The sequence below is a fragment of the Pecten maximus genome, chromosome 19 (assembly GCF_902652985.1).
Source record: "Pecten maximus chromosome 19, xPecMax1.1, whole genome shotgun sequence".
NCBI classification, from domain to species: domain Eukaryota; kingdom Metazoa; phylum Mollusca; class Bivalvia; order Pectinida; family Pectinidae; genus Pecten; species Pecten maximus.
The window spans coordinates 6902630-6974718 of record NC_047033.1 but is presented as its reverse complement, the minus strand read 5'-3'; the positions used below and the strand labels follow the sequence as shown (position 1 = coordinate 6974718).

At 36.3% G+C, this 72089-nt stretch overlaps 1 protein-coding gene across 1 annotated transcript; it reads right to left on the bottom strand.

Moving 5' to 3' along the window:
• Positions 1-29634: 29634 nt before the first annotated feature.
• On the bottom strand, positions 29635-70974 carry LOC117318070 (uncharacterized protein DDB_G0283697-like). Its single transcript, XM_033873072.1, has 3 exons — positions 70762-70974; positions 33750-34332; positions 29635-29699 (listed from the first exon to the last, which is right to left on the bottom strand). Exons 1-3 carry the CDS (start codon positions 70972-70974, stop codon positions 29635-29637), a joined length of 861 nt encoding a protein of 286 aa, XP_033728963.1.
• Positions 70975-72089: the final 1115 nt, after the last annotated feature.

The following is a 72089-nucleotide window of genomic DNA, read 5'->3' as shown; positions in this document are numbered from 1 at the left end:
AAAGAGGATCAGAGGACACATTGAACAGGAAACTCCAAAATAGGATCAGAGGACACATCGAACAGGAGACTCCAAAATAGGATCAGAGGACACATTGAACAGGAGACTCCAAAACAGGATCAGAGGACACATCGAACAGGAGACTCCAAAATAGGATCCGAGGACACATTGAACAGGAGACACAAAAATAGGATCAGAGGACACATTGAGCAGGAGAGTCCAAAGATAGGATCCGTGGACACATTGAACAGGAGACTCCAAAACAGGATCCGAGGTTACATTGAACAGGAAACATCAAAATAGGATCCGAGGTTACATTGAACAGGAAACATCAAAATAGGATCAGAGGACACATTGAACAGGAGAGACCAAAACAGGATCCGAGGACACATTGAACAGGAGACACAAAAATAGGATCCGAGGACACTTTAAACAAGAGACTTCAAAATATGATCCTAGGGCGCTTTAGACAGGAGACTCCAAAAAAGGATCCGAGGACACATCGAACAGGGGACACCAAAATAGGATCCGATGTTACATTGAACAGGAAACATCAAAATAGGATCCGAGGTTACATTGAACAGGAGACACCAAAATAGGATCAGAGGACACATTGAACAGCAAACATCAAAATAGGATCAGAGGACACATTGTACAGGAGACATCAAAATAGGATCCGTGGACACATTGAGCAGGAGACACCAAAATACGATCAGAGGACACATTGAACAGGAGACTCCAAAATAGGATCAGAGGACACATTGAACAGGAGTCTCCAAAACAGGATCCGGGGTTACATTGAACAGGAGACTCCAAAACAGGATCAGAGGACACATTGAACAGGAGACTCCAAAATAGGATCAGAGGACACATTGAACAGGAGACTCCAAAATAGGATCAGAGGACACATTGAACAGGAGACTCCAAAATAGGATCAGACAGAGGACACATTGAACAGGAGACTCCAAAATAGGATCAGAGAACACATTGAACAGGAGACTCCAAAATAGGATCAGAGGACACATTGAGCAGGAGACTTCAAAATAGGATCAGAGGACACATTGGACAGGAGACTCCAAAATAGGATCAGAGGTTACATTGAACAGGAGACACCAAAAATAGGATCAGAGGACACATTGAGCAGGAGACTTCAAAATAGGATCAGAGGACACATTGAACAGGAGACTCCAAAATAGGATCAGAGGACACATTGAACAGGAGACTCCAAAATAGGATCAGAGGACACATTGAACAGGAGACACCAAAATAGGATCCGAGGTTACATTGAACAGGAGACTTCAAAATAGGATCAGAGGACACATTGAGCAGGAGACTCCAAAATAGGATCAGAGGACACATTCAACAGGAGACTCCAAAATAGGATCAGAGGACACATTCAACAGGAGACTCCAAAATAGGATCCGTGGACACATTGAACAGAAGACTCCAAAACAGGATCAGAGGACACATTGAACAGGATACTCTAAAACAGGGTCAGAGGACACATCAAACAGGAGAGTCCAAAAATAGGATCCGAGGACACAACGAACAGGAGAGTCCAAAAATAGGATCCGAGGACACATTGAACAAGAGACTTCAAAATATGATCCCAAAATGCTTTAAACTGGAGATTCCAAAAGAGGATCCGAGGACACTTTAAACAAGAGACTTCAAAATATGATCCTAGGACACATCGAACAGGAGACTCCAAAACAGGATCCGAGAATACAGCAAAACAAAAATTTCAATTTAAAGATAGGTATAGAAATTCTTTTAATTCGTGGGCGTGAATACTCTCTGTGATTAAATTTCACTAAAGAACAGACGAATAGTCTGAGGACACTATGCTTTATAATGGTTAACTTCTCTGTGCTGTCAGCAGTCATCATCAGCATGTCGTGCAGGAAAGCAAACCATTGTGTCTGTGTTATAGTGTTCCATATTGTTTTATTGGGTTATTACACGGAAATACTAGAGCTTATACAAAGGGGTATGTCTCGGTAAGGAGCTAGATCCCATAACCTTTCTCACTCAGGCGGACGCTTAACATAATGGCGAGATATGGTAATAGAGAGTTAATGTTCAAAGATATTTGATAAATACGTTGAAGTTTGAAACTGTTGAGGTTTGCTTCTCAAATCTTTGGTAAATAGTTGTTACAAAGCATAGCAGCCATGGCTATAGGTCGAACCCAATATAGAATGTTTTCCTTCAGGGAAATGTACTTTTGGAAACCTCTAAAAGTGACACTGAGAATAGTATGTTTAACTTGGTAATATATTCGGCTTGTAGTAGACTATTAATAGTAATATAAATATTATCGAAGCTGAATATGTCACATATGACAATATTGACAACGTTCCATATCTAATTAATAAACAAACACATAAGATGTCCCTTAAACAGTATAGAATACTTCCGTATCAAAAATGATATGGCGAGCTTGAGAATGCTAGTGTTACTAGGTGCATCCGTCACCGAAAAGATATTTGGGCCACATTCTCAAGACAGTAAGAATGTTTTGTTTGTGTTCCGCCGTACTATATTCAGAACCAATAAATCATATACAGAGACAATGTTTCTAGCATGCTTACTCAGCTCTGTGGTGGTACCACTTTCTCGTATGATTGTATCCTATGCAAATTAGGTGTTGATTAGAACATGGGAAATTGGGGTATAATTTCAGTCTTAATTCCTTTTGTCTGTTTTAATTGATTTCTCGTTGTAGATTTCTGAATTTGTTCCGTGTTACAAAAGGTTTGGGTTAACATACGGGGTATAGCCAACAAAATATGCATGAAGCAATAAAAAGGAAATGGTGGTGGTTGGTACAAACCTTGATGCCAATATAGTTCTGTTTGTTTATGTTGCATGTAAAAATTAAAAAATAAAATAGATTGTGAGATGTTGAAATGAGCTCGAGAAAGTGGGTTATCTGTTTTAATAAATGTAAGAATGTGCTGACGAAATGTGTTTAAAGTAGTTCAGTTTAGATGCCAAAATTGTCTGAAGAAAGTTAGATGTTCATAGCAGGTGTTATAATTACTGTATGATAGATGCTGACAGCAGTCCATGATAGATGCCTAAATTACGTCAGAAAAGTTAATGATTTCAAATGATTTGTATGCTAACATAGTTCAGTATTATGACGTCAACATTGCAATGACGTCAATGTCATCCCTGCCAATGCAAATGAAGATATATTATTGATAAGAACTCTATTAAGAGACAGATTCTGTAAATAAAGAACAAACCCTTCTTAGGTTAGTCTGTAAATGTAGATATTATAGTATGTTTAACTACTATATTACTCTACCTTGCGATACTATAGACAAAACAAGTATGTAGTATGTCTACATAGTAATCATCTTCAAAATTGATATTTGTATGAAGTATGTAATGGCGGGGCGATACTACGGCTAGTCATGTCAGAAGCGGTTACATTTGTAAAATGCATGTAGCCATTTTGCCTTGTGCATTGTTCTCATTTCAGATTATTTGTGTATATTGTTCTACTCACGCATGGAGTAAAAAAAGCACAAGTAACCAAATCGTCACGCAATCCTCAGGTTATTTTAAGGCATTCATGTCTAGTGTAAGTTACAATTTCACATGTAACATACGTTGGGAGAGAATCCACATAATGTAGTAAATTACGTCAACATTGACAGCACGATAATGAATAGTTATAAGTCTGCTGTATAACATGTATATTGAAAATATGATTATGAAGAGTACCGACAATGTATATATGCATATGTAAACGTTGGAAATTCTAATTACTGTAAGCGTTAGGAATTCTAATTACTGTAAACGTTAAGAATTCTAATCGCTGTAAGCGTTAGGAATTCTAATTACTGTAAACGTTAGGAATTCTAATTACTGTAAACGTTAGGAATTCTAATTACTGTAAACGATAGGAATTCTAATTACTGTAAACGTTAGGAATTCTAATTACTGTAAACGTTAGGAATTCTAATTACTGTAAACGTTAGGAATTCTAATTACTGTAAACGTTAGGAATTCTAATTACTGTAATCGTTAGGAATTCTAATTACTGTAAACGTTAGGAATTCTAATTACTGTAAACGTTAGGAATTCTAATTACTGTAAACATTCGTAATTTAGCGGTTATCTTATTTTAACGTTTTCGAAGCTGTAGACATTCCGCTAAATCATGATTGCGCTAATTCTAGTTTATCTACATTGGTTCCTATGGCAATAACTGATGGCGCGCTAATTCATAATTCGCCAAATCTGTTTTAATTTGGCTTTACGCTAAAATTTTAGTACGTCAAATTACGATCGCTTACAGTAAGTTACGAATTATGGAAGTACATCGAGATTTACAATCATGACGTCATGTTATTATCTTCATTTTGACTTCATTATCACTTTCAAGTATAAAGATATTGTCGTTATTCAATGGTAAATTATCTTGGACAGAAAATGTCAAGAAAGAAAACAGGAAAGCACTGTACATTTTCTGTATTAGGGGTCAGATGAACGTGCAAACACAATTGTATTCACTGTATTACCGGTATTCCGAATTGGTCGACTATATTAAGATTGGCTGTACTTTTAAAACTATGAACGGAAAATGTCAAGTTCTGTCTGATGATGGGTATAACGTTATCAGTTTAAGTTGTTTTTAACAAAGTAATATACATCCTTAATAAAACCATATTAAGCGAGAGCACGTGATATTTAAATCACATATTTTTTCGCATTATTAGAAAAAGTACTTTTGAAAAATGCAATCATCGGCTATTGGAGTAGAGATCGTGACATTCGGCTGACACCATCATTAAGCCACAATCTCACCTCCACGTGTATCATTACGTCATAAAGGTTTTACATAGTATGATATATATGATACTGATTTTTACGGTAATGATTTCTATATATATCAATGTGTAACTGATCTAATCAGTATAATTAGTATCAATATTAACATACAACGCGTGCAATTAACATATGAACCATGTGACATAGATTTTAAAATTGATGCATGCATACTTTTGTTAGCTGTTTGTTGTGATATGTTAAAACAAAAGAAAATGTGCCCTTCATGAAAATGTTAAAAATTAACGCAAATGAAAATGGAAATATATGAGTTAATTTTCTTTGATTTAATAGATCGCCTTGTTATATGACAATCTAATTAAAATCAGATTTCTCATTAAACTAGAGTTATTAGATATCCTATTATGATTTTATTTCATAATTGACAAAAATAAATAACATAAGGTAGTGTATTCGGGTTTAGCTGTCCAATTTTTCAAATAAAATCAGCATTATTCTTGTGCAACATAACAAAACAACCACGTCTTATTTAATATTTCGCTAATTTTGCGATAGTTTATCTAAAATGTTGCTGATATCGCAACAATTTATTTCAAAGTGAGCAAATATCTTGATGGTTTATCTAAATGTGTATATAAAAAGCATGCAAAAATAACGATAGCCTGTCTAAAAGTGGGTCAATATCCCGATATTTTATCTAAATGTGAGCGGATATCACGACAGTTTATTCAAATGTGAGCGAATATCTCGATAGTGTATATTGATTTGAGCCAATATCACAATAGGTCATCTAAATGTGAGTCAATATCATTGATATACATCTAAGATTGGGCTAAAAGATATTTGATCTAAATGTGAGCCAATATCACGATATCTCATCTAAATGTCAACCAATATCATGGACGTTTACCTAAGATTTGACCACACGATATTTTATCTAAATAAGAGGCGTTATCATGGACGTTTATCTTAAAGTGTGCCACACGATGTGAACCTTTATTGGTATAAATTGATAAAATATGATATAACGACACCATGAATAAACTATGCACAGACCTATGATTAGTAATAAGCACATTTTAAATAAAAGAAAACAAATATTTTGTGAAGCAAAAATGGAATTAAACAAAAATTATAAAATGGCAAGTTAGCGGTGACAATAAATTGTGGCGTGTGGCATGGATGTTAACGTATATATTCTCTAAAATAATCCCAAATGCCAAAGTTTATATGAACTTTAGTGGAATGTGATATCAAACATCAATAAAAAGTTTCTACGCTAATATTAGCCCATGTTAGCGGTGACATACGTTACATTTGGTTCCAGCTAAATTCAGCCAGTTGCATGCCACTAGCGGCCGTCGCCTGCTTCCAATGCCGAAGTACGCGACACTGTGCATCATGGCGCTCCGGTACACTGTTAGAAGAAGAGCATGCAGATTCGGATATCAAACATGGGTTCACACTTAGAGGTGGGTAAAAATAAACAACAAAAAATACTGACATAATAACGACTTTCACAAGTTTTATTCCATTTCCAAAGGGAAAAATCAGGCAATTGTTTTAAAAGGCGGGTAAAACAATATCCACAAAAAAAATTTTGCACAATATTTTTACAAAAAAAAAAGATGAATTTCAACTAGGGAAATGTATGACGGAAGAAATTAAGATAAAAATGTTTGTTTATTTTTACAATAGAAAACCCTTTTATATAGCATCACGTGACAAATTATCATGCCTGATTTCCTTCAGAAGGTATACACATTGATTGAATTTTGAATCCATGAAGAAATTAAGACTAAAGACAATATTCCAAAACTTTCAACACGATAATAGAATACACTTGACATCAAAACGCATGATATGGCATGATGTCATTTAATGCACAAAACAATAATGGTTTAACGTATAACACATATATATAATGAATGATTAACAGAAAACCAAACACAGATATTTAGTTGGCCATGGAAACAAAGGGAATGTGCATTAATATGTGATGAAAAACAAATTAAAACAATACAGGCTAACGTAATAATTCAAGGTAAGACTCGCGTGATAATTAATGGTAAGACTCACGTGACAATTAATGGTAAGATTCACGTGACAATTAATGGTAAGATAACCCGATGCATTGTGCTAGTAGGGGACAGAATCTGGGAAGGAATAAAACAATATCTATGTAACACCAGTTCCGGTTGAGTGACAATTTCTGGGTAACACCGGTTTCAGTGGACCGAATTTCGATGTTTTGTTAGTTCATTTTTCTTATGTTTTTGTGTTTATGGGGCTTTTGTATAGTGATGGCTAATTGCTTTACGAATATTGCATGCAAAAAAATATGTATAGCAGTATTCTTCCTTCGAGATCAAAGAAAATGCCGATTTGTATACAAAATGCAATTCAAGTGTTAACTGACCGCCGATGTTATCTGTCATGTAAAATGTTAATATCAATATATCCCATTCCTTGAAAAAGCTGGTGACGAGATTCTACCATGGTAATACTCTAATGTTGTTATAACATTTTATAAATTTTGAAATAGATATAAAGTGTTATAATATTCCAGCCTCCTATCAATATTGTTAAGAGAGGGACCACCTAACCTCAGGTGAAGATCCGAGGGGCGTGATTCGACGCTCCCTACTAGTGTCAGTTTGTGTTTCTCGGAAAGTTGACCGGTCTGTGCTGTCGTAGATGTGTCCTTTGGCAAGACATATTACCCGTATTGCTCTGGATTGCACGCGTCGGGCCTCTCGTATGTTGTTTAGTGGGGTAGACACCAACTACTACAAGGGTATTCTGCCTCAGAATGACCCTTCCTAGTCTTTCGACGATAAACCCAACAAACCAACAAACAAATATTAGGAAAGGGAAGAATTCTGGCAGTAGGCTTTTCTGTATAAATAAGATGGGAAAATGCGTACTCTTTGTACTTATAGAAAATATTAGTTAAGGACTATATTTATAGGTAATTTGTTAATTCATCAATACTCCCGAAAAACACAAGAAACACTGGAAGGAAATCTTTGTGTGGTTTACATCATTACATCAGTAATGGTCACATGGCAATGGGTGATTGGTTGGGGAAGTGAGTGGGGATGGGGGAATTGGAATGGTGATGGAGTTGGGGATGTGAGGAGATATTGGGGAAATGGTTTGGGGGTGAGGTGGGGACGGGGGGAAAGAAATGGTAATATGGTATTCGGGTTGGTGTGGTGGTTGGGAATGGGGCTGAAGGTGCGGAAATATGGGTTGAGGTAGGAAATATGGGATGGGATGAGTTAGGGTTCGAAGGAGAGATGGGGAATGTTGGATTGGGTTGGGGTGTTGATTGGGGTGTTGGAGAGATTGGGAATATGTGATAGGAATAGGAATAGGGGGATTAGCGTAATGTCCCTTGTTTATTTTTTTTTCTGTCAATAGTTTCCAATGAATCCATTATTCTGAATCATGCGTTTAAACCTCCAATGTGACGTTGTCATACACTTGAATCTCGAAAAACGTTCACTTCTACAATGGCGCAACATGAGGTAAGACAAAGTAATATTTTGAACGGATCAGGGACAACGTTTCTCCAAATGTGTTGGAAATATTAAATCAGTTTTGTATGTGATTTGAAAAATATTTTTTTCCTACGATTATTATTAATTTGAGCTTCTGTAGCTGTCGAACGGTCGTTTCGCTTTTTGGATGATTTTTTCAATCTCCATTAAATTCTGCAAAGACTTGTCCCTCGACATATTACACTCCTACGTGTGTTGCGTTTAAACCAAATCAGATTGGTTACATGATCAGTACGCGCGGTTAAAAGCTTTAGTATACAGTATTTACAACAGACGACGTAATCAATTTCCAAATAAATGATTTAACACTTGTTCTGAAAGATTGTATCTCTTGACGAGTATAACATTTGGAAAAGAGTACTACACTTTCACAGATTGCATTGTGTGATGAAGCTTTCAACGATAAATGGACATGTTCGTACGTATGGGATGTAACGTGTAAACGTTCATCCAGCATATAGACTAGGTTCGCGATAACCACTAGGAAAGCAATGCTATACGAATGCGTGTACTTTGTAGGGGTTCTGTTAAATACATTAATTATGTGTAAAAGCTTTTAACACTAACACCAACGGATGTGTCAAACAATTCAATGCCAAGGCGCGCAGTATTGAAAGCAGGCAGATGCTCCTTAACAAACACATAACGATATAAATTAAGAACGCCTTTTAAAGAAACGTGTCCGATATTTCTACATGTAACAAAACATAGGGTATATGATATAAGAATATTCATGTTGTATGTTTAGTACCTTTCAGCGATCGATGTATCAAGCGATCAAATCCGGTAAAAAAAACAACTATATACTCGAAAGATCACTCTTTTTAACGGAATCCATTTTCTGCTAATTTCGGGGATTGGATATATCGCGAAAAAGAGACATTTTAAAATAAAACTATGAAGAATGTTTTAGTTCAGATTATATTCAGGTAAAACATACTTCTTTCCTATCTCTATTGTTTTTGTTAAAATCGCGAATATTTGAACATTCGAAATAAAAAAGAAAAAATTATAGTAGCTATGTTCCGACTATGATTAAAGGAAGTCATTTCGCAGTCTATTTTTTGTTTAGGGATGTGTTTTGTGTGTGTGTGTGTATCTGTTCACTATAAAATTATGATATATATCTTTTCGGTATGTATAGCCAACTTCTCCTGTGAGCAGGTATTGATTATTACGTCTTAAAAAATAAAATAATAACAGTAATAGAAAATCTGAGATCAGAAATGTAGATCCGATACCCAAAACACTTTTTTGTCTAGTGGGAATCTTTCCCGCTGTATTACCACGGTACCTGAGAGGCAAAGAAACATTATTACAACATTAATAAGAATAACTTCGAATTTTCTGAACAGATCACGTCATGAAAGAACGTCCCTTAGAACGATTACAATAAAACACCAACAGGAACATATAATCGTTATTCATACTAGAACTCAATTTAAGAAGTACATTACATTAGCGAAACAGATGTCTCTACAGAGATTTTTGTTCAAGTACAAAGGATATTGAATTTTATTACATTTTTACTAGTGAAATATCAAAAATTATTCATTCTATAAAAGTGATATTTTTCACTAGTGTTTTCACTAGTGAAAAATATCACTTTTGCTGATTTGACCAATCAAATTAATGATTAGAAAATACCAAAATGATTTACCAATCAAAAAGCCCGACATATATGTCAGCACCTGGACAGGGGAAACTACTTTTTTTGTTTACAAATTATCGCTGTAGGCCTAGTTAGCATACGGGGTAGGTTTTTCGTTGATAAAAAATGTAAAAAACAGAATATCTAACAGTGTCTTCAGGAATACCAAATATATTTCACTCGTGTGGCTAATATTTTGATATTTTTCACGAGTGCGCAGCACGAGTGAAAAATATCAAAATATTAGCCCCACTCGTGAAATATATTTTGTATTACTGAGGACACTATTAGATATCCTCTATGTCTTTAGATTAGTGGTAGGATGTTTGTCTTTATAGGGGGGAGGGTAGTTAAAAAGGTGTTCACCTTACTAGCTCAGACTAGAGGGAATTTTGAAAAGCGAGAGGTCGTTAGTTAAAACCCCAGAGCGGGCGGGGTATTTTTCATTCTTCCTTCCTATTACACATAAATGTATCATGAAAATAAGGTTATGTTCCTAAAATTAGTATCGATGTGATAAGAAGGGAATCATTATGTAGGGTAACGATGAACGACCAAATAACAATTCATAATACACTGGATCAAAAAGGGGATTATGATAATGATTATCAAACTTAAATCATCTGTTGTATAAATAGTTCCGGAAGTCGTTGACCTCTATCATGGAGATCGTGGTATTGGGTACGGGGCCTTTAACATGTATACCGGGGAAGCTAAAATGTTACTTCATGGATTCAAACATGGAAGATTCAAAATAAGAAAATGTTCAATTATACCAACTATTATCAAGCTCATAAGCACGGTTTATTTATTTATTTATTTGTTACAATAATATGTATTGCTTATAGAGCTTCAATATCGAATTGCATTAACGCAAGTATGGTATCACTTGCACCATCAACGTTGATGTGGACAAACTAAATAATTTTTGACGAATTTCATTTGCAGTTTTGAACTGTCTCATCCCCTTCTTATATACCTTACATAGGAATATCATATACTGTAAACGTGGTTATTGTCACCGGGGGAGGGGGGGGGGGTAATTTTGCGATTTCGATATGTAAACTATTCGCGTTGGGGTAATTTTCGCGATCGATCCACAGTCGTGTGTAGTTCGAGATTACGCAAATTGATATCGAAATAATACGCGTGGGGGGAATTTTCGGATCAAAGGGTTTCTGTAATTTGCGTAAATTCCCCCCTCGCGTAAATTTCCACGTTTACAGTATATAAATTGATTGATATATGTTAAACTATGATGTGATCAAGCCCTTCCAAATCCTCTTTCACTAATTGTAAGCACAGTACAACAGACGTACTATCGAAAGACCAGTGACTCTTTTTCACTTTCTACAACCACAAAAACGTAAAGAGGTCTGTAGTTACTGCCTGGTCTTATCCAGATGAACTGTGTGTGTACACATTCGTGGAAGTAGCTGGTGTTTGTACATTTCACTTATACCAATAGCGTACGGCTGACGCTGGCTACAGTTACCAAGCTGTGCATCAGTATAAAGCCGTTGTACAGTACCTATGCATGCTTGCACGAAGATATGAGGTCAAGGGAACAGTGCTGTCTCTACGGTATTGTCTCAAACACAGAAACACATGCTGAGAGAACTGTTTTCCCATACACAACAGACCATCTTGCACTTGTCCTTCGGGAGATGGTTATGGTACTTGTATCCTAAGCCATAAATATAGTATAGATCAGGTCTACTGCACTTTCTCAAGTCTGTTTGTATATGTACATTTCAAGTGAGATTCTTTCATAAATTAACATATTATAAGGCTCTTTTTTCCAGCATTCCCTTTAAGATGATTTTCATAATTTGGCTCCTATCACCAATGATGAGTCTTACAAGGACGAACAGGATGTATCGTGCAGATATCTTTTCATTATTCGGTGTGTACCGTGTTTAAACATGTCTAAGGAAATTCATATCTGAAGGTTACGTGTTTGCCTTTTGAAAAATCCTTTGTTACAATTAATTGAATTGTTATTGCTAATAATTTATCTTTGCTGTGAAATTACAACCAAACATATTTAAAGGTGTTGTGAATTTCTACGTAATTGGTACAGATAAGCATTTCTGCTTCACACTTGAAGTAAATCCATAGTGAAAAAAAAGAAAAAATATAAAAAATGCAATTCTTTGTAAATATACTTTTGTTTTCAAACAGTGTTTTGCAAATAATATATTGAAGAGTGCTGGCGCTGTGATTGCGATGTTTATTTCTCATTGCTTGCCTACCTTTTAATGGCGGTTTCCTTTGATAATGAAGATATATATTATGTATATTGTTGATGTAAAAAACACGTCCTGTGGTTGATCAATCTTGTTTAAATAGATTATATAATCTCATTTTAAAACAAACACTGATCCCCCCCCCCCCCCCCCCATGGGAAAAAAACATTAAACGTATTCACGCTAGGCTGCTCCTTTCAAACATTAAGAATGAAAAACGTTAAGTTGGTCTCTTACATATATATATATATACCTAGTTTTATACATATATATATACCTACTTTTACATATTTCTCTCGGTACAACCACGACAGGAAATTCAAATCTATATCTTGGGATCACCAACATATAGTGTATATGATACATTGTGCTAATAAATAGATATATAACTTAGCAACACAAATGACGAAGGATGACATTTTTACATATATATACATACTTTTTAGAACGCCGATGTGGCGCAGCGGTATAGGCTGTGGGTATTTCTGGCTAGGCGATTGGGTGCCGTAGATCGTGAGTTCGAGGCCCGGTCAGGGCACGAGTCAAAATGTTGTCTTCCTTTGTCATTTGCGTTTCTAAGTTATATATCTATTTATTAGCACAATGTATCATATACACCATGTGTTGGTGATCCGAAGATATAGATTTGAATTTCCTGTCGTAGTTGTGCCGAGAGAAATATATACATACTTTTACATATATATACCTACTTTTACATATACATATTGCCTAGAAGGAAGGCAGGACGAAAATAACATCAACATTTGCTATCGACAAGTGACGTCAAAGCTATATGTCATGCAGACGAAAATCTTGCATGCGATTTAAAGAAAGATTTTATCAGCAAAAAGACAAAGTTGTAAGCAGAAGGAAACCTGGATACGTATGTTATACGTGCAACAGCATATACTTGTTATGAATATGTATTTATACTTGAGAAAACAATATGTTTTTGCCACGTTTTGAATGCTTGGAGTCATTTCAAGGCCCCACAATCTGATAAACGCAGAACCAAACTAGAATGTGCAAGTTGAGTGTAAAGCCTTCGCGAGATAAAGACTGTTGTATCGATTCCATTTTATCTTAACTTGAACCTTCTGAAAATTCTGTATAGTAGGCCATTATTCGAGGTCGCTGATGCGCGAAATTAATATCCGTGAACTAGCCCCACTGGGACAACCGCAAAATATTAACTACGCGAAATAAGCCAGTTATGTATACAGCATAGTAGATACAGGTTCTATCTTGATCTGGACTAAATCTCCCTAGTGTATTTAATTTGGTTTTGATTCCATCAATTCTAATCGTGAACTCCTCATTAGAACAAAAGGTTATTTTTGTTAATGACTTAAAAGTATGAATTGATACTCATCTGAAGAAGGTATTTGACCTTGAACTTTTGAGTAAAAGACAAAAGACATTGATACCATGTTATTTGACCTTGAACTTCTCAGTAAAAGACAGTACATGTTGATACCATGCTAGTTGACCTTGAACTTCTGAGTAAAAGACAGTTGATGTTGATACAATTTCATCCGACCTTGAACTCTGAGAAAAAAAACAGAAGATTTTGATAACATTTTTTCCGAACTTAAACTTCAGAGTAAAAGCCAGTAGATGTTGATACCATTTTATGTGACCTTGAACTTCTTCGTAAAAGTCAATAGATAACATTTATCTGACCTTGAACTTCTGAGTAAAAGACAGTAGATGTTGATACCATGTTAATTGACCTTCAACCCCTGAGTAAAACCACAATATATGTTGATACCATTTCAACCGACCTTGAACTTCTGAGCAAAAGCCAGTAGGTGTTGATACCATGTTATATGACCTCGAACTTTTGAGTAAGACGGCATTGAAAATTCTTATCGCACCTCTATTTGATATTTTTCCTGTTTGTGTAACACATCTATCAAGCAGTATCATGGTGAAATTATAAAGAAAGCAATACATTGTGGGACTAGTTATTTCAGAAGATATCATATTCTACTGTTGATAGGTAACATTTATAACATAACATGCGAGGTACCCATAACTCATCAAACCATGTTTTATGCACTAACATGTGTACAAAACATGCAGAAATTAAGATAAGGTTATATAAAAAAAAGAAACATTTTCTTCCGATACTGATCTAATATTCTAGAGCTGATAAAACTAAAATGGTATTGACTGTATCGCATCGATGTCTTGACTATGTGGTATATCGCGTCGATGTATTGACTCTGTGGTATATCACGTCATTGTGTTAACTCTGTGGTATATCGTGGCGATGTTTTGACTCTGTGGTATATCACGTCGTTCTGATGACCTGTGGTATATCGCGTCGTTGTGTTGACTCTGTGGTATATCACGTCATTGTGTTGACTCTGTGGTATATCACGTCGATGTTTTGACTCTGTGGTATATCACGTCATTGTATTGACTGTGGTATATCGTGTCGATGTTTTGACTCTGTGGTATACCGTGTCGATGTTTTGACTCTGTGGTATATCACGTCATTGTGTTGACTCTGTGGTATATGACGTCATTGTGTTGACTTTGTGGTATATCGCGTCGATGTATTGACTCTGTGGTATATCACGTCGATGTTTTGACTCTGTGGTATATCACGTCAATGTTTTGACTCTGTGGTATATCGCGTCGATGTATTGACTCTGTGGTATATCACGTCGATGTTTTGACTCTGTGGTATATCACGTCGATGTTTTGACTCTGTGGTATATCACGTCGATGTATTGACTCTGTGGTATATCACGTCGATGTTTTGACTCTGTGGTATATCACGTCGATGTTTTGACTCTGTGGTATATCACGTCGATGTTTTGACTCTGTGGTATATCACGTCGATGTTTTGACTCTGTGGTATATCACGTCATTGTGTTGACTCTGTGGTATATCACGTCGATGTTTTGACTCTGTGGTATATAACGTCGATGTTTTGACTCTGTGGTATATCACGTCGATGTTTTGACTCTGTGGTATATCACGTCGATGTTTTGACTCTGTGGTATATCGCGTCGTTCTGATGACCTGTGGTATATGACGTCATTGTGTTGACTTTGTGGTATATCACGTCGATGTTTTGACTCTGTGGTATATCACGTCGATGTGTTGACTCTGTGGTATATCACGTCGATGTTTTGACTCTGTGGTATATCACGTCGATGTTTTGACTCTGTGGTATATCACGTCGATGTTTTGACTCTGTGGTATATCGTGTCGATGTTTTGACTCTGTGGTATATCGCGTCGTTCTGATGACCTGTGGTATATGACGTCATTGTGTTGACTTTGTGGTATATCACGTCCATGTTTTGACTCTGTGGTATATCGCGTCGATGTATTGACTCTGTGGTATATCACGTCGATGTTTTGACTCTGTGTTGATGTATTGATTCAGTGATATATCGGGTCGTTGTGTTGACTCTGTGGTATATCGCGTCGATGTATTGACTCTGTGGTATATCACGTCATTGTGTTGACTCTGTGGTATATCGCGTCGATGTATTGACTCTGTGGTATATCGCGTCGATGTATTGACTGTGGTATATCGCGTCGTTGTGTTGACCTGTGGTATATGACGTCATTTTGTTGACTTTGTGGTATATCACGTCCATTTTTGGATCTGTGGTATATCGTGTCGATGTTTTGACTCTGTGGTATATCGCGTCGATGTATTGACTCTGTGGCATATCGCGTCGATGTATTGACTCTGTGGTATATCGCGTCGATGTTTTGACTCTGTTGTATATCGCGTCGATGTATTGACTCTGTGGTATATCACGTCGATGTATTGACTGTGGTATATCGCGTCGTTCTGATGACCTGTGGTATATGACGTCATTGTGTTGACTTTGTGGTATATCGCGTCGATGTATTGACTCTGTGGTATATCACGTCGATGTTTTGACTCTGTGGTATATCGCGTCGATGTATTGACTCTGTGGTATATCGTGTCGATGTTTTGACTCTGTGGTATATCGTGTCGATGTTTTGACTCTGTGGTATATCGTATCGATGTTTTGACTCTGTGGTATATCGCGTCGTTTTGTTGACTCTGTGTTGATGTATCGACTCTGGATTATCGAGTCGTTGTGCCAACACAGCTGTTCAAAACATTACATAACGTCCCACAAGATTCCATACGAGATTTTATGATATGATATTCTGTTAATCTTATTGTTTCTATAATATACATATTCCATTGTGTTCTGCGGTCATAACTATTGCTGGTTAATGACAGCCAGCTTGGAAATGTAATTATAATATTAATTTCGATCGATACACAAGAGACCAATTCTAGCTGTAATTTCCCTCACAAATAGAACATTTGGCAATTATTCTAATATATTTATGACCGTCACACGTCCAATTACTACTGAATTATCAACTATCCGCCCTGAGGTCAAATAAACCTAGTATTTTGAGACATTAACCAAACATTCTATAAATCATGCATGCTATTCGTCTTTAATATTTCAAAAACCACAATAGTAGTTGCAATTAACGAGAGAACTCGTGATTCATGCTCAGACTACAGGCTTGAAGAAGATACGCATGGCGTACGAGTAAAACATTCATATACAAGTCATGAACCATCCCGAATGAAAGACATCTTCGTCCTAACTTTACCTGTAAAATAACAATTTCCAATATTTATATTTCCACTCAATTCAGACTCAATGAACCTACCACAGTTAACTCGAGTCATTTTTCAATGAACTATATCAAGTCCGGCGTAGAAATACATTTGTTGAGCTTGGACTATATTTTTTAATTCCTTTTCAAAAGTGATCATTTTATATGAAAGAAATTCCATTAAAAATAATATTTGTTTTAAATCGTTATTAAGTTTGTTCACGAAAGAAATCCTGAAAGTAATAACCATACGTAGACGAAGGGTGATGACGTACATTTCGGTAAGTTCCGTGGTAGACTTGCACAAGTCCCTATTTGTCAAGGACAAAATATTATACAAAAATATCAAAAAACTATAAATATAAGGATTGAACAGAGTTATGTTGAGGTGAATGGGGGTATAAACCTCAATAGGTCTTGAGACAAATTTATTAGAATTTGTCTCAAGTCCTATTCAGGTTTATACCCCCATTCACCTCAACATAACTTTATTCAATCCTTAAGTGTCTTAAATTTCAAGGATGTGGATACTTGATTTTGGGGATTAATATCATACACAAAATATCCTAAAAGGTTCATAACTTTAACAGATTCTCGTATTTGCCGAATTTCGTAAAAAAATAAAACCATTACGCAAAATAACGATTTTACAGTACTGTTTTAAAAGAAAATCTTATCAATTGACTATAATGAAATAATGCAAATAGGGGAAAGACTACGACGGGAATCATTATTTCATAGCTTTTAAAACTATACAGTCCCTGCAGACATTTTTTGTGCAATCTATCCTGTTAGAAGACTATAGAGAAAAGTGAAAAATCTGCGTTTGTGTTATAATAATACCATATCTACTTAAATGCTATGGACACCAATTTGTTCGTGCTAGCATCCGTTTATTCTAGTATTCTTCCAAGTTCCTGAGCTAAATTAAATGTAAAAGACAAACATAAGTATTAAAAGTGAAGTTAAACAGTAGTGTTTGACTATGCAATCGTAATATCAGCTACATTGGTTTATCTACAAAAATAAATTCACCACGAAAAATAATAATGTTACAGTACCGTTATCAACATTGTGTATAACACATCCATTGACATTGTTACATCTTCGTATGTCAATTCTAATGTCCCTAACAATCCTGTGTGCTTTCATCGATTTTTGCCCTAAGCATCACCGTTGAATCCCATAAGAACGAGATTTTTTTTCTTATTTTCAAAAGAATAATGTTTTTTTGTATTTTGACGATTGAATAAAATTGAATAAAACACTTTGAAATTAAAATCAAAAGAGAAAGCTTTGGTCTGTTTTGTGATTTTTGCAAACAATATAATTATTAAAATAAAAACTTTTCATACATTATTCTGCTTATTAGTAGTAATTCACTTTTATGTGTTTTAAAGATTCCGATCTGGCATTTCGGTGGCAAAAAAGTTACAGAGCACAGAGGACCTATGGGCTTGGTTCAATAATCATTAAAACGCTATTTTTCAAAGATGAATGAACAATTGTATCGATATGATACTAATTAGTTAATTATATTCTGTTACCGATGCTGTTATTCACGGAGTATGATTTAAATGAAATTTGATGTATTATTCTTTTTAAAAATATAAACTTTTTTTTATTTTATAACAATTCGAAACAAGCTATTTTGAATTAGATTGAAAACACTCTTGTTGGCTTGGTTGGAAGAGTGCCAGGCGTTTGAAAATGGGAGGAAATCGAAGACCCCGGCGAAAACCCACGTGGTCTTGCAGGTGACCCTATACTCGTTTACAACCGATCGGGTAATTGAACCCCACAGCCTAAAGTGACAATGACTTTGGTACACTGTACGTATGGCCCGGCCTGAAGGGCAGCACCCATAGCCTCTACAACAATTTCAATTCAATTCAATTCAATTTATTTCTCTTTAACCATACATAACAGTACAGAGAAAACATATTTACACAATACAAAAGTTATATACAGTTGTTCAGCCAGTGTATAAAGTATGCACACGCAGACTGTATCAATTAGTTTATCAAAACATCTGATATTTAACCATATCGTTACGCATGATACCATTTTATATAATTTCAAATCAACAAAACGATCAAGTCAAGATGAACATGATGTGTAACATCATGCTATGGAGGACACATTGCTAAAGATAATACTAATGAATTTACAGAGTTTTTTCAATGTATTTACGTGGTTTGAGTTCATAAGATCTCTAAATTTTAATATGTTCGGCCTTGTATAATAATATTTATTTAGATATAATTTTCTATGCGCAGCTAATGACTGGCATTCTAGCAGATAATGGAATTCATCTCCTATTTGTTGACTATTACAAAAAGTACATATTCTTTCGTGGCGTTCAATATTATTCCACCTTCCAGTTTCAATAATCAGTCTATGATTTGTAGTTCTGAACTTACAAAAAGTATTTCTTTCTTTATCTGTAAGAACGTCTAGATAGCATTCAAAACCAAATTTGTTTTTAAAAATTCTGTAACAACCAGACTTAGAAGAATTAAATACATCATTATCCCACTGCTGTATAAACTGATCATGGAGTGTTTGTTTTACATATGACTTTATCCAAGAAGTATCTAATTCCTGGATATACTGGATATTCCACACATAGCTAATACCACATTCATCTAATAATTGTTGTATATAACGTATATAGGGAACATTATTATTACGGTATTGGTTTAGACATAACAGTTTATAAGTTATTACATTTAGTTTGTTTTCTTTTGAATTAATCAATTGAGACCAATAGGTCAACATTCTCGTCTTAACTGAGATATTCAAAGGATAAGCTCCAAGTTCACCATAAACCATAGACGTTGGTGTACTTCGTTTGACCCCTAATAATAACTTACAAAACAGTCACAATGACTTTGGTACGTACGTATGGCCCAGCCTGAAGGGCAGCACCCATAGCCTCTACAACAGTCACACTGACTTTGGTACGTATGTATGGCCCAGCCTGAAGGGCAGCACCCATAGCCTCTACAACAGTCACAATGACTTTGGTACGTACGTATGGCCCAGCCTGAAGGGCAGCACCCATAGCCTCTACAACAGTCACAATGACTTTGGTACGTACGTATGGCCCAGCCTGAAGGGCAGCTTCCATAGCCTCTACAACAGTCACAATGACTTTGGTACGTACGTATGGCACCGGCCTGAAGGGCAGCGCTCATAGCCTCTACAACAATCACAATGACTTTGGTACGTACGTATGGCCCAGCCTGAAGGGCAGCTTCCATAGCCTCTACAACAGTGACAATGACTTTGGTACGTACGTATGGCCCAGCCTGAAGGGCAGCGCTCATAGCCTCTACAACAGTGACAATGACTTTGGTACGTAAGTATGGCCCAGCCTGAAGGGCAGCACCCATAGCCTCTACAACACCGGCGACCGCTCAACTAAAGGTCACATAGGCAATCAGGGAAAACATATCAGAAATATATGAGTATTAATATTTTAGATAAAACTGATAAGCTAGCCTATAAAGTTGTCCCGTGCGATTCATACAATGGTGACAAGAGTCGTACACTGTATCGTAAACGTCAATGATGTGAACTTAACTCCGGAAATAATCAGACTACCACTATTTCATAACAAATGTCATGTTTTGGTTGTCATACATAATACATACAAAGTCATTAATACTTTAAGGAAATAAGGATGAAAAAGAACATCTGTTGTCTTAATAGAACTGCGGTGATTGGTTACGTGGTAATCAACTTCCGCTCACAAACATTGTGATGATTAACAATAAAAGTCTCTTTTTTATTTTTTATTTATTTATTTTTATTTTTTTTTTATTTTTTTTTTTTGTTGTTGTTGTTGAACATATCGATATAGCCGTGCTGTGTATGAAAGTCACATAACATGTTTTACTATCAATAAATATTGGTAACCTATGGTGTTTTGCCCAGACGTCCCGAGATTTGGTCACGTGGTTTTGCATGGGTCGAGAATCAATACACTCCTCCATGTTCCAGTGGTGTGTTTGCAGTAATAAATTATCGAATCGTCCAAAAAAGCTTTTGCAATCAAGCGCAAACAAAATATTTACACATGTACACCTGAAATTCACATTGTGTCAAGCGCAGGAAGGACAAAGAGAAAGTATCAAGGAAGAACAGTATTATTTCAGCAGAATAACTATGAAATATACGTCTTGCCGTATTAAGCCGACTAGACATTTCCAGGGAGACAGAGGTGTTGCATGTAGAAACGTCCTTATCGACAACACATCCCTGTAGGATAGCGTCGCAGTTTGTATAGGTCCTATCTATCGGACAGAGACGACATCGATCATTTAAATATTAATATCATTATCAGTTCCCCGCACGTGGGGGTTATCTTCAATTACGCATGATCGTTCTGTCTATAATACAAAGTTAAAGAACCACTTTTTTCGATTGTTGATTCAATAGTTCGTTTAGTACAGCTCTGTAACTTAGGTATCATGGGCGTGTTAAAATGTTTTCCTGTGTTTCACGCAAAATACAGCAATTTATAACTATATCATATTGGAGTGTGTGACAATATGTAACGCGTTACCTCTAAATTATATAATATTGGAGTGTGTGACAATATTTGCCCAGTCGGTTCCTAGTTTTATAATATTGGAGTGTGTGACAATATTTGAGCAGTCGGTTCCTAGTTATATAATATTGGAGTGTGTGACAATATTTGCCCAGTCGGTTCCTAGTTTTATAATATTGGAGTGTGTGGCAATATTTGCCCAGTCGGTTCCTAGTTATATCATATTGGAGTGTGTGACAATATTTGCCTAGTCGGTTCGTACATGTAGTTATATACTATGTTGGAGTGTGTGACAATATTTGCCCAGTCGGTTCCTAGTTTTATAATATTGGAGTGTGTGACAATATTTGCCCAGTCGGTTCCTAGTTATATCATATTGGAGTGTGTGACAATTTGTGCCCGGTCGATTTGTAGTTTAAGATATTTGAGAGTGTGACAATATGTGTCATAAATTATGCCCCATATACTTGAAAAATGGAATGGGTAGCAAAATTCCTGAAATTACAGACATTTTCTAGCAAATAAAAAGTTAAGGGACGGGCATTAAAACCCAGATATTGTCAAAATAAACCTAAACAGACACATATTGTGGCCTCACAAGTTTCATGTTAAAATGAGTATGTGACAATATGTTCCCAATTTGTCACTTAATTAGCAGATAACAGTTTTATATCATAATGAGTGTGCGACGATATGTGTGCCCGTTCCGTAAACTAAAGTAGCGGTTTTGTCAAGAGGTTAAGTAGGGCTATACATTAATAACTTGTGAACATATCAATGTACAAAAGAAATCAATTCCGAATCTCGCTTAATAAAAGATGGAATCAGGGATAGGACTGCTTCTCTTACTTTCTTTCATCAGAAAACAAAATCTAAACTCACGCATAAGTAAGGTTGTGATAAATAGTAAACGTTTTAAGTCTAGAAGAACGAACCGGTTATATGATGTAGTTCTATTAGTCGTGCATATTGCTGATGGACCAAGGTGATGTTAGTGTATATTTTTATGACTTTCGTAAAATCTTTACAGTCTTGTGAAACATAGAGAAACCTTTGATTGTACATGGCCCATATATCCCCGCCTCTCAGAATCCTCCAATTAGATAAAGGGATATTGTCATCCCTATAACCTATAGAGCTTAGTTCAATGTACTAACCAATTAGTCTTTGTAAATACTATTCCAGGAAGGCTTTACCCGACTAATTGAGAAAAAGACTTTGCCAAGAGGCACTCGCAGGTACACACATGATTTGGTGAATTATACCCGAAAGAAATGTGGAAGTAATCTGGACAAATGTCAAGGTTACAGGGCACAAGCGATTCCAGGAACAAAGCGTTATTTTGGTAATGCTATCAGTCTGCCAGAATATTAGGTCGACATTTTGATCAGCATTTTAATAGAGATGTAGAGATAGTCCAAGGGTGCATAAGTACATGTAACACATATGTTAGAACGTGCTGATGCTGTAAGTGCCATACTCGATATATACTGCTCAGGAATGAAGGGTTATTGTGTTCAAAGGCATACTAGAAAGATGATAATAGGTGTAAAAGTATAGGTGTAGAATTACACAGGTGTAAAATGACAGGTGTAGAATTACACAGGTGTAAAATGACAGGTGTAGAATAACACAGGTGTAGAATTACACAAGCGTAAAATTACAGGTGTAGAATAACAGGTGTAAAATGACAGGTGTAGATTTACACAGGTGTAAAATCAAAGGTGTACATTAACCCAGGTGTAAACTTAAAAGAGTAGAATTACACAGGCGTAAAATCACAAGTGTAGAATTACACAGGTGTAAAATCACAAGTGTAGAATTACACAGGTGTAAAATCACAAGTGTAGAATTACACAGGTGTTAAATCACAAGTGTAGAATTACACAGGTGTAAAATCACAAGTGTAGAATTACACAGGTGTAAAATCACAAGTGTAGAATTACACAGGTGTTAAACTAAAGCCATTACTTTGTGCTGTTAATGGTATTGTTTGTGTTTAAATCGTTTATTTCTTTCTACTCTGGAGGTTGCTATGTTAACGTTTCTTAGGCTTAAATTTTTCGCTTTTTCGAGAATAAGATAATAAAGTAAAATACACGGAAAGAAAAACAAAGAAACTAAATTGGGAAAATTATGATCCATAAAATCATATCCGCTAAAACAAATACAAAAACAAAACAAAAAAAAACAATGTTTATATCATAAAGAAAAAAATAGACATTCCTAATCAACAAGATGTACCTATTTTTCACGAGAAAGAGTTTGTCATGTATTAAACGACCAGGAAAACCTATGTGGAGAGCGTGTCATGTTGTCGTTTGACATTACGGCTAATAGCATTTCATTGCAAATATTGTAGGTCATTAGTATTTCGTATGAAGACAAAATTAAAAATTCCGGATATTCAGATTTTAGATGCTTTAGATATAAATCAGTAATACATGGATATATTCGTAATAATTTCTCGAATGGAGGACTTCAGTAATTGATCACATGTATTTTAACATACACAGGGAACATACAGACAACACGACAGGATAAGCGGAGATCCGTTGGGCCAGTGATAAGATACAGGGCTACGAAACCGTAGGGTCGCTAGTTCGAGTCCCGAAATGGGCGCTGTGTTGTATCATTAAACAAGATAGCTTATCTCGCTATGGTTCAGTCGATTCATCTGTAAATGAGTATGTGGTAGGTCAGTGTAGGGAATGTCGTATGTAAGCTGTTAGCGCCGAAATGGCAGCTCCGGCTGTATGAGTTGAGAAAGAAATTACGTAGCTGGTTGATAAAGGCCTAATAACCTCAGATAATAATTTGTTAATCGCTTTAAGACAGCTCTCTTACAGTGATATAAGAGTATATAAAAAAAAAAACATTATTACAATTATTATTATAAGACATTGGTAATCTAAAATACTATGCAATGTCGCCACTAACAATTTAATCGTGTTTCTTTAATCCCTTTTGCCAACACCAATTCTGTACGATATTCAATGTAAATTTATACTTGTTGTGTTGACAATAAAATATTTTGTTTCTTTAAACAAACGAGAGCTAAAATAAAAGAGTTGATTGAATATATAAATGAATAATTCAAGGGTTGATACATAAAGAAAATCAAACCAGGCTCCTTGCGTTAAAAACGTATAAGATATTGAAATATTGGCGTCCAGAATCTAGCTCTCAGGCCCACTGTATTCCAACTCAACAATTAATTAACCACGACTATTTTTAAGAAATATATATAAAAACGTATTGCTGCTTAAGACATTTTATCTGGTAAAATCATGTTTCAGTAACGTGTACTTGGCGTCCCTACACGATTGAAAATATTATTTGTGAAATAAGAATGTTATGTAACGTTCCCACCACTTTAACACTCATTTCACGTGCAAACATGTGTTAAACTACAACGTTCTATAAATAGTAACAGGTTATTACCTGGATGTATCAGCCACCGTTATCGACCCTAAAACAAAAATGCTGGAACCTGCAGAAATATGATTGCCTGAGATTGTACAAGTATTTGAGAGGAACTGAAGAAAAGGCATTTATTTTGAAAATATAGTGTTAGTATCGGAACACAATGAACTGCAATTTCTAGGACGAATTAAAGCAAATACTTTATTTCTCTTAACCTAATGTACAACTGCTTTTTAACGTAAAATATTTCATTATTATCAAAAGATTATTGTTTTTTAATTACATGTATGTCGTTTTAGATAAACATTTGCAATATCTACAAAAAGAGAAAATATTGTGTTTACATGTTTACATTAAACGCTAAATAGTATGTGTGACACGAATTTGTATCAGACACGCTAAAGTAAATAGGTTGTGTTATTAAGACTTGTTATTAACACGATAATTAAATAATATTTTTCATATTTTGTTAATGAGTATCAAAATAGTGCATAGTATAGTTATTTATCTCACATGAAAGTAAAAATGTGTAATGCTATAAGAATTTGTGATATACACGGCAAATTTGAAAGGATCTTATGTTGAAATGTCCGTTGAACAAGTAAACAAAACACAATGACTGACAAAAACAAAGTAAACAAAATGGACTTGATGATGAATAATGGACATACGGGAAATCAGTTTGTAAAATGATGTTTAACATTCTTAATGTTCTGGGGGAATAGGTAATATTATTATGAAACAGTTATATTTGTATAATTTCTATTGTGATTTTCATTTTATTCTATTTTATTCTGAAATCGCATATCTTACGAGGCACAAATGCATCAGGCACCTTTTAGAATAACAAAGAAAGAAATTAATTTCATATGTCTAAAGAAAGCATACCATCTTAATGCCATTTTTCATACTGTGATGTCTTCAAAAGTGTGTGAAAACGGCATATACAAGCCATATCAGTTTAGCTGGAAAATGTATATGGATATAAGAAAATTAATCAAGAACTGTTCCCGCCTTTGTTTAAAATATGGCCAAACTAGTCCAACGAAAAGAAATCAAAATTTAATGCAAAAACTGCGAGAAATGTGATGCAACATTTGCGGTCAAAATATGCAAATATCTGAAGACAATTTTGTCAGTTATATTTCAAATTATGAAACTTTTAAAATCTTTCAAAAATATGACCAGAGAAAAGTCGAATGGATTGACCATAACAAAATAGATAGTTTTTGTACCTATTAAAGAAAATGTCCAGTCTTTTACAAAAGTGGACAACTTAGGTCGGGTTTTTCATGCTTAAAAATGATATGGCCAAACATATTTCGGAAGTTTTAAACCTAAATATGAGAGCATGGTAAGCAAATATGTGAGATAAAATTATGCAAATGAGTTCGATGATGATGTCATGCATGCATGGCCTCAGACACACAAACGGCACACTGGAAACTTACAGCACATCCTGGTCGATAATAATTTTTGTTGTTTTCCAGGGAGTCCAATCCCCTTATATGAAGATCCTTCGAATACATGCCGAAGTCATTATGTCTATCATGGACGTTGTCTGATGAAATTTTATTGAAACTTCTAACTATTTGTGGAACAAACATCATCACCATTTATGAAAGCTATAGATATATTGTTCAGATTTTGCTAAATGTATCTGATATCATACAAATCCAATTTTAACTGTGATATCAAGGCATCAGTGCAATAAATTCCAAGCCTAGGTCTTATTGACAAAGCTTGTTCATAAAAATGATTTACTCTTTTGCCGTTAATCCTTATATCCATTTGTTTAAGATGATGACATCAAACATAGGAAATCATGTAAACACTTGTAGTAGTACAATCACATCCAGATGAATCAAACACTTAGTTAACACTGATTACAAATGTCTTCATTGCACGTGATGCGTGTAGATTTCTGCGAGCGTGCATACAACGGAGTCTAAAACATTTTAGCAAGTCCTGTTACCAATGTGATAGGTCTCGTCCGATTTAATATACATAGTGCCTAAAATCTTTTGGGTTTCTGGCAAATGTCCATTTCATATCAAGATAATCGATCGAAACTTGATGCGACTTTGCCTCCTTTACATGGGTTAGCGAATAAATTTGACTTTTTAACCCTTCAGCTACTAAAAGTCAGTAATCCTTGCACGTTAGTGATTTTGCCTGCATTCAGAAACACGTATCATGATATAGGGACCAGAAAGACAATTTCAAACGGTTCTAAAAGTGTTTGCAGAACGGCAAATTGATCAATGCTGAGAAAAATCAGTATATTTTCAATCCTGTTTAAAATGCACAAACCATTAGACGCACAAACACGGTCATCAAACTTGAATCATATTTCCATCACTTTGTTGATATGATATAAAACAAATCGGTAATGTCTTCCAATTTCGTCATAATGTGAGCCCACATTTACTGATAGTTTATAAATGTAAAGATCCTTTCAACATGTCAATACATAATTGTCTCCCAAACACGTAACAGGTGAATAGCAAGGTTGATATCATCAACCTCTGTTGGCTAGAGTCCCAGAGAAATGTAGAATAAATGGGGATTCTCGGCACACAAGTGCAAAGAAACACCGAGGGAGCAAACTAAACACGGCTGACGGTGTACTACTCACAAAAATCTACAACAAAAACTCTCGATGGTAAGTACTTAAAAAAACGAAATCCTCATGAGAAGCGGAATAACTTTTTTTATAGCTACTTCGCCAGGTATTGTCGAGAACCACGTGTGTCCATTCTAAGCTGCTATGATTATGTAATGCCGAGATGTGCATACGAACAACGTCACATGCCGACAACTAACTATTAGCCCATATGTATTCCATGTCGTGATGTGTTGAGTGAAGGCCTCTTCCAGGGAGAATGTTACAGATACACCCCTTATTGTGTGTTATTAATGAAAAACATACACTAAGACATATTTTGAATTTTGTTTATATGACATATCAGTTATAAGGCCAAGAAGCTACCCTACAAACATCGGCTGCTATCATACCATGGTCAAGGTCACCTCTTATCATAGTGACATCACAACAGGATCGATGGAGCCGGAGAATGGCCTCCCCCGCACCGCGCCCTGTACTAACACATGGCTTGTACTGATAATGGAGCGATCCATAACTGTACAGCTATTTAGCAGACCTGATATCCCCAGTCTGAGTAACTCGCGGATGTAGTTACAGACAATTGGACTGCTATTGGTGTTATTGTTGTGAGCATTATTCTAAATAAAACATAGACAAATTATGACGTTCATCTTTAATACAGTATATCTCTGCCCTAAACGAATGATTTATTGTCAATAGAAACCTATATATATTCAATAGAAACCTATATATATATTATTATCTAGCGTGAGTGGCCACAAAGACCTATATAAATGCACTGATGGTGAAGCTTTATTTAAACAGACAGTGATGGGAAAAGAACATAGATCCTTATAATTATTATCAAGATAATAACTAAAGTTCGCTTGAGGAAGTGAAGAAATATCACCACCAAAATTGATGTATAATGTAGGTCCGTATGACTAATCACAAAAGATTAAAGGATCAATTTGAATATATTTTCGGTTTACGTTGATAGTACACTCCGTTTGATGTAATTCCAAAACATTAAAAAAATATTCAAGTTAAACCTTATAATTTGATCTAATGTACACAATCCCTGTGAAAATCTATTTTTATCGATTTACTTTTTTCTCTCAGAAATTATTAAGCTGCTGTTTCAACCAATCAAAAGAGAGGTACCAAACAGGGACGTCATGTTTTATGCTTATCAGCCAATCAAAAGCGACGTTACAAACAGCGACGTCATATCTTACGTTTATCAGCCAATCAAAAGCGACGTTACAAAAATTGACGTCACATTTTACGTTTTCGACTGATGACATTAATCTTTAATTATCTTTCAACAATGTCAGTAACAGCTCTTTCAACTTTCATGGTGATCATTGATATCAATGACAAATAGAACAGACGGAAAGTGCTGTCTAAAAGGAAACATATCTAGCATTGACTTTATATATGATATTTATCTTAAGTAATCGTTTTACAACATTCAATCTTTTTTATATTTACTATATTTTTGAAGCATTGTAATATAAACAAATACAAGATGAAACTTCACTGATATCCATTCATCCATCTTTTCTTCCACACAGATGCACATATTCTATCCTCATCCTCATCCTCATCATCCTCATCATCATCACCATCATCATCATCCTCATCATCATCATCATCCTCCTCATCATCCTCATAATCCTCATCATCCTCATCCTCATCATCCTTATCATCCTCATCATTATCACCATCATCATCCTCAACCTCATCCTCATCATCCTCATCCTCATCATCCTCATCATCCTCATCCTCATCATCCTCATCATTATCACCATCATCATCCTCAACCTCATCCTCATCATCCTCATCCTCATCCTCATCATCATACTCATCATCATCATCATCCTCATCATCATCCTCATCATCCTCATCCTCATCCTCATCATCCTAATCATCATCCTCATCCTCATCATCATCATCAACCTCATCATCCTCATCCTCATCATCCTCATCCTCATCATCATCCTCAACCTCATCCTCATCCTCATCATCCTAATCCTCATCCTCAACCTCATCATCCTCATCCTCATCCTCATCCTCATCCTCATCATCATCCTCAACCTTATCCTCATTATCCTAATCCTAATCCTAATCCTCATCCTCATCATCCTCATTCTCATCCTCATCCTCATCGTCATCATCATCATCAATCACTAAATACCATCATCATTACAGTTAATCTAGCGTACACGATGTACAACACCAAATCGTCAAGTTGACGCCCCAGTGATGACGTCAGTTATTAGATGACCAGCTAAAATCTAAATCAACCAAGATATATTGAATTCAATTTCGAATGATTTCAAAATAAGTCAAAATACGGAGTATAAGACACCCTTCGTTTGGAATTTAATGTCCTATAATTCTCACAACATTGCAGACAAATTAATCACAATGCGCCTAACACATCACTCAATTTGTCGGCAGTCCTATGAGAATCATAAATCATAGGACACTAACTTCCCAAAGAAGACATTTTAATGACTAAATAAACACAACTGAAAAAGTCCAATATAAAAATTATCTATCTAGTAGTACACAATGATAAATTCTTTCTACTAGCAATTGTTTTAAACAAAAGCCATAAAAGCCGACTATGCAATCTAAAGACAACTTTCATGTTCATAAGAAAGTATAATTATACCGTCTTAAGAACATGAACGTTTTGCTCTTACTAAATAATAATATTATGAACGAATAATGGTATCCATCTCCTTATCAAATTGTTTGTTACATAATTAGTGAAACTCTACCATAACGTGACTAGATAGCTTACGGTTATAGGGCCCATGAGTGAAGTTACTCGCCCGACAGTATAACATGATGCGGCCTTGCTCAGAATTTAGACGTCAATTTAGGGGCGTTTAGTTTCGACTTCAAAGCAGCAACATCAATATCCTTAAAAGGAATAACCAGACTTTGGTCTCGTAATGTTTACAATATAAAATATCTTAAACATAAAAAAGTCGATAAGTACGTAAAATGACCTTCAGGCATTACTAACTATATGATTGTTTACAAATATTTGATATCTAATTACTCTGATGATTGAACATAATGAAGTGTTGTCATGACAACGAAAAATAAAGACGTTTCATGATAGTGACAGGGGAATGAAAGTTGTCCTCATTCACGTGCAAGCCCGTGCATTGATTCTTATAAATAATTGCATGCGTAACTCGACGCACGATGCTCAATTTATATCTACGTAAATGTACTCTTATATACCGGATACTTTTGTTTTGATAGTATGGTCTTTGTCTTCGTTTTTGTGAATTGTACACGAGGCAGATATCTTCTTATGCAAATATGAATTCAACTATCATTGTTATATATTAAATTATAAATAAGATATAATATAAAAAAAGTATCATACAGCTGATTCGTCCTTCTAGGACACGATAGAAGTCCAGAAGAGGAACAAGTGTTTAGATACAGCATTGTAAGAAGCAGTAACCATTGGATTCTGAAACAGTTATAAGATACAGATTTCCCTCATTAGGACCCTACTGTATATAATGTTCAATTTAAACATTAAGTGTTTTTAATGTACGTAATGTTCTTTTTGAAATATAATACTGAACATTATATAATTTATTGAAATGTATGGTTCATTTGCACCTCCCTATCCATACTTCGGATTTTTTGGTGGCATCCTTTGATCATTTTGGTGGCATCCTATGAATATGATTGGTAGCCGCCTCCTTTGATCATATGAGGTTCTTAGCTCTACTGACGAGTCCAGAAGAACGAAACAGCTGTATGATGTCCATAACATTACTAACGAGTCCTGCTCGGACGAAACAGCTGTATGATGTCCATAACATCACTAACGAGTCCTGCTCGGACGAAACAGCTGTATGATGTCCATAACATTACTAACGAGTTCTGCTCGGACGAAACAGCTGTATGATGTCCATAACATCACTAACGAGTTCTGCTCGGACGAAACAGCTGTATGATGTCCATAACATCACTAACGAGTCCTGCTCGGACGAAACAGCTGTATGATGTCCATAACATTACTAACGAGTCCTGCTCGGACGAAACAGCTGTATGATGTCCATAACATTACTAACGAGTCCTGCTCGGACGAAACAGCTGTATGATGTCCATAACATTACTAACGAGTCCTGCTCGGACGAAACAGCTGTATGATGTCCATAACATCATTAATGAGTCCTATCAGGACGAAACAGCTGTATGATGTCCCTAGCATCAGTTGTGAGTCTTAGAAGGACGAGATAGCTGTATGATGGCCCTAGCATCACTAACGAGTCCTTAAAGGACGATTCAGCTGTATGATGTGTATAATATCACCTTCGAGTCTTTGACGAACAGGACAACTGTGTCCCAAGCATTACTGACGAGACGTAAAAGGACGAGACAGCTGAATAATGTCGCTAGCAATCATCGACGACTTCTAGAAGGACGAAACAGCTGTATGATGTCTCTACCATCACTGACGAATTGGAAGGACAAAACAATTTGTATGATGTCTCTAACATCACTAACGAGTCCTAGAAGGACGAAACAGCTGTATGATGTCCCTAGCACCATTTACAAGTCATAGAAGGGCGAAACAGCTGTATGATGTAGTCTTATTTGATTCAACTCTTCTGTATCTAACTCTCAATTTGATTTGACAGGTGATAATATCGTGTGTGCCGTTTGTATAAACCTTTGGTAAATTTTAGTTATTGGGTCATTGAGATTTGAAAAAGGAACATGAACTACTGTATATTCTTAAGTGTGGTGCCACCATTCATAAGAATCTAAACGAGAAATGGTACACTTGATTCATGTCATCGACGTTCTGACAAAGGATGCTAATATGAATACTTCATAATACTCTGTGTTTGCTGTAAATTCAACTTTGAAGACGGAGTAAAAACCAAGGTTACGTTAAACATGCAAATGATTGAGAATACTGCTTGTCACAATGTATAATCTATGATATCACTTTCGAAATTCTTCTGCTCCGGAATCAAACAATGAGCAGTCTTTCTTAGCGCCTTCGTGTCTGCTTGCATGTAGATTGTGCCAATCGATTATTCCGTTTTGGACAAATTCTACAGCGTGTGTCAAATGATATTATCGTAAACGCTGCCTGGAGAATTCGAATGATGAGAGGGGAAAAGTGTGTATCGTTTTCGATTTCTCTTCCCTAAGTTCAGTATAATTTCTTTAGTAGTTTCGATGACGTTTCTTAATCAAATCGCTCGACTAGACTTCTGAACCCTACAACGATATGCAGCCAGTAAATCATATTTATTATAAATGAACAGTTTTGGTAGTGAAGGTAATACTGAATGTGCATGTATACTTCATGGTAATGCATTTTTTATTCCAAAATGATGAGATATTCCTTGAAATGTGTGAATTAAATGCATAACAGCATCCTTGAAATATTTATAATTTATCAACAAACAACAACGAAAATGAAAGCTGTATAAAGGGAGGAAATTTAGTATAAAACGAGAGTAAGTAGAATAAGAGAAGGGAATGTAGTATAAAGAGGAGGGCATGTAGAATAGGAGGAGGGAATGTAGTATAAAAGGAAGGTAGTAGAATAGGAGGAGAGAATGTTGTTAAAAAGGAGGGTATCAAGAATAGGAGGAAGGAATGTTGTTAAAAAGGAGGGTATCAAGAATAGGAGGGAAATGTAGTGTAAAGGAGGGTATGTTGAAAAGGAAAGGGAATGTAGTATGAAACGAGGGTATGTAGAATAGTTGGAGGGAATGTAGTATAAAAGGAGGGAATGCAGAATAGGAAAGGGAATGTAGTATGAAACGAGGGTATGTAGAATAGGAGGAGCGCATGTAGTATAAAAGGAGGGATTTAGAATAGGAGGGGAAATGTAGTATATAAAAGGTATGTATATTAGGCGGGTACATATTAAGAGAATGTGTATTATGATAGGAAAATGTGTTTTATGATAGGAAATGTGGATTTTGATAGGAAAAATTGTATTATGATAAGTGAATGTGTATTATGATAGGAGAATGTGTATTATGATAGAAAAATGTATATTATGATAGAAAATTGTGTATTGTGATAGGGGAATGTGTTTTATGATAGGAAATGTGGATTTTGATAGGAAAATGTGTATTATGATAGAAGAAAATGTATTCCTGCTCCTCTCCTTGTCCTGTGCTCCTCTCCTGTGTCTTCTGCTCGGCGCCTGTGTCTTTTGCTCGCGCCTGTGCTTTTGCTCGGCGCCTGTGTCTTTGCTCGGTGCCGTGTCTTTTTGCTCGGCGCGTTGTCTTCTGCTCGTGCCTGTGTCTTCTGCTCGGCGCTTGTCTTCTCCTCGCCTGTGTCTTTGCTCGGTTCGTGTTTTTTGCTCGGCGCTTTCTTTGCTCGGCCTGTGTTTCTGCTCGGCGCCTGTGTCTTCTGCTCGGCCCTTGTCTTTTGCTGTCTTGTTTGCTCGGTCCTGGTCTTTTCTGTTCTGTGGCCCCGTTTTCTTACCCTGTCTTTTCGGGCCTGTGTCTTCTGTCGGGCTGTGCTTCTGCTCGGCGCCTGTGTCTTCTGCTCGGCGCCTGTGTCTTCTCTCGGCGCCTGTGTCTTTTCTGCGCGGTTTCCCGCTGGTCTTTGCTCGGCGCCTGTGTCTTCTGCTCGGCGCCTGTGTCTTCTGCTCCGCCTGTGCTTTGCTCGGCGCTGTTCCTCTCGGCGCTTTCTTTGCTCGGGGCCCTTTTCTTTGCTCCCCTTTTTCTTTTCGGCCTTTGTCTTTCTCGGCCTTTTCTTCGCTCGCCTTTGTCTTCTCTCGGCCTTTTTTACTCCGCCCCCCTGGGGTTTTTTTGCTCTGCTGGTTTTTCCTGGCCCTTTCTTCTCTCGCCTTTTTCTCCGGGGGCTCCTCCCTTTCTTCTTACCTTGCTTTTCCCCCCTGTGGGCCCCCTTTTTTTTTTTTTTTTTCCCCCCCCCCCCCCCGGTGCGTGTTTTTCTGCCTTTGTCCCCGTGTCCTTCCGCTCGGCGCCTGGTCTTCCCCTCGCGCCCTGTTTTTGGGGTTTTTCTCGGCCTGTTCCTTGCCCCTCCCTACTCAATTTGATTTGACAGGTGATAATATCGTGTGTGCCGTTTGTATAAACCTTTGGTAAATTTTAGTTATTGGGTCATTAAAATTTGAAAAAGGAACATGAACTACTGTATATTCTTAAGTGTGGTGCCACCATTCATAAGAATCTAAACGAGAAATGGTACACTTGATTGATGTTGTCGACGTTCTGACAAAGGATGCTAATATGAATACTTCATAATACTCTGTGATTGCTGTAAATTCAACTTTGAAGACGGAGTAAAAACCAAGGTTACGTTAAACATGCAAATGATTGAGAATACTGCTTGTCACAATGTATAATCTATGATATCACTTTCGAAATTCTTCTGCTCCGGAATCAAACAATGAGCAGTCTTCCTTAGCGCCTTCGTGTCTGCTTGCATGTAGATTGTGCCAATCGATTATTCCGTTTTGGACAAATTCTACAGCGTGTGTCAAATGATATTATCGTAAACGCTGCCTGGAGAATTCGAATGATGAGAGGGAAAAAGTGTGTATCGTTTTCGATTTCTCTTCCCTAAGTTCAGTATAATTTCTTAAATAGTTTCGATGACGTTTCTTAATCAAATCGCTCGACTAGACTTCTGAACCCTACAACGATATGCAGCCAGTAAATCATATTTATTATAAATGAACAGTTTTGGTAGTGAAGGTAATACTGAATGTGCATGTATACTTCATGGTAATGCATTTTTTATTCCAAAATGATGAGATATTCCTTGAAATGTGTGAATAAAATGCATAACAGCATCCTTGAAATATTTATAATTTATCAACAAACCAACAACGAAAATGAAAGCTGTATAAAGGGAGGAAATTTAGTATAAAACGAGAGTAAGTAGAATAAGAGAAGGGAATGTAGTATAAAGAGGAGGGCATGTAGAATAGGAGGAGGGAGTGTAGTATAAAAGGAAGGTAGTAGAATAGGAGGAGAGAATGTTGTTAAAAAGGAGGGTATCAAGAATAGGAGGGAAATGTAGTAGAAAGGAGGGTATGTTGAAAAGGAAAGGGAATGTATTATGAAACGAGGGTATGTAGAATAGGTGGAGGGAATGTAGTATAAAAGGAGGGAATGCAGAATAGGAAAGAGAATGTAGTATGAAACGAGGGTATGTAGAATAGGAGGAGCGCATGTAGTATAAAAGGAGGGATTTAGAATAGGAGGAGGGTATGAAGTATAAAAGGGGGGATTTAGAATAGGAGGGGGAATGTAGTATATAAAAGGTATGTATATTAGGCGGGTACATATTAAGAGAATGTGTATTATGATAGGAGAATGTGTATTATGATAGGAAAATGTGGATTTTGATAGGAAAAATTGTATTATGATAAGCGAATGTGTATTATGATAGGAGAATGTGTATTATGATAAGAAATGTGGATTTTGATAGGAAAAATTGTATTATGATAAGCGAATGTGTATTATGATAGGAGAATGTGTATTATGATAGAAAAACGTATATTATGATAGGAAATTGTGTATTGTGATAGGGGAATGTGTTTTATGATAGGAAATGTGGATTTTGATAGGAAAATGTGTATTATGATAGAAGAAAATGTATTATGATAATATAATGTGTATTGTGATAATATAATGTGTATTATGATAGGAGAATGTGTATTGTGATAGGGGAATGTGTTTTATGATAGGAAATGTGGATTTTGATAGGAAAATGTGTATTATGATAGAAGAAAATGTATTATGATACTATAATGTGTATTATGATAATATAATGTGTATTATGATAGGAAATGTGTATTATGATAGGAGAATGTTTATTATGATAGGAGAATGTGTATTTTGATAGGAGAATGTGTATTTTGATAGGAGAATGTGTATTATGATAATATAATGTGTATTATGATAGGAGAATGTGTATTTTGATAGGAGAATGTGTATTATGATAGGAGAGTGTGTATTTTGATAGGAGAGTGTGTATTATGATAGGAGAATGGATATTATGATAGGAGAATGTGTATTATGATAGGAGAATGTGTATTATGATAGGAGAATGTGTATTTTGATAGGAGAATGTGTATTTTGATAGGTGAGTGTGTATTAAGATAGGAGAATGGATATTATGATAGGAGAATGTGTATTATAGCATGCGGATATGCATGTTTACAATCACATAACTGCAGGTTATTCATATAATCAGTAACTTATTAAAGTGTAAAACATTCTATATTGTAACATAAACCGTATTCAATTATGAATGGGCTTATTGATTCATCATGCCATGAAGGATTTCTCTTGTTACATATATGTACTTGCTCAGATAACCAGGATATACAGGGTTTTGTCGGACAGATATATAATATCATCATTGATTCCAAAAACAAGAACTATATTGTGTCGGCGGAGGTGACCGTTTTATTACTCATCCCATGATGATGAGTAAATGTTTTTTTTTTTATTATGACTGGTGGCAACTAACAAATCATATGTTATTTTTATTATTTTGATCATCAGTTTACTTCACATTCTAAACACTCAGTAAGTTGAAGTAAAATATATGTATCAATAAAGCATTAACGTCTTGCTTACCAGTCCGACAATCGAATATCAATTCTTATGTTGTAACACATCATAGCAGGTTGTCCTAGCTACTAAAAACGTTTAATAAATGTAATGAACATCCTTATTTTGAGGTCTGTAACAATCATTTAAATAGTTTAAACAGTAATATCAGTTCATAATTTGCGAAAGGATCTGGAAACAAGCTTAAAGCTTATAACAACTTATATCAGTCCTCAAAAGTTCAGCGTTATCTAACCTAGTGGTCAAGTCAGCGCACTGCTTAATCCTTTTACTCTTTATATATGTAGCACACTACAGTAGGACAGGCTGGCCATGGGCAATTGTTTTGTTAAGGGGCATCTTAACAGCAAATCCAGTCAAAACATTGATATTTTACAGGCCTATAAATCCCTATTATGGTGCAATGTCACAGAAGTAACATGAACTTTTAGTATGTATCATGGCAAACCGTGGGACTTAATGTTGACATGTAATTTGTTAAGCTGTTTGTAAATTTCAACAAAACGTAAGAAAAATGCATGTTTCAGGGGGACATTATTAACTCATTTGTATCCCATATATTACACAAACTTGCCATGTCGTTTTGCTCACAAGTGTCTAAAGCACAAAATAGGAGCATTGGTTTGACCAGCTTTGACGTTATTATATGTATAAAAGCTGTTTTTATTTTGACCTTGAATTGCAAATGGCGGTCGTGAATGATATCACACAAATATGGCATATAAGGAGGTATTTAAAACATCAAAAATGCTCTTATTAGACAATATAAAGTATTCTTGAAGTGGCAAGAAGACTGCTTTTATGAAATAATGTTCAACCGTTGAGTTTGGGGTAAAATATGCCTATTTCTGAAAAAGGCTGCAAACTCACCATTTTAACAAATTGACATTCAAATGTTCATGTTACTATGATGAGATGTCTTAAAAGTACGATATAGGAGTTTTGTTATTAACTGAAATGCCTCCTTTAAGCCATATTTGTGTAATATTATTCTCAGCCGCCATTTGCATTTCAAGGTCAAGTAAAATCCGGTCAAACAAATGCTCCTACTCTGTGCTATAGACACTTGTGAACATAACAGCATGGCTATTTTTCAGGTTTGATTATTTGCATGACTTAGAATTATTCCATGCCAAATCTTACCACAAAGTTACTCTACAGAAGAAACTGGTAGCATCTATAGCATATTATTGGTGATTGTGAGAGGGTACATGTCCAAACAAACATTTTGGTATATTACATGACATTTTTTGTGCAAATCTTAAGGTATTTATTAAAAAAAATGATAAATTGGTTCCGGATTTTAAATTTCCGGATTTTCCGAAAGTGTGTTTAATCAGGAAATTTAGTTTTGCCTACGGCGAAAAATGAAAGCCCACCGAAAAGGTAAGATAGCAGGAAAACTTAATTTACAACATATGTCAAAACAAGATTAATTCTGTCTTTGGGATAGAGATATTCAATTTCAAATAGGTTTCAGAAAACAAATTGTGTAGGCAATTGTGTCATTTTGGGTCAAACATGATAATATTTTGCAATTTTTGAGCATTTTTTAAGCTGTTACCATGGTATTCACAGCTCTAAAAATCACATAAAATATCAGTTTACTTATCTTTCAGAGCTGTATAAAAATTACAAATGTTGCACAGGTCACAAATATATATACTCAATTAGAGGTAATATGTAGGGTTAACTGGCAATGTTTACATATCTAAAACATGTGCCATATTTTTCAAAATTGGGCATTTTTACTGTACACTACTACCATAGGTTGTAATTTATAACATATATAACAAAAATTAGTTGCGAATCGATCATATTAAATTTAACAGTGAGAGACTTAATATTTTAGAACACAAAACCCGTATTCGATGAGATTTCCCTCTGCCAAATTTCGAATCATTATCCATGCTAGAAAATGTGCTTTATATGAATCCGAATGTCCCAGCTGGCATTTCGTTTATTTATAATCTCCAAAGGAACCAAATATTGACAATTTGGGGTTTAAAGACAATGATTTTCTTCATATGTTTGACATTTATGTAACCATATAACCATATATTGGGTAGAAGTATTTTGAACGGTTATCCCGCTCGACTCGATATTTTTCATCTTCTTTTTCATTCTTTTTTTCGGGAGGGGGTGCTTTTTGCTTTTGTCTTTAGTTTTTCTCTTGTTTGTTTTTTTTCAATACATATTTTCTGCTACCTTCCTGCGCATACATAATCGTATGGCATCAAATTACCCATGTTTCTACAACATCACAACATCAGTAATGTATCATGTCAGCATCCCAACAGCCTCATGATCAACTGTCCTTACCTTCATAAGGCTTGGATATAACTTTGGGCGATGTAATCAATTAAAGAATGAAATGCCTGGATTCAATATTATCTTATTTTCCAATTAAACATGCGGGTTTATTATCGGACCGTATATGCACTATAGTCTACTATTAAAGACTAGAATAGAGAACTTGTACAAGTCATGCAAACTTAAATAATAATTTCCATAAACCGTAAAATTAATTAATATTGAAATAATCAAATCCGTATACGGTATTTCTGTTTCCTTTAATGAGTTACGTTTTGTTTGACAATTGTTTATGGTCTCAAAAAATACTTTTCAACTTCTGTGGTAGATAAATAACGGCTAGCTGATATGAACGTAGGCACGTATTCAAACGCGAATTCATTGGTCGAATTCACGGGAAAATGAAATAGACAACATTCAGTTATGTCATGGAGTCCCAGTAGAGTAGTAACTGGTATGAAATATACACGCGTTGTATATAGCATCCAGTGATATTAACATCATATCATCCTCTTGTTTTATGACTGATTCATATTAAGGGTTTCGTCAGCAGCATTTAAGCTGATTAAACAAAATTGAATAGTGATATCACGTGATCAGATCATTTTTATTCTTTATTTCAATGACGCTTTGCAGTCCCCGTATAAATGACAACATGGATCAGTCATTCAACTGAATAGTATTACCAATACCAGACTGTTATTCCATTAATATTGATTTATTGTAAGGACACAAACCTTCTAGTTATAACAAACAAACAAATGATATGGATATTTTAGAGTGCATGGTTGGTTAAAACGCAATCTATACAATGTATTGCAGAACATCTACGTAGAGAAGAGGACATTACAAGTCTATAATTTTGATCAAATTAGCTTAGGTTTCTATTAGTTTATACCCTTGGACTTCTGATCTTTGTTGTTATGATTTTCTTTTTATAATAAAACTGTATCGAAGATAAAGATTTATTTTCTGAAGATTTTCTTTCGCTGACGAGTACGTTGACGTGGACCTACATGAAGTGTAAACCAACTTATTTTCGAGCCAATCAATTTCGGGTTTTCAAGTCTAACGACTTTTTCGCAGCGATTTATTTTCGCGATTTACACTAATGAAATGAGTTTATGTACTTGTGAATGAAACTATTTCGCGGCCATCAATTGTAGCGAAAATAAGGCACTTTAACAAAGGTCAATTAACAATGATCAAGCTAATGAGGTGATGATTGATTGATTGAATCAACAAAATGTAAATTTTCATCTCCTTAAGGAAGGTACCAATAGTATTAATGTTTAATCCTATAAGGCATTCCTCTTAGCCGTCAAAGAAGAAACCCAAATACAACACATTGGAATAAACATAAGGAACAGATACAATATATGCAAAATAATTATCATGACATTTTCAGTTTCGTATCAGTTGCCGATGGTTTACATCCGATCATGTTTATTTCGTTTGACATCGCATTGCTTTTTGCGACAGTGATATAACATCGTATTGGACGTTCGTGCGATTGTTCTATGACGTCATGTAATTTCAGCCAATCATATTTGTCAGACACATTCTGTCAAGTTGCGCGAAAGTGCAATATGATGTTTATCAAATATTTGGTATTTATAACATTGTGATATATATTATTAAATAAGATGCAGTTTAAATGGCATTGGAACATACCTTTAGCTTTCTGTGCTCTGTTTTCGATACCGAAATGTTATAAAACAGGATAAAATAGCACTGCATCATACAGGCGTGATGTCGTTTGAGATAGTTAATCGAATACTCAGACGTTTAATGTATTTTTTCCTATGTTAACAAAAGCTGTGTCTGTTAATTATGCATCCTTTGTACAGTAACATGAAACGTTCATTGTGTTTAGACTTTCTTTGTTTTCGTGGTTGCTATGGAACTACGAATATAAATATAACGAATATTGTTGTATGTGTTATTGTTATATTAGTTTTGCATTAACTAACCACGTTAGTCTGTACCCACGAAATAATTCGAAAGCTCAAAACCGCGAAAGAAAGTGCACGCGAAAATTCTATGTAATATAGTATACTACATATCGACTACATGAAATATCAAAATGACATTGTTTGAATACATACATAAAAATCTAAATGCACAATCATGTGCAATTCATATTTCAAAATGTAAATTAAATTGAATTTAATTGAGGAAGATCTGGGGGTTTTAACCGGTATTTCATCATATGCAAAGGACAAAAGAAATTGTTTTTTTGTGACTGCATCATAGAGTTGGTTCGTCCTTCTAGGAGTTGTCAGTGATGTATAGGAGCTGATAGTCAAAATCTAGAATGAAAATCAGCAATTAGAACTTTATTCTGGAAAAGCATTGAAATAGTTTTGTGGACCATTATGTAATTGACAACTATGTAACTGTGTAATACGTCAGTCAAGCAGTTGGAATAATACCTTACATATTAACTGTGTTTTAAAGTTTTATAATGATATATCGGTATAATACTAACCTCCTGTATAACAAAAGTCTCGTATTGATTGGAGAGTGTGGAGGGGATGGCAGAGTAAAAAATGATACGAAAATGATCCACATGTTGCGATTACGTCGACAAATGTACATGCCATGTGTTTGACGGTTTCTGGTCTTACTAAACGATGTACAGGTTATCGGCTACGTAAGATCTCCGTGTTGTGCAGGTATTTGGCAGTAATCATCGCTAATGTACACGGAAACTTATTAATAACACATGTATGGAGTATACACATCATACTTTGAATTACCTTCTACATATACACCAACTCATCTGTCGACTGACGTACATACATCATAGCACCAGTCAACCCCCGAGTCGGAGGGGTGGGGGCTTTACCTAAGGGGAGGGGACCGTGGGACAAAGGTTATCCAGGGGAGGGGTACACTTTACCCGAGTGACCTTGGGGGTGGTAGCCAAGGGGAGGAGGGTCACTTTACCCGAGTGACTTTTGGGGATGGTAACCAAGGGGAGGAGGGTCAATTTACCCGAGTGGCCTTGGGGGATGGTAGCCAAGGGGAGTGGGATCACTTTACCCGAGTGACCTTTTGGATGGTAGCCAAGGAGAGGAGGTTCACTCTACACGAGTGACCTTTGGGGGTGGCAACCAAGGGGAGGGGCACACTTTGATCGAGTGACCTTGGTGGATGGTAGCTAAGGGGAAGAAGGACACTTCACCGGGATGGTAACTCAGGGCAGAGGGCACACTTTACCTGTTTGACTGTGGGAGGATAATATCCCTTGATAGGGGGTACACTTTATCCGTTTGACTGTGGGAGGATAATATCCCTTGATAGGGGGTACACTTTACCTGTTTGACTGTGGGAGGATAATAACCCTTGATAGGGGGTACACTTTACCTGTTTGACTGTGGGAGGATAATATCCCTTGATAGGGGGTACACTTTATCCGTGTGACTGTGTGAGGATAAGAACCCTTGATAGGGGGCACTTTACCCGTGTGACTGTGGGAGGATAATAACCCTTGATAGGGGGTACACTTTACCTGTTTGACTGTGGGAGGATAATATCCCTTGATAGGGGGTACACTTTATCCGTGTGACTGTGTGAGGATAAGAACCCTTGATAGGGGGCACTTTACCCGTGTGACTGTGGGAGGATAATATCCCTTGATAGGGGGTACACTTTACCCGTGTGACTGTGTGAGGATAATAACCCTTGATAGGGGGTACACTTTACCCGTGTGACTGTGGGAGGATAATAACCCTTGATAGGGGGTACACTTTACCTGTTTGAATGTGGGAGGATAATAACCCTTGATAGGGGGTACACTTTACCTGTTTGACTGTGGGAGGATAATAACCCTTGATAGGGGTACACTTTACCTGTTTGACTGTGGGAGGATAATAACCCTTGATAGGGGGTACACTTTATCCGTGTGACTGTGGGAGGATAATAACCCTTGATAGGGGGTACACTTTACCTGTTTGACTGTGGGAGGATAATAACCCTTGATAGGGGGTACACTTTACCTGTTTGACTGTGGGAGGATAATAACCCTTGATAGGGACACTTTACTCGTGTGACTGTGGGAGGATAATTACCCTTGATAGGGGGTACACTTTACCTGTTTGACTGTGGGAGGATAATAACCCTTGATAGGGGGTACACTTTTCCTGTGTGACTGTTGGAGGATGTTAACCCGGGACAGGGGGTACACTTTACCTGTTTGACTGTGGGAGGATAATAACCCTTGATAGGGGCACTTTACCTGTTTGACTGTGGGAGGATAATAACCCTTGATAGGGGGCACATTTTACCAGTGTGACTGTGGGAGGATTTTAACTCGGGGGGGGGGGGAGGTTTTACACGTTATCCGTGTGACTGTTGGAGGATGTTAACTCGGGGGGGGGGTTACACGTTACCCGTGTGACTGTGGGAGAATTTTAACTCGGGGGGGGGGGGGGGGGGGGGTTACACGTTATCCTACACGTTATCCGTGTGACTGTGGAGGGATGGTAATCAAGAGAAGGGTCAAACGGTACCCGTATGACTCTAGACAAAAATGAATGTCCTGATAAAATTTCAAAAGTCAAAAGTTCTAACAGGTCCATTGTTTAAGAGAGATGGATGTTCAAAAAATATCAAAAAATGTTTCGGCTTTCTCATGATCTATCTTCAACTACATGTAACTGCACATACAGTATACGGTATATAAATACGCCTGCAATGTTACTTCTGAAAAAGCTCGGCTACTAAACAAGCTGAATCTTCTACAAAATGTTCAAAAGAATGGGTGTGAACTAGAATAATCCAATATAAACCAGGTAAGTCAATTTCCTATCGTTAGGAAATGTTTTGTTTATAGAACGGAAGCATGATGAGTGGTTAGCCTTTCGAAAAAAAAAATGAAAAATGTGTCGATTCGATATCCTTGTTTATCAAACTAGCATGGATTACTTCCGGCAATCTGTAAGTTTTAATCTGAATGAATTATTAGCCTGTCGACACAATCAGATATATATAAGGGCTCTCTTGATATCGGATAAAGGAACATCGAATTGGCATTTTGTAGTTGATCAGTTAAAGTGAAATGAATGGTATAAGCACCATTTTCCTATCAATATATATATTTACACATTCAATGCGCAACGCCAGAAAGTTTTAAATGGAAATTCAAAACTGTACACAGAAAAAATATTCTGCAACTGGTCAAATAGTCATTCCGTTCACTTACAATGATATCATGAAAAACTGACCAATCAAAGTCTGAAATACATCGTCTGTAGGAAGCAACAAAGTGCATAGCAGAAATGTTTGCATAGTTATTTTTGTATTTGATTTAAGCCGATATCATCATAATAGATATCCTGAAAGATATCCTGATACTTAAAATGGCGATGATGTAAACCGATTCATATGGGAAAAAATATACGAATCTCGATTTGTAGTAAAACATTGATATTTCGTTTTGGTGATTTAAACCTTTCTTTTAATAACATATATCTTAATTCGAAAATTAATGATATGTTTTTCCGGTTCTTGTTAGTATTAACAGGAAAAATATATCAGCCTTACTGATACTATATCAACAAGGTATAACACTCGATAAACCGAAAGTGTGCGTGTGTAGGGGGGGGGGTGAGCTTCGATTCACTTTGAATTTGAGTTCAATCCGATTAAAATATCAAATGCACGCACACTTCATTAACGTGCCTTGGTTAAGAATACTTAAATATCAGTGCATGTTATTCTTTAGTCGTGTGACAATGATTTAAAGGTGAGAAAATGGACCAAAAGCCGACGATGCATCGACTGTTGAACGGAAGTTGTTCATGGTATGCAGGGGGCCAATCTGATTGGGTAACAACTTAATAAACAATACTAATTATAAATGTCGACCAATCAAGTATACTTCCGTTCCACAGTCGGTCCATCGTAAATCTTCAAGTGTTACACCTTGTCGATATAGTATAGTAGGGTATATTTGTTTCTGTTATTGCTTACTAGAAGCAGACACCTGTGCCTACTCCAACCGATTATAAGGAAATTACCAGACTATTTCTAATTCATACATAACGAAAAACAGTGAAGTGAAATTCAAATTTCCCAATTAAAAACATGGAATGTCCAAATCACCGAAAAGCAAATAAAACCGTTAGTCATAAAAAACATACTAACGACAGTAGTAATCAACAAAGGACATATTTAGACAGATACTCTTGAGACAATTTGGTTTGTTTGGTTTGTTTCTGTTTAACGTCCTATTAACAGCCAGGGTCATTTAAGGACGTGCCAGGTTTTGGAGGTGGAGGAAAGCCGGAGTACCCGGAGAAAAACCACCGGTCTACGGTCAGTACCTGGCAACTGCCCCACGTAGGTTTCGAACTCGCAACCCAGTGATGGAGGGCTAGTGATAAAGTTACGGGACATCTTAACCACTCGGCCACCGCGGCCCCGCTCTTGAGACAAATACAGGTATAACAGACCAAGTGCCCAAAAAGGATGAGCGTCTTCTATTTTGATGACAAATATAATCAAGGTCACATAAAAGTGTCACATTCCTACAGACCAATGGTATCGGGGTGAACTTAATAAAGACATAACAAGCGTAGAACAGGCTGACCTTAATATCACACAATGATAGTCCTCAATGGGGTCTTCATGAAGACCACAACATTTCGCTATAATAATAAAAACTTGTATATCTTAATCAGCAATTGTCTTATCATGCAATAATGAATAATTGAATTTCCCAAAGGCTAAGCTACTATACTGCCTTAAACCACTACACCAGTTACAAGGAATAATCGTTTCTGGACACCAACGCGAGTGTGGTTTTGCACTACTTTCCAATACACGCAATGTCAACATATAAAGAGTATATGTCGATAGCATCAGCTCCACAAATAACCATGAATGCCCACGTGTGCTGAAAACAAAGGCAATATGCAGAAATTCTAGATATCGATCACTATATGTATATATAAACAGCGAATTGTTTCAAATCAAACCTCTTTCTGTTAACGTAACGATACGTCGATAAAGCCGGTATATTTGTTGTAAAATAATTGTTGCTTTTTATGTTTAAATATCACCGAGAGCAGTAAGTTTAACAACTCGCTATATAACAACTGTTTTAAGTTGTCACTATCGATATAATTACTGGCTACATATGTAATCAGCAGAACGGGCGTGTTAATGCGTTGCAATAGCGATACGGCGTTAGCATAGACACGCCGTGTTGTATCCATTGCAGAATGAACAATAATTAGCAGTGACAAGCTATATCTCTGGCACCAAGGCAACCACGCGTAAAAGTCAAGGCTGAATACATGATATATATTACACTCACTATATATATAAAGATGATTTAGACGTACCTTTCATAAGTTTATGACAGCTCGTCTTGAAAAACAAACTTTACCTGCGGATACGGCCTTAGATGGGCCATTGTGTCCACCCTCTGTAAAGTCCTTTTCTTTTGAGTCGATTTTCTAAACAATGCTGTACTGCAGGATGGAGGAGGTTCAAGCGACATTCCATGAGGAAAGTTTGTGAGGTTCTCCATTCCGAACATGGTTTTAACTGCTTTCAAATGTCAGGTAAATTATGGATTTGACGTTCCGTGTATTGTTTCAAGCCCATAAGTCAATAACGGAAAGCCTTTATCGTCTTAGTATAGTCCCTGATGTTGTGTGTATATCTTATAGAAGGCTTATCCGACTGCATGCACCGTGCATCCAAGACATGAACACTTCCTTACTAGATTTCCTGTCTATCCAAGGGAGGAATAAAAAGTGTATTCCAACAAATCTTTGATTCAAAGCCACCATTAACGTCACTAGTTGATATAAACATCAATATATTATCTTATTTATTCTTTTTACTAAAATACCTAAAACTACATTCCAAGAAATAAAATTCCTGAATTTTTTTTAACAATAAATCTTTGAATGGAACCGCTGTACTTGGGGTTTCGGCTTCACGATCCACTTGTTTAATCATTCCCGAATACGATAATAAGGTAAATTATGAAGATTTTTAATCCAATATATTCCAATCCATAAAGTGTCTATCAACTCGAATAATGTTCTGTATACGTCATCCAATTGTTTTCAAAGTCGGTATGTCCTCATACGAGCAATTCGTTTTTCTCAAGGATATGCACTTAAAAGTCCTAAAAACGCTAGCCAAATGCATCATCTTCGAACGTTAGAACCCTGTGGGAGTACTGTACAATTACCCGTTATACGTCCCAGACACTTGGCCGCGTTCATTTCGATCTTTAAAAAATGAATGCGTCTTCTTCTCTGCAATTCGATTCCTGTCAAATATTTAAAACGATTTAAAATCCATCAGGGGTTTAAGATTACCAGATACCTTGACAGTTCTCACAGTAGAATGAAGTACATCGTATATTGTTGAACGTGTTTGTACCGTTTTTATCGTGTTTTTCTTTCTTTTTCCTGGAGCGATATCAAACTGTGTTGGCAGCTGTTTACTTAAATCATTGACAGAAAGTAATAGAAATGGTTTCTTTCTGAATGATAGAATTCTTTTTGTTATAATTCCACTTAGAACTGTCGTCCAGCAGTCATCTTCATTGACATTTGTAGGAAACTAATCTGTATGTCGACATTCATCTTGTACATAGCATTCCAGCCAGTTTAACCCCATCGGTTTCATATTTGTCTCTGTGACATGTATGTTAAGTATTTCATATCGTAGTTTGCCTGCAAAATTGACGTTCACATCTGTAAAATATCAGTATTTCCATCGATCAGTTCAAAACATCACCAATATCCCAAGACACAGAACAGCATTTCACCCTACACCACACTTAGTGAAAGTATTTCCGCAAAGCATCCATACTTTTCTGAAACCAGAGCATGGTAGTTTTCTTTCCTAGTGCCTATTCCATGTCGAACGTAATTCCAATGACAAGTCATAAAAATAGATTCTATTAGATATTCCTTATAGTAAATACTGTTATTATAAGTCAATGGTATATATTATCATCTTTTGGTGTAGTAACTTAGTAGCACGAAACTTCCTAGGCTTATGACGAACAAACACGTGATCTAAAAAAGTGAGGTCACCAAAAGGTCCGTGATTACACGAGCAGAAATGCACGTTATTATAAACACATTTTTGGTTCTTATCGTTTGGTAATCGTGCTGTTAACGAAATCCTTTTGACAATATTTGCATTCGTTGCACATGCTTGGGAATATGATTTGTGTATAAGCCCCGACGATATGTTTGTAGTCTAATCTCGTATGACTACCGGCGACATTTTTGTCGGATCTCACACACTCATGCATCAAATTGTATTACACTCATTAATAAAGAGTTCCTATGGCGAGCCTACATACAAATGTCACTCCGCTAAAACATCACACAGTAGCTTTGGAAAATCCTGGGCATTACTTGTCCTCGTTTTGTTCCACGCATCAAATACTTACACAGTCCCAGCAGGAAAAAACATCGCTGATCTATGCGTTGAGTACATGCTCTTCGTGTTGCTTTGTTGTGTAATTGACTGGGTCCTATGCGGAATGGTATTATTCATACCCAAGAGTATAACTCACAGGTCCATACAAAGCATTTCATTATGTCGATTAAACAAGTATTATCATGCAGTAAACACCATTCAGTGATACGAATGTAAAAGAAATCCAGACGTTTCTCTCCCACGGAATCACAGCCCTCTACGGACACGCCTACCGTGTTAAGGACACCTCCATCATCTTCAGTCAACTGTATCAGAATCTTTTGGCGACTTTTGCAAGATAACAGACAGGTTATACAAACAATGTGCACTCGAATCGCAGACAATATGGAAGTCTTAAACCTTCCAGAAAACCCATGACAATGACCATCTTATATTCCCGAGCAGTCTTGGCGTCCAGGCTGTGTCCCTACGCCTGGTTAAGTCACCCGATTCGATGTATATAATTGCTTATGTGCGGACATGCCACATTGTTTTAGAGGTTAAACCTGGCAACACGCCTGTCATTTATGTCTCGTTCCTATATTCCCGTCTGGATATGTTGTGGTCTCCCCGTGTTCTCCATCTAGGAGCAATGATGAATTCAGCACCTATTACAGTAAAACCATTTTTCGGACAAAAATGGGGTTACTCCACTAATGCACTTTAATGATTCGTTTGGTATTTTATGTATGATCAATTTATGTACACCATCCCAGGAGGCTAACAAAATCAAATATCAAGTGGGGTTCGTTTCCAAGTTCATGGAAAGTATTGTCGACATGACTGATTAGTATGGACTGCATGGTGTTGCATGTATGCCCTAGTCTAGTCAATACCACAGTATTGACAATTTGACACGTTATACTCCTAGCCGGGCCTATGCTTACGTTGTCTGGTTTAGGATGACAAACCCAGTGCGACGTCATCATATCTAACTAGATTTTACAGGTGTCGTCGATGAGCAAGACGCCCACTCTTCCTGAACAACCGGTCTTATTATCCTGGTAAGTGTTAAGTGATAGATGTGTATCTGTATTGTGTTCATGTTTTGCCCTTTTGTATTGGGTTTGCTATACGCGTTTACATATCGGTAACGTATTGTTTTTGCTGCTTTAAAATGAATCTATTTCAAATGACAATAAAATGGAGAATATCTTTATACTCTGAAATATATTATGTACATTTCTTTATCTTTTGTTGTGATTATCATATTGTTACAAGTTGATTGTAAACGTTTTTATACAATACACTTACTTTTAATTTGACTGTCATTTATGTATGATTTAGAATACTATGTACATGAATAAGGAGGGATGTATTCATAGAAAGTTGCTAAAGAGTACTATGAATTTGATCAATTAAGTTTCACAAAGAACTCGCATCCTTGTAATTAATAGCAGTGTATATATACATGAATATAGATAGTTCACAGTCGGTGCTTAATATATTACCAATTCCTAACAACAAGAAGCATGTGGACGCACTTTGTACAATATGATAACGACGAAGGGAACTGCGCCAATTGACACTAATAAATACAAGTGTATAGACGAGTCATAATCTTCGTGGTTCTAATTAATGTGAGCAATTAATACATTATACAATTATAGCCTTTTGATGAGGTCGACACATAGCTTTATTAGCCTGCGAAAAAATACTTAACAGCTGTTAAAGTTCACGAGGCTAATAATTATGTCGCAGTAAGTCAAAACTAGTTCGCGGGTGTCTAATATCGCGCATCACCGCCTTGTATACATTTTACATGTGTACATTAGCTAGGAATTTCATTTTCGCGTTATGTAACCGCGAATAAAGTGAAATTTAATCATCCGCGAATATAACCAACTATAAAGTATTAATCACGGTCGACATTTTTTGCAGGCTAATAAACAATGCCTTGACCAAAAACGAAATACTTCGATAGCTGTATTATAAAATGGTTATTATTTTTCTTTAAAATCAGCAAATGTAAGTAGTGGTTGTATTAAAAGAGATTCTTTATGATATATTTGCAAATATTTATCAATATCTTTAAGAACCAAACAGATAAACTATAAAAAAAATGTATACTGTATATCAATTTAAATAATATAATACTTTTTGGAATTTCGAAGTAAGTGGCTGTCTAAATTGAAACACGTGTATGGCAAACGTCCAACAATACATTTTGCTCCGATTGATACAATACTCTTCAATATTGCTGTCAATCGAATATGAGTGTCGGGTACCAAAAGTGGTATCGGGATGTATGACAGATACCACATGTAGTAATTGGGTATATGACGTGTACCCCATTTGGTGACAGGATATGACAGGTATTCCATATCGTGATGGAATGTATATTGTTGGGTATGTCATGTAGATAATTAATACATATTATGATGTTACCAACATGAAAATTGAAGAATCACCATGAGGGGTACCGCAAAGGTGACAGTGCATATCATGATCGGCTAATCATGAGGCTCTAGAAACACTCACCATACCGGAGTAGGTTATTTCCACATTGTTTCATTCCTTCATTCGTGTAGTTGTTCTTCGATATCACATTAACTCTTGTGAGTGCACACTGCATATGATATTTAAGTACAGTTAGCTTATGCTTACTTTGCAGTTTGGTTTGGTTTGTTTTTGTTTAACGCCCTATTAACAGCCAGGGTCATTTAAGGACGTGCCAGGTTTTGGAGGTGGAGGAAAGGAGTACCCGGAGAAACACCACCGGCCTACGGTCAGTACCTGGCAACTGCCCCAGGTAGGTTTCGAACTCGCAACCCAGTGGTGGAGGGCTAGTGATAAAGTGTCGGTACACCTTAACCACTCGGCCACCGCGGGGGTAGAGGGCTAGTGATAAAGTGTCGGTACACCATAACCACTCAGCCACCGCGGGGGTAGAGGGCTAGTGATAAAGTGTCGGGACACCTTAACCACTCAGCCACCGCGGGGGTAGAGGGCTAGTGTTAAAGTGTCGGTACACCTTAACCACTCAGCCACCGCGGGGGTAGAGGGCTAGTGTTAAAGTGTCGGTACACCTTAACCACTCAGCCACCGCGGGGGTAGAGGGCTAGTGATAAAGTGTCGGGACACCTTAACCACTCGGCCACCGCGGCTCCAACTATACAGCTTGATGCACTGGGTGCATAAAAAAGAAAACAAAATTGTACGCAAAGTTAATCTTAACTCAAAATCACTCAAAATATGCAAATTTCAGCAAAACAATCTTGTTGAGATTCTTCAAGATACATGAGATATTAGGGGCAAGCATTCCGGGAGGGACGGTGTATCACATATGGCAGAAGAATTTCTGTGATTTTTACTGCTTCAACAACACATCAGATATCAATCTGTACTTGTGTGTGTTCTGACGCTGTGGTCATTCTGTCCTTGACACTGTGGTCATTCTGTCCTTGACACTGTGGTCATTCTGTCCTTGACCCTGTGGTCATTCTGTCCTTGGCACTATGGTAATTCTGTCCTTGACCCTGTGGTCATTCTGTCCTTGGCACTATGGTAATTCTGTCCTTGACCCTGTGGTCATTCTGTCCCTGACACTCTGGTCATTCTGTCATTGACACTGTGGTCGTTCTGTCCTTGACACTGTGGTCATTCTGTCCTTGACACTGTGGTCATTCTGTCCTTGACACTGTGATCATTCTGTCCTTGACACTGTGGTCATTCCGTCCTTGACGCTGTGGTCATTCTATCATTGACGCTGTGGTCATTCTGTCCTTGACACTATGGTCATTCTGTCCTTGACACTCTGGTCATTCTATCATTGACACTGTCGTCATTCTGTCCTTGATGCTGTGGTCATTCTGTCCTTGACACTATGGTAATTCTGTCCTTGACACTGTGGTCATTCCGTCCTTGACGCTGTGATCATTCTGTCCTTGACGCTGTGATCATTCTGTCCTTGACACTGTGATCATTCTGTCCTTGATGCTGTGGTCATTCTGTCCTTGATGCTGTGGTCATTCTATCATTGACACTGTGGTCATTCTGTCTTTGACGCTGTGGTCATTCTGTCCTTGATGCTGTGGTCATTCTGTTCTTGATGCTGTGGTCATTCTATCATTGACACTTTGGTCATTCTGTCCTTGACGCTTTGGTCATTCTATCATTGACACTGTGGTCATTCTGTCCTTGACGCTTTGGTCATTCTATCATTGACACTGTGGTCATTCTGTCCTTGACACTGTGGTCATTCTGTCCTTGACGCTTTGGTCATTCTATCATTGACACTGTGGTCATTCTGTCCTTGATGCTGTGGTCATTCTGTCCTTGATGCTGTGGTCATTCTATCATTGACACTGTGGTCATTCTATCATTGACACTTTGGTCATTCTGTCCTTGACGCTTTGGTCATTCTATCATTGACACTTTGGTCATTCTAACATTGACACTGTGGTCATATGTGGTATATTTTTACCTGTGTATGTTGATGCTGTGGTAAATTTTAACAGTTTGTGTTGATGCTGTGGTATATTTTAACCCTGTGTGTTGATGCTGTGGTATATTTTAACCGTTTGTGTTGATGCTGTGGTATATTTTAACCGTGTATGTTGATGCTGTGGTATATTTTAACAGTTTGTGTTGATGCTGTGGTATATTTTAACCCTGTGTGTTGATGCTGTGGTATATTTTAACCGTTTGTGTTGATGCTGTGGTATATTTTAACCGTGTATGTTGATGTTGTTGTATATTTTAACCGTGTATGTTGATGCTGTGATATATTTTAAGCGTGTATGTTGATGCTGTGGTATATTTTAACCGTGTATGTTGATGCTGTGGTATATTTTAACCGTGTATGTTGATGCTGTGGTATATTTTACTCGTGTTTGTTGATGCTGTGGTATATTTTAACCGTTTGTGTTGATGCTGTGGTATATTTTAACCGTTTATGTTGATGCTGTTGTATATTTTACCCGTGTATGTTGATGCTAAGGTATGTTATGTATATTTATACTAATGCCTTGTTGTTTTGTTTGTTTGTTTGTTTGTTTGTTTGATGTTGTTGTTTTTTTGTTTTGTTTTTTTGTCAACAGAATATATGTCGGAATCCGCTGAATCCAGGTTATGTTTAACGCAGTCTGTCTATGTATTGAAATAATAACCTTAACAGAGAATATGCTATACAGAGCACCATTAATCATTATCAAGTTTCATTATAAAAAGATGAAATTTATATAATAAGAATTTAATCTAAAAGAATTCTTCGGCGAGATATTGTGGTATACATTCCTACAATATTATGGAAACAACTAACACGAAGCGCCATGACACTTTGATACGCCCAGCCCTATGATAGTATCTGCGGCTGATATAATATGTCTTTGACTACAACACTGCGTCAGTTGTAGGCGGGAGGGGAATATATGGATACGAGATTTATGTGCGTCTGAAGGTATCTGTACGAGAGCAATTTGGTTCATGTTTTTGGCAATAGCACAGGTACACCGAATCACACCGAACCGTGTATAATTAGTCGTTAGAGATTACACACGACAACATCAGGATTAATTTACTTGGCTAGAACCCAACACAATATAAACATTGATCAATATTTAGACATGGAAACTATTTTCTCATATCATTTCATTTAATGACCTATGAAGGTATGCGGTCAAATCATATAACATATTTCGGTGAAAGAAAAACACACCGGCGTATTTATACATGGTAAGTTATATTCTAGATAATGCTACACTGGATCCAAACATAATATGTCCAAGATAAATAAACCCCCAATATCTACTTTCTAAAGAATTAGATCTTCATATTCATTAATTCAGTAAACTTTTTTCTGTATTTGTACATGTACAGCTTATAGTATTTTTTGTATTGTCTCACTATCAATCCTCAAGTATTCCTGTATATTGTCTTATCGTCTTACTATCCAGTCTCCAGTATTCCTCTATATTGTCTCACTATCCAGTCTCCAGTATTCCTGTATATTGTCTCACTATCCAGTCTCCAGTATTCCTGTATATTGTCTCACTATCCACTCTCCAGTATTCCTGTATATTGTCTTATTGTCTCACTATCCAGTCTCCAGTATTCCTGTATATTGTCTCACTATCCAGTCTCCAGTATTACTGTATATTGTCTCACTATCCAGTCTCCAGTATTCCTCTATATTGTCTCACTATCCAGTCTCCAGTATTCCTGTATATTGTCTCACTATCCAGTCTCCTGTATTCCTGTATATTGTCTCACTATCCAGTCTCCAGTATTCCTGTATATTGTCTCACTTTCCAGTCTCCAGTATTCCTGTATATTGTCTCACTCTCCGGTCTCCAGTATTCCTGTATATTGTCTCACTATCCAGTCTCCAGTATTCCTGTATATTGTCTCACTATCCAGTCTCCAGTATTCCTGTATATTGTCTCACTATCCAGTCTCCAGTATTCCTGTATATTGTCTCACTATCCAGTCTCCAGTATTCCTGTATATTGTCTCACTATCCAGTCTCCAGTATTCCTGTATATTGTCTTATTGTCTCACTATCCAGTCTCCAGTATTCCTGTATATTGTCTCACTCTCCGGTCTCCAGTATTCCTGTATATTGTCTCACTATCCAGTCTCCAGTATTCCTGTATATTGTCTCACTATCCAGTTTCCAGTATTCCTGTATATTGTCTCACTATCCAGTCTCCAGTATTCCTGTATATTGTCTCACTATCCAGTCTCCAGTATTCCTGTATATTGTCTCACTATCCAGTCTCCAGTATTCCTGTATATCGTCTCACTATCTAGTCTCCAGTATTCCTGTATATTGTCTCACTATCCAGTCTCCAGTATTCCTGTATATTGTCTCACTATCCAGTCTCCAGTATTCCTGTATATCGTCTCACTATCCAGTCTCCAGTATTCCTGTATATTGTCTCACTATCCAGTCTCCAGTATTCCTGTATATTGTCTCACTATCCAGTCTCCAGTATTCCTGTATAACGTCTCACTATCCAGTCTCCAGTATTCCTGTATATTGTCTCACTATCCAGTCTCCAGTATTCCTGTATATTGTCTCACTATCCAGTCTCCAGTATTCCTGTATATTGTCTCACTTTCCGGTCTCCAGTATTCCTGTATATTGTCTCACTATCCAGTCTCCAGTATTCCTGTATATTGTCTCACTATCCAGTCTCCAGTATTCCTGTATATTGTCTCACTATCCAGTCTCCAGTATTCCTCTATATTGTCTCACTATCCAGTCTCCAGTATTCCTGTATATTGTCTCACTATGAAGTCTCCAGTGTTCCTGTATATTGTCTCACTATCCAGCCTCCAGTATTCCTGTATACTGTCTCACGGTTGGTTGATCCCTAATAGATAAGGGTGCCAAATCATGCAGTGAAGATGTCTAAATCAGTAACGATACAAAGAATAAAAAATTAGCAACAAGTAAAAATTCATGGAATAAATAATGTAGCAATTCCTGGAATGAAACGACGAAAATAAAACAGTTCCAAGAATAGAAGGTAGCCATGCAGGAACATAAATTAGATTTTTAAGCGGAATAAAAATAGAAGCAACTTTCAAGAATAAAGAGCAGAAGGATTAACAGTATTAAAGTAAAAGTACAATGTATTTGGAAGAATCATCTCTAAGCACCATAAATCAGAATAAAAACAGAAGAAAAAAATTCAAAATCAAAGGTTTTTTTCTATGAATGAAAAGATAGCATAATTTCCAAGAAAAGCATTGGTCGTGCTTCCAAATCATACTGGTTACATTGCGGAAGAATAAAATTATCATTAATTTTGGATTGCTAGATCACTTAATATCCCTGGGTTTTTTTGGTGTTGTTGTTTATGTTGTTTTTTTGTTTTTTTTTTTTTTGGGAGGGGAGGGGGGGGGGTTACACAGAAATCAGAACACTGAATGTTTTCATGTGATATTAAATCAGCTGTTTGCCAACGCCCTAAAGAGACAGGCAGAACAATCTCTGATAATGGATCAAATACGTAAACATATACCGCTTTACTTAACTGACATTCCTGATCACGCCTCACGATTAAACGTCAAACTTTGCATTCCAAACGGTAACCATCGCTAAGCTTTGAAGGTATCCATGGACCCCTGTTATCAATTTACGTTTGGCTGAAATGTTAACATCAACTAGTACAGTTCTAACGATACATATCATGAATTTAATGTACATCAGTATGATTATTTGTTAGTGTAAATAGTTTTAAATGTGACGTAATGATACGAATTCAATGTATTTATTTTATCTTTAATGTAATGTCTCAAATAGAAAAGCAATTGTTTACTGTATTAATTAAAAAAAAATGTTCAAGCTAATTCTATATTTTTTATAATTTTTTTTTTAATTTAGATTTTTTTTTTATCTAGAACTATTTACTTTTTTATATGTATTTATTTTCTTATCTATTCATTTATTTCATAGGTACAAATATTTAGTTGTTAGCAAAATAGCATGAAAATGTTTGCTTTTTACTTCTATTTTACATCGGTACAAAACGTTACACAATTTATTGGACAGATATTACGTTGTGACCAATGGTTCTATAGTGAACAGTGTGACGTTATAGATATCAATTTGACTGCCAACATCGTCGCTTTGAAAGCCTCCGAAAGGACACTATTCTTTGTAGCGTTGTTGTCTAGCATTTACCAGAGTTGACCTTACTTTTTTGGGGTTTCTTTTTCTTTTTCATTTTACGCCGGTTAAAGTTGGGTGTTATTGCCAGTCTATAAAAACAAAGAAACAACTAATACTGCCTTAATTGCCAGCTCTATTTATTATTATTCATTTTTGATGACAGTGGTCCGGAATAAAAAAAAACGTATTTTGAGTTGCCTAAAGAACGTGCCATAATACTGAGTAAGAGGCGCTATTCCAAACGGTAAACATCGTTAAGCTTTGAAAGTATTCAGGAACACGTGGTATCAGTTTTGTCAGCCTATAAGAAACATTGTATTTATGATAATTATTATATGGAACGTTGAGAAATTGTCAGTCTATTGAAACATATATATAGCTAACAGGGCCCTAAATGCCAAATTTAGCTTGCTACATTTTTTTTAATTAGTTTTTTCGGGTTGTCTGAAAAAACATTCTATTGATTTACTGGATAAGTGATATCAATCCCTACCTAATATACTTTAACATTTGTTGAAGTGTAATTTAAATGGGAATATCACATTTTGGATGCCTAGCACACACTGAGACAAGTCCTAAAAGGTTGAAACAGCTGTATGATGTCCATGACAATATCTGATAGGTGTCCTAGAATGGTTAAACTATTGTACGATGTCCCTAGCCATCTCTGACAAGTCCTAGAAGGGTGAAACACCTGTATGATGTCCATGACAATATCTGATAGGTGTCCTAGAATGGTTAAACTATTGTACGATGTCCCTAGCCATCTCTGACAAGTCCTAGAAGGGTGAAACAGCTGTATGATGTCCATGACAATATCTGATAGGTGTCCTAGAATGGTTAAACTATTGTACGATGTCCCTAGCCATCTCTGACAAGTCCTAGAAGGGTGAAACAGCTGTATGATGTCCATGACAATATCTGATAGGTGTCCTAGAATGGTTAAACTATTGTACGATGTCCCTAGCCATCTCTGACAAGTCCTAGAAGGGTGAAACACCTGTATGATGTCCATGACAATATCTGATAGGTGTCCTAGAATGGTTAAACTATTGTACGATGTCCCTAGCCATCTCTGACAAGTCCTAGAAGAATGAAAAAGCTGAACGATGTCCCTAACAATCTCGGAAAAGTCCTGGAAAGACGAAACAGCTGTAAGCTGTCTCTAGCAAGTCAAGTCCAAGAAGGTTGAAACAAATGTATAAAGTCCCTAGCAGTCACTGACAAGTTCGGAAAGGACGAAACAACTGTATGATGTGCCTTACAAACGCAGAAACGTCCTAGAAGGATGGAACAGCTGTATTATGTGCCTAGCAATCAGTGACACGTCCTAGAATGACGAAACGGCTGTATGATGTCCCTTGCACCACTGACGTGTCCTAAATTGACGAAACAACAATATAATGTCCCTGGCATATATGACAAGTTCAAGGAAGACAGAACAGCTGTTTGGTGTCTCTAGTAATCGCTTACACGTCAAAGAAGGAAGAAACAGTTGAATAATGTCCCTAGCAGTCACTGACAAGTTCGGAAAGGACGAAACAACTGTATGATGTGCCTTAATATCGCGGAAACGTCCTAGAAGGACGGAACAGCTGTGTTATGTGCCTAGCAATTATTGACAAGTCCTAGAAGGACGAAACAGCTGTGTTATGTGCCTAAAACTCACTGACGAATTCTAGAAGGTTGAATCACAATTATGATGGCCTAGCAATCAATGACGAGTTCTAGAAGGACAGATAATTATCCGGTGTTTATCATGTTCATATTCAAAGCGCGTTTGACTCGTGTACCTGTGTGACGTTTGAAACCGCATATGAAGACGTAATGAACTTTGCACGATTTATATATCATTTACGTTCAGTTAACTTTTCTATAAATCACATTTCTAACAAGACATATTACGCATTATTTATGAAACAAACGCAAAAAATACAATTTATATGTAGGAATTACACTGAGGAATCCGGAAATGACATTTCTGTAAACGTGGGCGTAAGCTTACATAAAGGTCAGAGGATATACGAAAACAGTAGTCTTTCGGATGGCTAATGTGATGCACACTGACATGTATAGGGGCGGACATGCACATTGTAATGATAATTCTAATGTAGCAAGTCGTCAAGGTCGTGTACCCCGATCCGGAAATAGATTATTTTATCTATGTATTTCCCGTGATGTACTTACCTAGCTATAACGGATCGTGCAAAAAACACACCAATACAGCCAATTGTATAACACCTGAAGATATGAACTCAGTGATATGTAAGACTGCACCATACAGCTGTTTCGTCCATCTTTTGAATTATGTTATGCCTATGGTCGAAAGTGTCGAAAACCATGGAGGCTTTGAAATCAAAATCAGCCTAAACAACGTTTAAACTAAAGCAGTATTCCACTAACCCCTATTAAACAATGACGTAAAATGTTGATTTTCTTATTGTTTTTAAGATCGGTTATAAGACTAACGTTGTCCTGAATCATCGCCGTAAAGCGGATGATGATATTTTCGCTTCGATTAGATGAACTGACTGTTTTAATGTATACACATGTCTTGAAGCTACTTTGCACATGAAGATATATTAATATGACCTTCAAAAACTCTGAGTTATAACTTGGTATTTAGTGTTTTATTTAGATGCTTATTTAAAAAAAAACAGTTGCATAGTCTTTTTGTTTTATTTTTCATTTGATTTATCAATTTATTTATTTATTAAGTATAGGATACTAAGTATGTAAGAAGCACTCACCCATGATAGCTACGGTATCTGACTAGGTGATTTTGTGATAAGAAATCCTACGTGAACAACAAGTGGTTTAATTCATTTTAGTACAATGCTTAAGATAAGCTAGCATTTAAAACCTCAACGCAACATTTGTACATACACGTTGTATATTTCAAGCTGTATTGAAATGGGATGAATTTAAATCAGTTTCCGCTCTAAGAATGCAAAATTCTTTAAAGTTTCCTGAGAATAAACACAGATATCGTCTGAATATATTCAAACAAAGAATTAAGGCAAAGCCCAGAGAAGTAGCATGCGTCTTAACATTGAGCTCCCGGACACCGGTTGTCGGGCGCCTCGACTCTATTGGAATGTGTGTTTGTCGGCTAAATGTAAATAGAACATTCACCTTGCAATTTGTTTCTATTTTAAGCAGCTATAATTAGTTTGAACTAGTGCAATATCCTCATTAATGCAAATTTTTCAAGGCATTTTAAAAGCAGAATTATTTATCAAAAACCAACGAGAGTATCTACGTTAGAACGGATCTACAACTCGAATTGAAAATGGATTCAGCAATGGTAAATTCTGACAAAAAGAATGGTTGCCATGGAGACCATTTTAAAAAGATACATGAATAGTGAATCCAGATATTTAGAAGGAATTACAATTGTAGCATGTTTTTGCCCCTCGATGACGACGATATTGCTCGTGTGAATCCTGGTAAAACAAAATAATGATTCAAAGTGTATATTTGTACCAAATGTTTAGATTTTGATGACAAGAATCAGGGAATTCAATTAAAAATCCATATGATGTAGTTTTTTTTAATCCGATATGATGTGGTTTTGCGCTTCTTGCATAACAGATATGAGAATTCTGACCGTGATAGAAATAGAAAAAAAAGATTGAAGGAAATAATGGAGAACTACCAATTTATAATAAGATAACTAGACGTACTAATTAGTCATAAACGTGGCAAGGCGCAGATGTAAAACATGGTGAGAGAGGCGATCAAAACAGGTATAACCCCGGAACCAAATACGGACGTCGTCAAAAGAAAAGATTCCGACAAGGATGTAATGGAGAAAGTGTTGTAGTGTACAGGACATTATATTTCCGATGGAAAATTAATCAAGAATATTATAAGATTAGTAAAATTCCAGAAACATGAAGTTGAACGAAAGAGAAGACCAATTTGTATAACCCCGCAATCTATAGAAATGAAAAATGGATTTTCAGAAACATCGAGGGATTTCAAGAGACGTCAATGCAAATGAAGCAGTCTACCGTTGAGGTGAATGGTCTGACAAAAAACAGAGGGAAAAGGATTAAGATTGATAAAGGAAACAGAAAAGAAAGAATATGATGGATCATATTCCATGAATTCAATGGACACTCTGGGAAAGAAAAAGATGGTCGCCTTTACAAGACCAAGTCTTGTGAATATTGAATCAACTTTTTAATTATTCTGTGGTCTACTGATTGTTTCTGAATTCACGACATCAAACCTTTTATTTTATATATTTACTGCATATAATGAAGATTTGACTAGAAAAAATAAGTGTGCGTTTAGATATTATGGATATAAATGTATTTAGTTTGCCTGCGTCCATTGATAGATACATAGTTTGTACGACGTTTGATACATAGTTTGTACGACGTTTGATACAAAGTTCATACGACGTTTGATACATAGTTCATACGACGTTTGATAAAAAGTTCGTACGACGTTTGATACAAAGTTCGTACGACGTTTGATACAAAGTTTGTACGACGTTTGATACAAAGTTCATACGACGTTTGATACAAAGTTCGTACGACGTTTGATACAAAGTTCGTACGACGTTTGATACATAGTTCGTACGACGTTTGATACAAAGTTTGTACGACGTTTGATACATAGTTTGTACGACGTTTGATACATAGTTCGTACGACGTTTGATACATAGTTCGTACGACGTTTGATACGACGTTTGATACATAGTTCGTACGACGTATGATACATAGTTTGTACGACGTTTGTTACAAAGTTCGTACGACGTTTGATACATAGTTTGTACGACGTTTGATACAAAGTTCATACGACGTTTGATACAAAGTTCGTACGACGTTTGATACATAGTTCGTACGACGTTTGATACAAAGTTCGTACGACGTTTGATACAAACTTCATACGACATTTGATACATAGTTCATACGACGTTTGATACATAGTTCGTACGACGTTTGATACATAGTTCGTACGACGTTTGATACATAGTTTGTACGACGTTTGATACATAGTTTATACGACGTTTGATACAAAGTTCATACGACGTTTGATACATAGTTCGTACGACATTTGATACAAAGTTTGTACGACGTTTGATACATAGTTCATACGACGTTTGATACATAGTTCATACGACGTTTAATACATAGTTCATACGACGTTTGATACAAAGTTCGTACGGCGTTTGAAACAAAGTTCGTACGACGTTTGATACATAGTTTGTACGACGTTTGATACAAAGTTCGTACGACGTTTGATACATAGTTTGTACGACGTTTGATACAAAGTTCGTACGACGTTTGATACATAGTTCGTACGACGTTTGATACAAAGTTCGTACGACGTTTGATACATAGTTCGTACGACGTTTGATACAAAGTTCGTACGACGTTTGATACATAATTTGCACGACGTTTGATACATAGTTTGTACGACGTTTGATACAAAGTTCGTACGACGTTTGATACAAAGTTCATACGACGTTTGATACAAAGTTCGTACGACGTTTGATACAAAGTTCGTACGACGTTTGATACATAGTTTGTACGATGTTTGATACAAATTCGTACGACGTTTGATACATAGTTTGTACGACGTTTGATGCATAGTTCATACGACGTTTGATACATAGTTCGTACGACGTTTGATACATAGTTCGTACGACGCTTGATACATAGTTCATACGACGTTTGATACAAAGTTCGTACGACGTTTGATACATAGTTCATACGACGTTTGATACATAGTTTGTACGACGTTTGATACATAGTTCATACGACGTTTGATACATAGTTTGTACAACGTTTGATACAAAGTTCGTACGACGTTTGATACAAAGTTTGTACGACGTTTGATACATAGTTTGTACGACGTTTGATACAAAGTTCGTACGACGTTTGATACATAGTTCGTACGACGTTTGATACAAAGTTCGTACGACGTTTGATACATAGTTCGTACGACGTTTGATACAAAGTTCGTACGACGTTTGATACATAATTTGCACGACGTTTGATACATAGTTTGTACGACGTTTGATACAAAGTTCGTACGACGTTTGATACAAAGTTCATACGACGTTTGATACAAAGTTCGTACGACGTTTGATACAAAGTTCGTACGACGTTTGATACATAGTTTGTACGATGTTTGATACAAATTCGTACGACGTTTGATACATAGTTTGTACGACGTTTGATGCATAGTTCATACGACGTTTGATACATAGTTCGTACGACGTTTGATACATAGTTCGTACGACGCTTGATACATAGTTCATACGACGTTTGATACAAAGTTCGTACGACGTTTGATACATAGTTCATACGACGTTTGATACATAGTTTGTACGACGTTTGATACATAGTTCATACGACGTTTGATACATAGTTTGTACGACGTTTGATACATAGTTTGTACGACGTTTGATACAAAGTTCGTACGACGTTTGATACATAGTTCGTACGACGTTTGATACATAGTTCATACGACGTATGATACATAGTTTGTACGACGTTTGATACATAGTTTGTACGACGTTTGATACATAGTTCGTACGACGTTTGATACATAGTTCGTACGACGTTTGATACAAAGTTTGTACGACGTTTGATACATAATGTGTACGACGTTTGATACAGTTTGTACGACGTTTGATACAAAGTGTGCACGACGTTTGATACATAGTTCATACGACGTTTGATACAAAGTTCGTAGGACGTTTGATACATAGTTTGTACGACGTTTGATACAAAGTTTGTACGACGTTTGATACAAAGTGTGCACGACGTTTGATACATAGTTCATACGACGTTTGATACATAGTTTATACGACGTTTGATACAAAGTTCGTACGACATTTGATACAAAGTTCGGACGACGTTTGATACATAATTTGTACGACGTTTGATACAAAGTTTGTACGACGTTTGATACATAGTTCATACGACGTTTGATACAAAGTTCGTAGGACGTTTGATACATAGTTTGTACGACGTTTGATACAAAGTTTGTACGACGTTTGATACAAAGTGTGCACGACGTTTGATACATAGTTCATACGACGTTTGATACATAGTTTATACGACGTTTGATACAAAGTTCGTACGACATTTGATACAAAGTTCGGACGACGTTTGATACATAATTTGTACGACGTTTGATACAAAGTTTGTACGACGTTTGATAAATATTTTGTTCGACGTTTGATACATAATTTGTACGACGTTTGATACAAAGTTCGTACGACGTTTGATACAAAGTTCGTACGACGTTTGATACATAGTTCATACGACGTTTGATACATAGTTCATACGACGTTTGATACAAAGTTTGTACGACATTTGATACATAATTTGTACGACGTTTGATACAAAGTTCGTACGACGTTTGATACAAAGTTCGTACGACGTTTGATACAAAGTTCGTACGACGTTTGATACAAAGTTCATACGACGTTTGATACAAAGTTCGTACGACGTTTGATACATAGTTCGTACGACGTTTGATACATAGTTTGTACGACGTTTGATACAAAGTTCGTACGACGTTTGATACATAGTTCGTACGACGTTTGATACATAGTTTGTACGACGTTTGATACATAGTTTGTACGACGTTTGATACAAAGTTCGTACGACGATTGATACAAAGTTCGTACGACGTTTGATACAAAGTTCATACGACGTTTGATACATAGTTTGTACGACGTTTGATACAAAGTTTGTACGACGTTCGATACATAGTTCGTACGACGTTTGATACAAAGTTTGTACGTCGTTTGATACATAGTTTGTACGTCGTTCGATACATAATTTGTACGACGTTTGATACATAGTTTGTACGTCGTTCGATACATAATTTGTACGACGTTTGATACAAAGTTCGTACGACGCTTGATACATAGTTCATACGACGTTTGATACATAATTTGTACGACGTTTGATACAAAGTTTGTACGACGTTTGATACATAGTTCATACGACGTTTGATACAAAGTTCGTAGGACGTTTGATACATAGTTTGTACGACGTTTGATACAAAGTTTGTACGACGTTTGATACAAAGTGTGCACGACGTTTGATACATAGTTCATACGACGTTTGATACATAGTTTATACGACGTTTGATACAAAGTTCGTACGACATTTGATACAAAGTTCGGACGACGTTTGATACATAATTTGTACGACGTTTGATACAAAGTTTGTACGACGTTTGATAAATATTTTGTTCGACGTTTGATACATAATTGGTACGACGTTTGATACAAAGTTCGTACGACGTTTGATACAAAGTTCGTACGACGTTTGATACATAGTTCATACGACGTTTGATACATAGTTCATACGACGTTTGATACAAAGTTTGTACGACGTTTGATACATAATTTGTACGACGTTTGATACAAAGTTCGTACGACGTTTGATACAAAGTTCGTACGACGTTTGATACAAAGTTCGTACGACGTTTGATACAAAGTTCATACGACGTTTGATACAAAGTTCGTACGACGTTTGATACATAGTTCGTACGACGTTTGATACATAGTTTGTACGACGTTTGATACAAAGTTCGTACGACGTTTGATACATAGTTCGTACGACGTTTGATACATAGTTTGTACGACGTTTGATACATAGTTTGTACGACGTTTGATACAAAGTTCGTACGACGTTTGATACAAAGTTCGTACGACGTTTGATACAAAGTTCATACGACGTTTGATACATAGTTTGTACGACGTTTGATACAAAGTTTGTACGACGTTCGATACATAGTTCGTACGACGTTTGATACAAAGTTTGTACGTCGTTTGATACATAGTTTGTACGTCGTTCGATACATAATTTGTACGACGTTTGATACATAGTTTGTACGTCGTTCGATACATAATTTGTACGACGTTTGATACAAAGTTCGTACGACGCTTGATACATAGTTCATACGACGTTTGATACATAGTTCGTACGACGCTTGATACATAGTTCATACGACGTTTGATACAAAGTTCGTACGACGTTTGATACAAAGTTTGTACGACATTTGATACATATACCGCACGGCGTGTACAAAACATGTAAAAAGAGAGGCTCGCACACATGCAGTTATTATATAATGTCAAAAAGACTCGTAAAAAGATATTGCGAAATTGACATCGGCTGGTAAGTAAAAAAATCGACAAGGGCTTAGCAAAAAACAGATGTATACATTGCGAACTCTCGAGGAAAAAGAAATCATCATGTTTGCTTTATGTCTTCAGTTTTTCCATATTTTTTTCTGTCAACCCTAGAACAATTCTATCGACTTATTAATTTTTTTTGGAAGGCAAAATCGATAATTACCAATTAAGATTAATACCTTCGTATCCCTTTAGATTTAATGACGTCTTCATTGGTTATCAGTTACATATATGAAATATAATTTTTTAACATTTTACATCAAATTAATACATTGTATGACAACATATTAATGAATTATAGTTTGTAGTTTTATTCATCATATTTGTGACATGTTACCGTAACCACACATTGTTTTGCTTTGGCCTGAGGAAACACAGACGCGGCATGATTAAGTACGACAGATGCAGGCGATGACACTCTGAGATGACATAGTCTAGGAATGTAGGTAGATATACTTCCAAATCTATCGCTAGCTTAACGATAATTACCAATACATAATTCTATATTTACGATATTGATTTATTGGCCATATCATATAGATAAACAAAAAGCGAAATTCTTACTTAAAAATAAAAAGAAATAAAGAAAATTGGGAAAGAATTATCATAATACGTTTGTGTAATGTGTAGTAGTAAGCTACCCCGGCGTTTCCACATGGAGTAAAAGACATGTATCTACGGTAAGTATATAGACACACATATCTCTTTGTCATATACAAGTACAACGTGTACAACGTGCACAAATGTATTAAGCATTCACACATTGCTTTGAAGATAATGACTTCTTCATTTCAGCCGCCAATGTTGAAGCTGGGGATGTTCCGACAATCACAAAGACCTAATTTCCTCGGTTTTTGATAACTTCTCGCCAGACCGAGAGTTCAGTGAGACTTAGAGATTAACATTAATTTCACGTTCGTACCCATAAACATTTCGGTCGATAGCGCTACAACACGATAGAAACTAAATACTGCACCATATATAAAAATGAACAGATGATTTCAGCTCATCACTTACACAAATAGGGTGTAAATCTCTTTTAATGTATCGAAAATCAGTTTGGAATGCAGGTTAAACACGACATATGTTCCTACGCTCACTTCAAACACGGTTTGAACCGTCAACGTGAATGTAAACACTGGAAACTGAAAACGACTTTTTATCTCGTTCGTACGACTATTTATCTCGTTCGTACGACTTTTTATCTCGTTCGTACGACTTTTTATCTCGTTTGTACGACTTTTTATCTCGTTCTTACGACTTTTTATCTCGTTCGTACGACTTCTTATCTCGTTCGTACGACTTTTATACACCTCGATCGTATGACTTTTTGTTATTCTAAAAATGGCACGAATAAGATTTCGTAATACGGAAACCGCTGACCAGAATTAATTGTTTCCTTTGTTTGTTTGTTTGTTTGTTTGTTTGTTTGTTTGTTTTGTTTTTTAGTTAGTTTTTGTTTTTGTTTACATTGCTGTACTGCCCATTGACAAATGAAATCATTTAGGTCCAGACAAATCTAAAACACTCATTGGGATTACATCAAACTAAAACAGCAACAAAATAAATAATATTCCATGCATTTAAATCTTCATTACACGCGAGTTTGCTGAACTACAGTATTAGGTTATAAAGGCCACTCGCCAGTGAAGGATCAATATGTATTTGTAGAAGAATGCAATGTGTCAGCATGATGTATGTATGTTTATGGAACATGTTATCGCTCTCTTGGTCCTGTGTACTCTGATAATATGTAAACAATCGAGTTTATAATGTGGGGTAAAGTTGGATTACGTTAACAACAAATGTATGTTAAAATCATTTAAAGCAAATTGACTATATTTAATGGGTATGCATCAAACTTTTCAAATTATGGCGCCCTAATATAGGCAGAAGATTACCATGTTCACTCTGTAACTACTAACAATAATAATGAAGGGACGTTCTTGTCCTCTCTGTATCTACACTTGTATTAACACTTTTATAACAAAGGGACGTTCGTGTCCTCTCTGTATCTACACTTGTCCTAACACTATTATAACAAAGGACGTTCGTGCCTTCTCTGTAACGAAGGGACGTTCGTGTCCTCTCTGTATCTACACATGTACTAACACTATTATAACAAAGGAACGTTCGTGTCCTCTCTGTATCTACACTTGTATTTACACTATTGTAACAAAGGGACGTTCGTGTCCTCTCTGTATCTACACTTGTATTAACACTTATAACAAAGGGACGTTCGTGTCCTCTCTGTATCTACACTTGTCCTAACACTATTATAAAAAGGACGTCCGTGTCCTATCTGTATCCACACTTGTCCTAACATTATATAACGAAGGGGCGTACGTGTCCTCTCTGTATTTACACATGTACTAACACTATTATAACAAAGGGACGTTCGTGTCCTCTCTGTATCTACACTTGTCCTAACACTATTATAAAAAGGACTTTCGTGTCCTCTCTGTATCAACACTTGTCCTAACACTATTATAAAAAGGACGTTCGTGTCCTCTCTGTATCCACACTTGTCCTAACACTATTATAAAAAGGACGTTCGTGTCCTCTCTGTATCTACAATTGTACTAACAATCAGACGTTCGTGTCATCTCTGTATCTACAATTGTACTAACAAACAGACGTCCGTGTCCTCTCTGTATCTACAATTGTACTAACAAACAGACGTTCGTGTCATCTCTGTATCTACAATTGTACTAACAAACAGACGTCCGTGTCCTATCTGTATCCACACTTGTACTAACACTATATAACGAAGGGAAGTTCGTGTCCTCTCTGTATCTACACTTGTAATTGCACTATTTTAACAAAGGGACGTTCGAACCCTCTCTGTATCCACACTTGTCCTAACACTATTATAACAAAGGACGTTCGTGCCTTCTCTGTATCTAACCTTGTACTAACACTATATAACGGATGGACGTTCATGTCTTCTCTGTATCTACCCATGTCCTAACACTATTATAACAAAGGGACGTTCGAGCCCTCTCTGTATTGAAACCGATTCATAATATTTCCATGTATTGACAAGCATTATTTTGTTTGTTATTATGACGAATTAAAAAAATCAGGCTTTGAAGGGTCGTTCGTGTCAGCTTTGCTTCTACCGATAGTATATACATATAAAATAGAGACTTTCGAGTTCTTCCTTTTTATACATATGTACAATAATTGAAATGGTCGATATCTATAAAGAATTGGCCGATATCTATAAAGAATTGGCTTGGGCTTCATCTCTGTATCTACCAATATTGGTATAACAAGGTAACTCTCTGTATCTATCGATACTAGTAGAGTGTATACGGAAGTCACTTGCGTACCCTCTCTGTCTATATCGATACTAATATAAGAAAGCAACTTTCGTATCCCCATCTGTATCTATCGACATTGGTATTTCAAAGTTACTTGCGTGTCCTCTCTGGATCTATCGATACTGGTGTAACAAAGTGATTTTCGGTTATCGCTCTATATTGCTTAACAAAAGAACATTCGTTTGCTGTCTGTACAGATGTTGGTATCATTACCTTCATAAGTGTATGATAACATGGCAATCATCCAGGACTCATTACAGTTACACGTGTTTGGCCTCATTCAATAATTAAGTTAGTTCTTAGCGTGTATTGATAAATACAATTTTGAAATCACAAAGATTAGTCATATATTTTACAGACACGTACATATAATTGAAACGCACTCTAGGGAAATATATGCTCGTGACAATGTTGTGTTTCTTCCGATAACATCTACAGCTGATTCTGCGGTCTGCTTGCTGCGTTCTTGGCAACAATGACATCCACAGATATGTGCTTCCTGATTCTCGCCGTGGAAAATATACCTTCACAGAAAACATATAGAACACAACTTTTCTAAACTCTAACGTTATTAACCTTTATAATACTTTTTTTTTTCTCGTCCAAGCGACAAAGGGAAGTTGTAATAGAAACGGTAACATGGAGTCAGAAATTCGTAATATGGGATGATATACGCCTTGTTGCAATTTTGTGAAAGATCACGCTTACCTTATTCTTAGAGGACTGTTTTTTCTTTGATCGTCGCTTGGATCCTGGCCGTGGTAACGACAAAGATGGCTCCGAACTCACATCCGGTTGATAATCACGTGACAAATTAAAGAGCCGGTCATAATAATCCGTTTCAGCTCGGCGTCTATCGTAATTTTCTCTTTCCTTTTTCGCCGCATTCAGGGTCATAAAACTATAGGCAACGGCGGTCATATTTACAACTAACCCAATGTCAGATCTCCACATACTAAAACCGGGTGACTTGGGGCTAGGGCATGTCAATTTTATGATACAGATCTTAAATCTCCCTCTGAATATAAATAATTTGATACACAAAGTGATAATAACTATTTAAAATATAATATGCAATGACGTTATTTCCTTTGAAAGCGTTGATAAGGAAATTACTGTTTTGGTTGTTTTCCAAGAATATTTCCTCTACAATGGCATATATTATGCTGTAAACACACACTGGTCACGTGTAGTATAATAATGTGTCGTACTTCTTTCTAAGTTTAATATATGTTATATACATTTGTTAAAGAGGCGCTTTTCATTTTAAAGATGTACAACACGAATTTGAAGTTAGATCCAGCAAATCAACAGCGTACTTACTTGAAACTTAAAAGCACACAACACTTAATCCATCGACGTTTCAAGTCCTTAATGCTGAAGATCACACGCGAAACTTATTTCGAGACATGAACCACAAACACACAAGTCCTGACAGTGAGGGTGTTTTCTTCACTGAGAAAGCTTAGCGTTTCCATTAAAACAACACAAAATGTATTCCTTCCCACAGCACTAAAGGATACAAACCATGCTATAATGGAAGTTTATTTCCATAGAAACACTAGATAAGTGGTCGGAATCTTAGCGAAGCTGCTAAGACAAGAACAGTTTCTCCTCCACGTGTAAACATGTCTTTTGATGATTCAATTTACACCTATCACCACTTCCTTTGGTCTCCCTAGTAAGTATATCACCTCTATCTTCCGTACGTAAATAGTTTTCGGTAGTAAGCAGATGCCGGCGGAAGCACGCGTAGACGGTACCGTGGTGGCAGTGGATGTACATCATATCCCCATCAAACGTCACACCCCATAACGATATCTAGTCTCTCTGATGGAGTGTGACGTAGCTTTATATACAATGACTTTTCGCCAGACCTGCCTGTGTATCGATATTGAGAATTGAACCTACTGCGATAAGATTAGTACCCATTCCACAAGACGTACTAACATGATTTAGTACTATACACAATCCTTGGTGTGTCATATTGATAATTCAGATATTGTAGGTTAGATATGATGTGTATTTATATTAAC

Excerpts from the sequence above, each read along its gene's own strand:
- LOC117318070 (XM_033873072.1), bottom strand. The coding sequence starts at position 70,974 with ATGACCGCCGTTGCCTATAGTTTTATGACCCTGAATGCGGCGAAAAAG. Across the intron at positions 34,333-70,761 it reads AACAGTCCTCTAAGAATAAG|GGGGGCGGAGTAAAAAAGGC; the intron begins GTAAGCGTGATC and ends AAAAAACCCCAG. Across the intron at positions 29,700-33,749 it reads GGCGCCGAGCAAAAGCACAG|TGATTGATGATGATGATGAC; the intron begins GCGCGAGCAAAA and ends GATGGTATTTAG.